The following is a 72,089-nucleotide window of genomic DNA, read 5'->3' as shown; positions in this document are numbered from 1 at the left end:
GTTTACAATAAAGATAACTGTCTGAAAGTGTTTGTGTTATGTTCTACATGCTAGGTGTAATGCTAGAGAAAACTTCCCAATTAAGTAAACTATACTTACCGTAATTTCTGGACTATAAAGCACACCCTGATATATGCCACTCTCCCTTCACCCTGACTCAACATGCTAAAACGGCTTTTATCTAAACAGTAGCCGACCAAGTAAGTCATTGTGTCTTCCTCCTTCCTTTCACAACTACAGTGGTACCTTGACCTATGAGTGCATTAATGTACGAGTTTTTCGAGGTATGAGCGGTCACTCGGTTGATTTTTTGCTTTGTTATGCGAGCAAAATATTGAGGTACGAGCTAGAGACGCCGCTGCTAGATGGCGAAGCAAAGCCAGAAAACGAAGATTGTGACGAAAATTAAGATAAGCAAAGAAGAAAAAGTAAAAATTTTAAAGATTAGGGATACGTACTGTACAGGAGTGATTGTAAAAAACGTGTTTTCCCTCCGCCTCCGCTTATCGCCTCCATCCCCCCTCCACACACACACACACACACACACACACACACACACTCAATATGGAAAACTGATTTGATGTGCGAGCAAATTGAGATACGAGCTCGTCCACGGTAGGAATTAAACTCGTAGGTCAACGTACCACTGTATTTCTCTGGGGAGTTTATCACACAGGTGAGGTGCGTTTTTTCGTTTCTGTTCGGAAATTTCATTAGTCTAATGTTATGGGGTTCAGTTTTTTGGCTTAAAGTTTGTGAAAACGGGAAAAACCCGGGGCAAAATCCATAAATTAGCCGCTTCGTTGTTTAAGCCGGGGGGTTCAAAACGTGGGAAAAAAGTAGTGGCTTATAGTCCGGTATATCATGTAGATTACAATAGGACACCATTGTCAAAGTGTTTTCTTTTATTTTAATGTACACTGACAATGCATAACATAATGACATTATAACATTATGGCAGGTGAAGTGAATAACACTGATTATCTCTTCATAATGGCACCTGTTAATGGGTGTGATACAGTAGGCAGCAAATGAGCAGGAAAATAGGAAAGCGTAAGGATTTAAGGGAATTTGACAAGGACCAAATTATGATGGCTAGATGACTAGGTCAGAGCATCTCCAAATCTACAGCTCTTTTGGAATGTTCCCAGTAAAAGGAATAGTGGTGAACTGGCAACAGGGTCATAGGCTGCCAAAGGCTCACATGGGAGTGAAGGCTGGACTGTATGGTCTGATTAAAAAAGGAAAGCTACTGTAGCCTAAATTGCTGAAGAAGTTAATGCTGTTAATGCTCAACAGGTCAGGACCGCTTTGGCAGTAAAAAGGAGACCAACACAATATTAGGCAGGTGGTCATAATGTTCTGGCTCATCAGTGCCCATAAAGTTATGCCTGGTCAGTCTATATTTTAAAAGACAGCTCCATCAGGGCAATTTTAATTAAATGACTGATCCTACCAAGAAAACTAGCTAAATAATTATTACATACTCCAAACCAAGTGCTACACCAAACCAAGTGCCTACTAGATAGCTGCTTGCTTAACAAAATTGTTTCATTGCTACTTTATAGCTTAACCTACACTTATTATATTTACCATCTATAACAGTTTTCCTTTCTCTTTTCATTTTTTGTTTTTTTTTTCTTCATTTTTAGCCTCCAGACAATTACATTTTCTTCATTTTCAATTAATAAAAAAAAAAGTTCCCAATGTCCCATCCTAGTGATATGGTGGAAGCTTTAAAAAGAAAATGTCTTTCTGGTGTAATGTTGTACATTACCCATTAGAGATTTTGCATATTAAAATGAAAATTCAGGCAAGTCCACAAGGCCCCATTTAAAACCTTGAGCCAGAGCCACTGCCTGCTTTTCCTGTTATGTCTCTGGATCTAACATGGACCATCAGGTATTGTAAAGACCATGTTACTTGCAGTGCATACTGTCATTAAATTAAAAGTGGGATGTCCCAAAAAATATATATTTCTGAAATTCATGTTATTATTTTATTGTTTTGCTAGTAATATAATTTGTATTGAATGGTTTTATTAAGTTAGAAAAAAGCTTTTCCACTAGTGGTCTGAGATTTTGGACCTCACTTTACATGTGGTTTATCACTAATCAAGAATTATCCACAGTGTGGACTGACTAAGAGTGTCACACTGTAAATGTCTCATTGTTTTGGAGATCTGTCTAAAACAGACACGGTGGTCCTACCATGCTTTTGTCATTGAGTCACTCTGAATTACAGCTTGTCATGGTGCTGCTAGTGCCACATTAACGTAATTTAAATGTGAATGAAGGTAAAAAAAAAAAGAGACTGAAATAATGGACATTAGCACACAACACAATGATGAGTCACTGGTTTGATTTGAGAAAATAGTGCAAAAGCTAATGATAAACTTGGAGAGAAGCAAATCTGTCAGGCACTGTCATTGGGAAATGTGCAGATATTCCTTCTGTCTGTCCTATAGTTCTGGCCAGCATTTAAGTAAGTATCATAACAGAATAAAAATAAATTCATGTAAATGTAGTTAAATAGGAAAAAGTATATTGAAAGAATGGCTAAAAAAAGGTAAATTTGAGACTATATTAATTTGTACCTATATAAACTACAGTGCATTCGGAAAATCTTCAGACCTCCTTCATGTTTTTCAATTATGTTATGTTGCAGCCTAAAACTACACTTTAAATAGATATATTTTCTCATTTAGTATCCCATAATGACAAAGTGAAAACAGAATTCTAGAAATGGCTGTAATTCTTTTTATATATAAAAAAAGTGAACTATCACGTGTGCACAAGTATTCAGACCATTTGAAAACAGTAGAAAATTAGCTTAGGTGCCTCCCATTTCTCTTGATTGTTGATAAGATGTTTCTGTACCTTGATTAGAATCCACTTGTGGAAAAGTTTATTGATTGGACATGATTTGGACACACCTCTCTATAGAACCCCTTACAGCTGATATTAGAGCAAGTGCCAAGACATGAGATCAAAGGAACTGCCTGCAGATCTCAGCAACAAGATTTTCTAAAGGTACCAATCTTGGTAACGGTACAAAAACATTCTGCTGCACAATTAATTCAGTAAACAAAATATGCCAGTGGCAATTTTCCCAAACTTAGTCTTCAGTTTTATTTATGCTTTATTAAGCCGAACACACGAGTACAATCAATTTGCAATCCTTTTTGTTAGGTTTACTGTATAAATCGATGATACTGGATCTTTTACTTAGAAAACAGTTCATGTAAACCCTATATCCCTTTTAAGTCCCCGATTTCCACTCTCAGATGCACCGCGCCACACGCACATGCGATGAAATCACCAAGCATCTCTTAAAAAGCCCCTGTGCTCATTCTCACTAGACAGGCATAATCTGTAGCATATAGAAATGAATGCACTTTAAACTACCACCCGGTTACTTCTACAGTTCGCAGGGCAGAAGGTTAACCTTTCATAATGACAACAACCCTAAGCCCAGACAACACAGGAATGGCTTATGGACAACTCTTGTGAATGTACTAGAGTGGCCCAGCCAGAGCCCTGAACCCTATTGAACATTTCTGGAGAGATCTGAAAGTGTCTGCCTAGCAACGATCCCCATCCAATGTGACCCATCTTGAGAAGATTTGCCACTAAGAAGAAAATCCACTAATCCAGGTGTGCAAAACTTGTTGTGTCATACCCAAAAAGACTTGAGGCTTTAATTGCTGCCAAAGATGCTTCAACTAACTACAGAGTAAAGTGTCTGAATACCAGAGGTGGGCTGTAACAAAGTGCAAATACTTCTTTACTGTACTTAAGTAGATTTTTCTGGTATCAGTACTTTACCACTGGGTATATTTTCCTGGCTATTGCACACCACAGGCGTAGACTAGTTGATGAAGTTAACAATGAACACAAATTCATTTAAACGGCATTAATTATATTAACATGCGCATTTCTATTTAACAATTTTTATGAAAAATATAAATATATATAAAAAATATATAAAACCTTCAACCTAACGTTTATTCACAACGTCCTTTCTTTACTCAGATATAAAATAAATAAATAATAAACTCCACCAAAAATACATTTTTAATCAGTAAACATTTGTTTTATTGATGTGCCAAGTCTCAAATCAGCACCAAAATCCGCCATGGTGCACACAATTAACCCCATGGGGTCAACAAATGCAACGGTGTGTTTTGTGGATATTTTCCTCATTAACACAGAAACTAACTTAATCTGTCTTTTTGGATTGTACAGATGAGAGCAATACATAATTAGAATCTGTAAAAGGTCTACTTTTTTCTGTATACACTCATAATGACAACAAAACACTGTGCTTTTGTAAAATAAAGAAAACACAGGTTGAGCTCTCTGCCGTCTCTGTCATCTCCCTTCACAGACACATAAATAAAACAACCTAAATCTCAGTGAATACTTCCCTCAATCCTCAAACCTGTGATCGATTATGTAATCCGTATGAAAGTTAGAAGAGGTACAGTTTCTCTTGATGTTTTATGTAATTTAAAACATTGTAAATACTTTAAAACATTTACAAGAATATTTTGTCTTCATGCTCTATATTAAGAATAGTTTCACTGATGATAAATATATTTGCATTTGTCAATGCTCATGTGATTAAAATAAAATATAAAAAACTTGAAAAATATTAATTTAAGGCAATATTACATTTAGAACAGATAAAAATTTACATTTCGTTTAATATTGAGTTAACAGATGACACTCATGCCATTAACCATTAATTAACCTTTAATTATTAAATACTTTAATTGACAGTCCTAATATTAATATGATCCTGTTATCAGAGTGACACTAAAACAGGTAGTAGCTCCTTTTTACTTAAGTACATGTCAGAGCCCAAACTTCTTTACTTTAACTAGTGTGAAAAGTGTAGTCAATACTTCAACTTTTACCAGAGTATTTTAAAACATTAGTACCTGTACTTGTACTTCTTCTTAAGTGAAGGATGTGTGTACTTTTGCCACCTCTGCTGAATACTTATGAATGTGTGATATTTCAGTGTTTTTATTTAAAAATCGTTTTTACAGACATTTTGTTAGAGTAGTGACCACGAGCAGGACGCGGAAGTTAATATCATCTTTAGTAACAGTTAGAACACAAACAAGACTTGAATCGAGGTATGAACCATAACGCATGTACAATCCGTATTGCGGGTAGAATCCAGAAAGCATGTATAAATCTGCACAACGAGTGCAGTCCGTAAAGCGGGTATAATCCGAGAGGCACGTATAATCCGTAACGTGAGTAATCTCCTGCAACACGGAACACAAAGCATAAAGCAGCGGGGAATGCTGCCGATCTAGAATCCGGTAGGTCACGATAACCATCTGGTAAGTCCAAACCGGAATGAGGCCTGTTTGATACATTAAACTGTAAATCTATTTGTTTATTAAAGAGACCTGTTTAAAAGATTGCTTTTTTTTTGGTCTTTTTTGAAGACATGTTTGGCCTACTTTTAATGAGTTAGTTGAAGGCTGAAAAAGAAGCCATGTTGGTTCAATAGGCTTATTGACTGCTTGTGCTAGTAGAAACGGATAGCTCAGTGGGTAAGGTTTGGTCAGAAGATCAGAAGATCCCTAGAAGGTTGGGTTCAAATGCTGGTGTTGCCAATTTGAACCTCTTATTCCGCTTTTTTTTAATCTAATAGTTTGTTTACTTTGTGACATTAAACTGTAAATCTATTTGTTAATTAAAGAGACCTGTTTAAAAGATTGCTTTTTGTCTTTTTTGAAAGACTTGTTTGGCCTACTTTTACTATAAAAGGGATAGCTCAGTGGGTAAGGTGTTGTTTTACTGTTCAGCAGCTTCCCACAAGTTTGTGGGTTCAAACCCTGGGATTGCTAAGGTAATGTTTTTATTTTGCTTTTTTTATCTAATAGTTTGTTTACTTTGTTACATAAAACTGTACATCTATTTGTTAATTAAAGAGACCTGTTTAAAAGATTGCTATGTTTCTTTGTCTTTTTTGAAAGACTTGTTTGGCCTCTTTTAATATGTTACATAGTGTTGAAGGATGGAAAAGAAGCCACGTTGGTTCATTAGGCTTATTGACTGCTTGCACTACTAGAAAGTGATAACTTAGTAGGTAAGGTGTTGGTTTACCCATCAGCAGATCCCCAGAAGGTTGTGGGTTCAAACCATGGTATTGCCAAGATGAACTATTTTTTTAGCTAGTTTGTTTACTTTGTTACATACAACTGTACATTCATTTGTTAATTAAATATTCCTGTTTAAAAGATTGCTTAATTTATTTGTCTTTTTTGAAAGCTTATGAAGGGGAACGGGAATAAGGAACAGGTGCGGGTGATTAACGCCAAGAGCGGCAGAGAGAAGCAGCGTGAGAACCTCCGAGGGGGCTTCTCCCTGCCTGCAGTCTTTTCTTTACTTCTCTTACACACTCTCCATTACTTTGCACTGTTAAACCCAGGTACCTGAACTCCTCCACCTTCTCCACCTCTGTTCCCTGTAACCGCACCACTCCACTGCCCTCCCTCTCATTTACACACATGTACTCTTACTCCTACTGACTTTCATTCCCCTTCTCTCCAGCGCATACCTCCACCTTTCCAGGCTCTTCTCAACCTGCTTACTACTCTCACCACAAATCACAATATCATCCGCAAACATCATAGTCCAGGGAGACTCCTGTCTGACCTCGTCCGTCAACCTGTCCATCACCTCTGCAAACAGGAAGAGCTCAAGGCCGATCCTTGATGCAGTCTAACCTTCACCTTGAACCAGTCTGTCTTTCCTACTGCACACTTCACTGCTGTCACACTGTCCTCATACATGTTCTGCACCACCCTCACATACTTCTCTGACACTCCTGACCTCCTCATACAATACCACAACTCCTCTCTTGGCACCCTACCGTACACTTTCTCTAAATCCACAAACACACAATGCAACTCCTTCTGACCTTCTCTACACTTCTCCATCAACATTCTTAAAGCAATCAGTATCAAAATAAGGCATCTGTGGCGCTCTTCCTTGGCATGAAACCATACTGTTGCTCACATATGGTCACCTCTTCTCTCAGCCTGGCTTCCACTTCTCTTTCCCATATCTTCATGGTGTGACTGATCCACTTAATTCCCTTGTAGTTACTCTAGGTCTGCACATCTCCCTTATGCTTAAAGATCGGTACCAGCACACTCCTTCTCCATTCCTCAGGCATCCTCTCACCTTCCAGAATCTTGTTAAACAATCTGGTTAAAAACTCCACTGCCATCTCTCCTAAACATCTCCACGCTTTTACAGGTATGTCATCTGGTCCAACCGACTTTTCACTCTTCATCCTCTTCAACACTGCTCTCACTTTCTCCTTACTAATCCTATCCACATCTTGCTTCACTAACTCCACATTATCCAACCTTCTCTCTCTCTGATTTTCCTCATTCATCAGCTGCTCCCTTAGTGTCCAACTTCTCATACAGCTCCTCATATGCCTTTTCCTTGGCTTTCACCACATCCCTCTTTACCTGCTTCCGCATCTCCTTGTACTCCTGCCTACTTTTCTCATCACTCTGTCGATCCCACTTCTGTTTTGCTAACCTTTCCTCCTTATGCTCTCCTGCACTTCCTCATTCCACCACCAAGTCTCTTTGTCTTCCTATCTATTTCCAGCTGTCACACCAAGTACTTTTCTAGCTGCAACCCTCATCACTCCTGCAGTAGTTACCCAATCATCCAGTACCTCCTCACCACCACTGAGCCCCTGTCTGACCTCTTCCCTGAACCTCACACTACACTCTTCCTCCTTCAGCTTCCACTATCTTATTCTTCTTTCAGTCCTCACTCTCCTCCTCTTCTTCTTCGCCTCCAAAATCATCCTACAGACCACCATCCGATGCTGTCTAGCTACACCGTCCCCCGCCAACACCTTACAGTCTCCAATCTCCTTCAGGTTGCATCTCCTGCATAGAACATAGTCCACCTGTGTGCACCTTCCTCCATTCTTATACGTCACCCTATGATCATCCTTTTTCTTAAAATACGTACTTACCACTGCTATTTCCATCCTTTTAGCAAAATCACCAATCGTTCTTTCCTAGGTACACCATCTACCACTTCATCTAATTCACTCCAGAATCTTTCCTTCTCCCCCATCTCACAGCCGACTTGTGGAGCATAGGAACTGATGACATTTATCATTATCCCTTCAACTTCCAGCTTCACGTTCATCACCCTATCAGAAACTCTCTTCACCTTCACTACACTTTTACTGTACTCTTCCTTCAGAATTACACCTACATAATTTCTCTTTCCATCCGCACCATGATAAAACAGTTTAAACCCAATGTTCCTGGCCTAACTCCCTTTCCACTTGGTCTCCTGAACACACAGCATATCTACCTTTCTCCTTTCCATCATATCAGCTATCTCTCTCCCTTTACCAGTCATAGTACCAACATTTAAAGTACCAACCCGAACCTCCACTCTCCTACACTTCTCCTTTTCCTGCTGTCTCTGTAGATGTCTTCCTCCTCTCCTTCTCCTCCTTCGGCCAACAGTAGCCCAATTTCCACTGGTACCCTGTCGGATAACGATACCTGTGGCGTTCGTTGTTAACCCGGGCCTCGAACGATCCAGTATGAAATTCTTCTTTGTGATCCGCATATTTGATTTGGCACATGTTTTACGATGGATGCCGTTCCTAACGCAACCCTCCCTATTTATCCGGGCTTGGGACCGGCACTAAGAGTGCACTCCCTATGTATCCTATAAAACTGATAGAAACATAATGTAAGTAAGAGAACAAAAAAAGAAATTGGATATAGAAGATGGCATCTGTCAAGATGCTAATGTGCTAATATATGCTAATAAGACGCTAATGTGTCTCGTTCCTGTCGATTTCTTCTCTACAACATCCAAAGGATTCAACCATCTCTGTCCACACAGGCTGCCCAGGTGCTTGTTCAGTTTCTTGTCATTTCAAGACTCGACTACTGCAACTCTTCGCTGGCAGGTCTTCCCCTGAACGCTATCTGTCCACTGCAAATGATCCAAAACGCAGCTGCACAACTTGTGTTCAATCTGTTCAAATTCCACCCCACTGCTGCACTCCCTTCACTGGCTTCCAGTAGCTGCATGTATCAGATTCAAAACACTGATGCTTGCCTACAAGGTCAAAAATGGACCAGCGCCATCTCACCTCAGAGACTTCATCACATCTCGCACTGCACCACGCTGTTTGAGATCCTCCAGCACTGCTTAACTGGTACCACCTTCTCTCAGAATGACAGGTAAACATACTTCAAGGCTCTTCTCTGTTTAGCACTTTCCAAGTTTGCATTGTAGAATTCAAGAGTTATAATTATATTACGTTTGTAATCGTGCGTACCAGTGTAGATTTATTCATTGCTAGATACTCAAAGCACTTTTGTACGTCGCTCTGGAAAAGGGCGTCTGCTAAATGCCGCAAATGTAAATGTAAATGTAAATGTAAGATACAAATTTAATAATAATAATAAAAAAAACAACAGTAATATTTATTTTAACCAATTACAGAATGGCTCTAGAAACCTTAGTAGATTAATGAAAAATTAACATTTTTGATCTAAATGTCTTCCAAAAATGTCCATATTAGTTTACAGTTACAAAATTTGCATATCAATTACTCTTGCTAGGCTTCTGATTTCATGCATGTTCTGTGTCTTCTTTTTAAATAAATTAAACTAGTGAACAGTTCCAAAACTTTCTGACTCTACCACTTTACCCACCTATGTTTGCTTGATCACATCTTTTGCTACCACTGTTTCCATTACACTAGACTTTTCTTCCCCAAGTTAGCTTAATTTAATGTTTCTTTAATTACTGCCTCTATACCCAGCATGCACTGGGCTTAATAACATTCATTCCTGGGCTTATTTCCTGTGATTAAGCCGTCATGGCACAGCAGTTGCTTCTGTACTCATGTACCACCGTTTATTAATTAAAGTACTTCCTCTCTCCAAGCAGCCAGCTAATTAGTGCCGTGCTTAACTAAAGAAGAAGTGAGGCCAGATTGAGCTTTGCTTTATTTGAGAAATTATGTTGGACTGGCATGTTTTGTTTTGTTCTGAATTGTGTAATTAAAAAAGGAACCCCAGCTGCTTAAAATAAAAAAAGTCGTCACATGCTACTGTATCTGGGCTAAGATGGAAAATATTCATGTCTATATACTGTATGTCTTTGTATATATTCATACTGTATTTATCTATTTTTAATACAATAATCTTAAATATCAATGTATTAGGCTATATGCACACTTTATTTGCATTTTCCTTCCAGATAGGTTTCCTCCCAGATTTACTGAGCTGCAAATTATAGATGCTGTACAGTTGTTGCCTAAGCAATCATAAGAAAGTGAAGCCATTATTTCAAACAAAGGGATTCAAAGAGTAATTTGTAGTTTCACTTATAATGTGTAATGACAGATGGTGGTGGAATTCTCTGACTGTAGAACAAAAGGTTTGGATGAACAAATGGTCATTACTGCTGCAGCTGGCAGTAATGCTGTAACAAGTGGTGTTGTTATTTTGAAATGTGGTTGTGACTGCTACTGCATTTGCTTAGCCTCAGGTTGTAGCCTTGAGAATTCTTCCCAGGATTTGTGTCAATAGGCAATGTAATTCGCTATTTTTGACAAAATCTGGAATAATATTTAATATGAGTTGTGTGCTTACTCTGAAGATGATGTGGGCCAAATGTGGCGAGGACTGTATAAAATCTCCTTTTACTAAATATAAAACCTTTGTTTTAAAATTAATCCATAATCTGAGGTTATTTACTGCAATGCCAGAGTGCTTATTCGGCCAACTAAAGCCAGTAAATCTTAATAAATGGCTTTCTTTCTTTCGCACAAATACATAAACATACATAAATAGTTTGCCAAATTCTTTTTGAGGTTTGAGGTTCAATATAAAGTTGTTTTAGACCTGTATGATATGCTAGTACTTCATGATAAGTTCACTGAATAGTAAAATAGGTTGTAATTTATAACAAAAGTGAAGAAATGACAAAGAAAGTGGTTTATTAACATTATCAACATCATCATAAGTATAATGATAATCTGTGCCAGCAGCTATGATGCCTTCTTCTCATTCTCTTTTCTTCCTCTTTCCATCTTTGAGATACATCATATGATCATATGTTAGTATGTACCAAGGACAGGAAGCAAATAAGAGAAAGATCACAATTTTTGTTTGTCTAACTCGTCCCTAGTGAATTCTATGTGAACAATGTGACTGTATTGTTTTACAAGTCAGTGACAAGCAAATGTACAATGCATTAATGTCCTCCTTCCTTTTGCCATGGTGACTGCACTCAACTGTTATTATGTGAATGAGTCACAATGCACTTAACACTCAGTAAAAGAAAAAGTAAGCAAAAGTAGACCAAGTGCATGCTCAGGTAAATAAGCAAGATTTGCTTGTAAGATTTAATTTGATGTAATGTGCTTCACCGTGTTAAACTCAATTAGGCTTGCAAGATATTCCATCTACTGATGCAAAAGTGGAACTGCACTTAGTACTGTTTGTACTAAGATGTCTGCACATTTTATTCACAGCAATTCAAACCAAAGTATAAACTAAGGATGGAGAAAAAGCTGCAGATGTGTCTATTTCTTCGATTAAGAATGACAGGGGGTGCTGTTTTGATTGCTTTATTTTAAAGGTCAAATTTCATTTTGTAAAATTTAAAAGAATGAAATAAAAATAAAAAATTAATGAAAAACCTGCTACCTATTGTATAGACATTTTAGAATTTTTTTTTCACTTGACTGTCATCTTTAAAATGTATTTCTATGAAATAGTCATTAATCATTCATAAATACAATGGCTTGTCCTTGTAATATGGTGGACACTGTAGGATAGAAGAATGTGGCACCCTAAATTTAAGTCTACCTTAACCACAACCCTAGCCAAATTTAATGCTAACGCTAACATTAACCTTAAACCTAACCCTAATCCCAACCCTAACATTAACCTAAAACTTAACCCTAATCCCAGTCCTAAACTAAAATGTACCCTCAGTGTCAACCCTGACCTAAACCTTATCCTTAATCTCAAACCTCACCCAAAATTTAACCCTAATCTCAACTGTAACCTAACCTTAATCCCAACCCTAACTGTAGGGAAGTGGTATTTCATTGGTTAAGTCTCTGGGTTACTGATCTGAAGGACTGGGTTTTAAGACCCAGTTTTGCAAAGATCTCTCTTGTGCCTCACATTTTTGTGCCCTTAACCCTTTGTGCTCCAGAGGCTCCAACTCTAATACCAACCCAAACCTAAAATTTAACCCTAATCTCAAACCTCACCTTTACCAAAACCTTAACTCTAACCTAACCTAAACCTAAACAATAACTCTAACCACAACCATAAACATTATCTAATCCTAACCCCAAGTTTAACCCAAACCTTACCCTAACACCAACCCCACCTAATCCTTACCTAACCGAAACTATAACCAAACCCTAACCCCCTAGCCCCTTGTTTTATAAATATATATATATTTTTACAGTGCCTGTAAAAAGTGTGGAAATAAACGTTTGACTATTGTCCTTTTGTAAAAAGTATATGTAACAAACAAAATAATTTAACTTTAGGACGATTTACTTTGACCAAACGAATATATAAAGGTACAGATGCTAAACTTTATTTTCACTGAAAAATCCTTTTTTTTTTCATTGATAAATGTGTTTCTGGAAAGCTTAAATTACTTGAGAAATTTAATGAAGAACAATTAACTAGAAATTGTCCATACAGTAAATCAGTGTATTTTAGCAAATGTATGTTAGGTGAAGTGGTAGATGGTGTACCTAGGAATGAATGCTTGGTGGTTGGGGCAGACTTTAATGAGCATGTAGGTGAAGGGAACAGAGGTGATAAGGAGATGATGGGTAAGTATGGGCTTAAGGAGAGGAATGTGGAAGGGCAGATGGTGAAAGATTTTGCTAAAAGAATAAAAATGGCAGTGGTAAATATTGATTTTAAGAAGAAGGAGGATCATAGGGTGATGTATAAGAGTGGAAGAAGGTGCACACAGGTGGACTATGTTCTATGTAAGAGATGCAACCTGAAAGAGATTTTGGACTGTAAGGTGTGGCAGGGGACAGTGTAGCTAGACAGCGTCGGATGGTGGTCTGTAGTCTGACTTTGGAGGTGTTGAAGAAGAGGAGGAGAGTGAGGACTGAAAGTGAGGAATCTGAAGGAGGAAGACTGTACTGTGAGATTCAAGGAAAAGTGGGGCTCAGTGGTGGTGAAGAGGTGCTGGTGGAATGAGGAAGTGAAAGAAAGCATAAGGAGAAAGAGGTTGGAAAAACAGAATTGGGATCAGCAGATAGATGAGAAAAGTAGGCAGGAGTACAAGGTGATGCGTCATATTACTCATAATCTTACATTCTGGTGCTCATGTTAGTTCTCAGACTCCAGTGTTTTGTATAATTTTAAAGATTTATAATCACACTCTTGATATCACCAAAATGTGGATGGGTTCCCTTTTGAATCTGGTTCCTCTAAAGGTTTCTTCCTCATAAAATCAAAGGGAGTTTTTCTTTGACACAGTCATCATGACTTGCTCATCAGGGATAAATACACATCGCTCACCTTAACTATAAACCTGTAGAGGGAACAAACTGGAAAGGATATGCTGCAAATTAGGGCATTAGATTAGATTAGATTAGATTAGATTCAACTTTATTGTCATCACACATGTACAAGATCAAGGCAACGAAATGCAGTTTGGGTATAACCAGAGTGCAATAACAGCAAGTGCAGGATATACAGTTTTTACATGATTTACATAGTTAAATAGAATGGTAATATAGACTATAAACAGTAATTTAAAGATGTATATGTACTATAAATGTAGTATACAGATGAATATATATGTACTAAGAACATAATATACAGATTTATATATGTACTATGAATATAATTACAGATGAGTATGAATATATATGTACTATGAACAATAATATACAGATGCCTATTACTATACACAGAGATTTACAGGAGGATGTGAACGGTGAACATAATAACTCATTATAGGGGGAGATGACAATACAATAAACAATACAATTACACAATAAAGGGGGAGATGGCTGTGTGTTGATTAGTGGAAAAAATGTGTTGTGAAGATGAAGGGAGGATTATGGACTATGATGTTTGTGTATGATATTGTGATTTATGGTGAGAGTAGTGGTCAACAGTGCAAAGTAATGAAGAGTGTGTTAGAGAAGTGAAGAAAAGAGTGCAGGCAGGGTGGAGTGGGTGGAGAAGAGTAACAGGAGTGATTTGTGATAAAAGGGTATCTGCAAGAGTGGAAGGGAAAGTATATAGCACTGTGGTGAGACCTGCTTTGTTGTATGGTTTAGAGACAGTGGCATTGACTACAAGACAGGAGGTGGAGCTGGAGGTAGCAGAGTTGAAGATGTTGAGGTTTTCGTTAGGAGTGAAGAGGATGGACAGGATTAAAAATGAGTTCATTTGAGGGAAAGCACATGTAGGATGTTTTGGGGACAAAGTGAGAGAGGCCTGATTGAGATGGTTTGCTGGAGGTAGCAGAGTTGAAGATGTTGAGGTTTTCGTTAGGAGTGAAGAGGATGGACAGGATAAAAAATTACTTAATTTGAGGGAAAGCACATGTAGGACGTTTTAGGGACAAAGAGAGAGAGGCCTGATTAAGATGGTTTGGACATGTCCAGAGAAGGGACATGGGGTATATTAGTAGGAGAATGCTGAGGATGAAGTCACAAGGAAGGAGGAAAAGAGAAAGACCAAAAAGGAGGTTCCTGGATGACATGCAGGTGGTTGGGTTGAAAGAGGCAGATGTAGAGGACAGGGGGGTATGGAGACGGATGATCTGCTGTGCCGACCACTAATGGGAACAGCCAAAAGAAGAAGAAGAAACATAGCTACTGAGTGCTGTCTGTTCTGAATGCTATTACCCTTTATAAGACGGAACCTTTCCTGTCTGACTGTTTCTAATATTTATGACATCTCTTTCTCCAGAAGCCATTGCTCCCCATAATACATATATTGTTTTACTCCTTCATGTCTATCACAAAACTGTCTCATGGATTCCCAAAATGTTGGAGGCATATAAATATAAATCACAACATTGCCATGAATTTCTGGTCTGTGACAAATCCTTTAAAACTTTCAGCCTCCCCAAACAAAGACAGGATAGCCTGAGAAAGAGAGAGAGAGAGAGAGAGAGAGAGAGAGAGAGAGAGAGAGAGAGAGAGAGAGAGATTATTTGGAAAAAGATATAGAAAAAACAACCATAGGCAAATTAAACTAGGGAAAGATTTTAAACTATATAAAATGGATTTGTAAAAAATAATATCTAAAATGCTAAAGTTTAAATTACCCGGCAAGCCAGAACAATAAACTTGGAGAGTTTTTCAGGTCCTGGGTTGTCACGTCTTGTCAGTCGTTTTGTTGTAACACTTGGGTAAACCTGTTTAATGTAGTGATCAGTCACTCTCTGGATAACCCCAGCTACACCACGTCCTCTTTCACTAGGGCACACCCTTAATCCCTCCAGCACCACTGTTTGCCCTCCATCAACCACCATTCCAGAGTCCAGTGCCACCTACAGGCAAACAGGGAATGATATGAGTACTCTGCTAGTTGTCTTAGGCATAGAGTAAAGCCTTTTTATTGTTTGGCTAAAAAAATTACCAGCTATTGTACATACACAAACTTACATGTTGAATATAATTGCAATGAATAGACAATTAATAATTGCATTATAATTACAGATTTAAAGAAAAAATTTCGGGTGGGAAATTACTTTTTAGGGATCAATGAATTTAACATTCAACTAGCATAATATAAAACTTTTCCAGACAGTCATTAATAGAAACTATTCTTACCAGCTTCTCATTTCTCCTGCCGATTATAACCACTCTATCATGTTGGGTCATCCAGTTGTGGTAATGATGTGGAAGGTAATCATTAACTTGGTAGATGTCCTGTGATATAGCCATCACCTCATCATAGTCTTGTGGTCTGGCCAGCCAGAGTTTTAGACCCTTACTTTCTTGTATAAAATGTGGGTCCATTGCTCTCCAAGGATAAACAGGAAATGGAAAACTTATTCTCATTAGTAAATATTTTCCCTGATTTATTGTAATCAATCAAGTTAACTAAAATTGCCACAACAATAACAATTGTTTGCCAACGTTGCCCGAAGATACTCTTCTTCAGAGAAATAAAACTTGGAATCCATTGATAAGAAAAAACTAAATAGAGTTTGTTGCAGTACAATCACAACCAAGTCAGAGATGGAGTGAAAATTAACAGTGAAATGATCAGTATTTATACACAATGTGCCTCCCCCTTAAGCACCCGGTTAACATTAACTTTACCTGTAAATTTTACACTTCCCAGTTACCAATATATTTAGACATTCCCTCCTCTGTGTCGGGTTGCACAATAATTCCGATTACCATTAACTTCAGCCGTCTTAGGGATGGACTACAAAAAAAAAAAAAAAACAATAGGTTTATTCCTAAGCCTTCCATACAATATGCTATTTTCAGCTTTCGCACATTGGACAATCGTATACACATCTACATATCCTAATTATACTACAACTTGTAGATTATTCCTATCATGTGGAAGTATTTTATTTTCCTCTCATTACTCTCATGAATTTATCTAGTGTTTCATAGTTTATCTGTGACTACATGTATATGAGTAACTAAGTTTGTACAGTTACAGTTGTTGAGGAAAATAAGTATTTGAACACCCTGCTATTTTGCAAGTTCTCCCACTTAGAAATCATGGAGGCGTAGGTGCATGTCCACTGTGAGAGACATAATCTAAAAAAAAAAATCCAGAAATCACAATGTATGATTTTTAAACTATTTATTTGTATGATACAGCTGCAAATAAATATTTGAACACCTGAGAAAGTCAATGTTAATATTTGGTACAGTAGCCTTTGTTTGCAATTACAGAGGTCAAACGTTTCCTGTAGTTTTTCACCAGGTTTGCACACACTGCAGGAGGGATTTTGGCCCACTCCTCCACACAGATCTTCTCTAGATCAGTCAGGTTTCTGGCCTGTCGCTGAGAAACACGGAGTTTGAGCTCCCTCTAAAGACTGTCTATTGGGTTAAGGTCTGGAGACTGGCTAGGCCACGCCAGAACCTTGATATGCTTCTTACAGATCCACTCCTTGGTTATCCTGGCTGTGTGCTTCGGGTCATTGTCATGTTGGAAGACCCAGCCTCGACCCATTTTCAATGCTCTAACTGAGGAAAGGAGGATGTTCCCCAAAATCTCACAATACATGGCCCGGTCATCCTCTCCTTAATACAGTGCAGTAGCCCTGTCCCATGTGCAGAAAAACACCCCCAAAGCATGATGCCACACCCCCATGCTTCACAGTAGGGATGGTGTTCTTGGGATGATAGTCATCATTCTTCTTTCTCCAAACATGTTTAGTGGAATTATGACCCAAAAGTTCTATTTTGGTCTCATCTGACCACATGAATTTCTCCCATGACTCCTCTGGATCATCCAAATGGTCATTGGCAAACTTAAGACGTGCCTGGACATGTGCTGGTTTAAGCAGGGGAGCCTTCCGTGCCATGCATGATTTCAAACCATGACGTCTTAGTGTATTACCAACAGTAACCTTGGAAATGGTGGTCCCAGCTCTTTTCAGGTCAATGACCAGCTCCTCCCGTGTAGTTCTGGGCTGATTTCTCATCTTTCTTAGGATCATTGTGACCCCACGAGGTGAGATCTTGCATGGAGCCCCAGTCTGAGGGAGATTGACAGTCATGTTTAGCTTCTTCCATTTTCTAATGATTGCTCCAACAGTGGACCTTTTTCACCAAGCTGCTTGGCAATTTCCCTGTAGCCTTTTCCAGCCTTGTGGAGGTGTACAATTTTGTCTCTAGTGTCTTTGGACAGCTCTTTGGTCTTGGCCATGTTAGTAGTTGGATTCGTACTGATTTTATAGGGTGGACAGGTGTCTTTATGCAGCTAACGACCTCAAACAGGTGCATCTAATTTAGGATAATAATTGTAGTGGAGGTGGACATTTTAAAGGCAGACTAACAGGTATTTGAGGGTCAGAATTCTAGCTGATAGACAGGTGTTCAAATACTTATTTGCAGCTGTATCATACAAATAAATAGTTTAAAAATCATACATTGTGATTTCTGGATTTTTTTTTTTTATTATGTCTCTCACAGTGGACATGCACCTACGATGACAATTTCAGACCCCTCCATGATTTCTAAGTGGGAGAACTTGCAAAATAGCAGGGTGTTCAAATACTTATTTTCCTCACTGTATGTGTTTTATAAATATGTGAGTGATTAAAGGTGTCATGGTGTGCCAGCCAGGAACAACTCATCCTGGCACAGCTCTTCTGTCTCTTCACAAGATTTATTGACTCATGATTGGGCAACTCATTCAAAAGACAATATAGCCAGTTACAACTAACTCATTTAGGTGCTGAATATGAACTGTAGACACCTTCCTGATCTCGACTCTCTCATCTGACCCAGGGCTCTAAAGCCTCTACACAAACAGACATATTTCTACAAACCTATTCTCAGACACTGACAATGACACCATTGTGTCAGGGGTCAGTGTTGTCAGTGCAGTGCAATCTGTTGCTGAAGTTTTGGGAGAGGATTGTTGTCCCATATGTGTCTGATATCAGATTCTAGCTGCTCAACAGTTCTGGGTGTCCTTTGTTGTCTTTTTCGTTTCATGATGTACCAAAAGTTTTCAATTGGTGAAAGGTCTAAACTGCAGGCAGACTAGTTCAGCAACGGCACTTTTCTACTACAAAGTTATGCTATTGTAATAGATGCAGTATGCAGTTAGCATTATCTTGCTGAAATATCCCTGATCCTTTGGATGCAAGCATTTGCTGCTCTAAAACCTGTATATATCATTCAGCTTTGATGGAGTCATTCCAAATGTGCAAGCCTCCCATACCACAGGCACTAATGCACTCCCATACCATCAGAGATGTGGCTTTTTGAACTGAGCACTGATAATAAGTCCCTCTCCACTTTAGGCCAGATGACATGGTGTCAATGAGTTCCAAAAAGAAATTAAAATTTCTCTTAATCTGGCCACAAAACTGTTGTCCACTATGTCTAAGTACTTTAAGTATTTTAAATGAGCTTGGGCCGAGAGAAGATGCTGGTGTTTCTGGATCATGTTCATGCATGCCTTTTTCTTTGCATTTTAGAGATTTAACCTCCATTTGTGAATGACATGGCAAACTGTGTTCACAGACAATTATTTCTAGAGGTGGTAATGTGAAATATTGATTTTTACGCTTGTCCCTTGTGCACAGAGATTTCGACAGATTCTTTAAAACTTTTGATGATATTGTGTACTGTGAATGATGAGATATTCAACTGTTTTACAATTAAATTTTGAGGAATATTATTCTGAAATTGTGCCACAATTTGTAGACACAGTCTTCACTGATTATTGATTGGTGAAACTCTGCTCAGTGCTACACATTAACAGATTAAATTAAATTTGTTACTGTACTTAAGTACTTTTCTTTTGCATATCTGTATTTTAGTGAGGTATTTCCATCTGGGGAGACTTTTACTTTAACTTCACTACATTTAAAATCAAATATCTTACTTTTTACTCAACTACATTTTGCGATATCAGTAGTTCTTTTTTTTTTTTTTTTCCTGTTAAAATCTTATTGCAGTTAAAACTGAAAAATGCCAGATAAACAAACACAACAAAGTTCTAAAGTTCGGTCTTTTAAACATTAGATCACTTGCACCCAAAGCACTGATTGTAAATGAGATGATCACAGATAATAATCTCGATGCACTCTGTCTCACTGAGATCTGGATTAAACCAGGTGATTATATGGGTCTAAACGAGTCTACACCGTCAGGATATGTTTATAAGCATGCGCCCCGTCAGACTGGTCGTGGGGGGGGGGGTGTAGGAACCATTTATAGTGCCTCTCTTAATGTTAGTCAGAGATTAGGATTCAGTTTTAAATCATTTGAAGTGCTCGTTCTTAAAATTGCACTTTCAGACATACATAGAAAACTCGCTCTGGTCACCGTGTACAGACCCCCAGGGCCCTACGCTGATTTTCTTCAAGAGTTTGCTTGTTTTCTCTCAGACCTCTTGATCAGTTTTGATAAAGTGCTGCTTGTAGGAGATTTTAATATTCATGTAGATGATGTAAACGGTGCTTTAGGATTATCATTTGTCGATTTACTAAACTCTTTTGGAGTTAAACAAAACGTCACCAGACCAACCCACCGTTTTAACCACACACTAGACTTAATAATATCCCACGGAGCAGACGTCACTGATATAGATATTTTACCCCATAGTGATGACATCACAGACCATTATCTCATACTGTACACACTACCGGTAGAGCAGATTAACCGTGTTTCACCACGGTATCGACTTGGTAGGACTATTGTTCCAACCACTAAGGACAGATTCATAAATAACCTGCCTGATTTATCTCAGTTTCACATTAAACCCATAACTGCTGATCATCTTGATGAGATGGCGAACAACATAGACCTTATCCTCACTAGCACTTTAGACACTGTTGCCCCCATCCGGTTAAAAATGGTTCGAGAACAAGCACCTGCACCTTGGTATAATAGTCATACGCATGCCCTAAAGAGAACAGCACGTAATCTGGAGAGAAAATGGAGAAAAACTAAATTGGAGGTATTTAGAATTGCGTATAAAGACAGTATGCTTAGCTACAGACAAGCGCTAAAAGCTGCTAGAGCTGAACACCTGAGCAAACTCATAGAAAATAACAAAAACAATTCCAGGTTCCTTTTCAGTACAGTCGCTAAATTAACAACAAATCAGGGATCTGAAAAATGTGTTCCATCACAGTTTAGTAGTGAAGACTTTATTAATTTCTTCACTGAAAAAATAGATAACATTAGAAAAACAATTGTGGCAGTTCAACCTCTGACAGCATCTCCCGACACAATCGTACCTACAACCCCACAACTACACTGTTTTAGATGTATAGGACAGGAAGAGCTGTATGATGCTATTATGAAAGCTAAATCAACAACATGCCAGTTAGATCCAATTCCCACTAAACTACTGAAGGAAGTGTTATATACAGCTGGTGAGCCTCTTCTTAATATTATTAACTCCTCACTATCGTACGCTATCAAATTACAGACCAATTTCAAATCTCCCATTTATGTCTAAGATTTTAGAAAAGATTGTCGCTGCCCAGTTATGTAACCACTTGCAGGAGAACAATATCTTTGAAGAGTTTCAGTCAGGTTTTAGGCCCCATCATAGCACAGAAACTGCTCTAGTTAAAATCACTAATGACCTGTTTTTAGCTTCAGACCAAGGCTACATCTCCCTATTAGTTTTACTAGATCTTAGTGCTGCGTTCGACACTATAGATCATGATCTTCTCCTCGATCGCTTACAGAATTACATCGGTATTCAGGGACAGGCATTAAGCTGGTTTTAATCCTACCTGTCCAATCGTTACCATTTCGTAGATTTAAATGGAGAGCTATCCAGGATAATGCTAGTAAATTATGGCGTGCCACAAGGGTCAGTTCTAGGACCCCTGCTTTTCACAATATACATGCTTCCGTTAGGAAATATTATTAGAAGGCATGGAATTAGCTTCCATTGTTATGCTGATGATACCCAGCTATATATTTCATCCAAACCAGGCGATACAGCTCAATTAGCTTGCATAACTGAGTGTGTTGAAGAAATAAGAGATTGGATGACCCATAACTTTCTGCTATTAAATTCTGATAAAACGGAGATTTTGCTCATCGGCCCAAAAAATAGTATACAGAAGCTCCAGCATCTCAGCCTGCATTTAGACGGTTGTTCTGTAACTACTAGTTCAACGGTAAAAGACCTGGGAGTTATTTTAGACAGCAACTTATTCTTTTAAAAATCACATCAATCAAGTTACAAAAACAGCCTTCTTTCACCTTAAAAATATTTCTAAGCTAAGAAATATGTTATCTATATCTGATGCAGAGAAGCTCGTCCATGCGTTTATTACCTCTAGAATAGACTACTGTAATGCATTACTAGGTGGATGTCCTGCATCATTAAGAAACAAGCTTCAGTTAGTTCAGAATGCGGCAGCAAGAGTTCTTACTAGGTCAAGAAAATACGATCATATAACCCAAATCTTATCGTCCCTTCATTGGCTTCCTGTTAAGTTTCGAATAGACTACAAACTACTGCTACTCACTTATAAAGCACTAAATGGTTTGGCTCCCATGTATCTCTTCAGTCTTTTAACACGCTACAATCCGTCACGCTCCCTGAGATCTCAAAACTCTGGGCTTCTAGTAGTTCCTAGAATAGCAAAGTCCACTAAAGGCGGTAGAGCATTTTCACATTCAGCTCCTAAACTCTGGAATAGTCTTCCTGACAGTGTTCGGGGTTCAGATACACTCTCCCAGTTTAAGTGTAGATTAAAAACATATCTTTTTAGCAAAGCCTACACATAACACACATCACATCACAACCTTGTGCTCCAGAATATATGATCACATGCACATTATCAACTTGTGCTGTTAATATCATGAACAGCAGCTACGCTAATTCCTCTCCACTGCTTCTCTTTCTCTCCCCATCCCGAGGCATCCTGAGGTTTGGCCAGCTCCAGTCACGTCCCACCTCGTGAAGATTATGGACCTATGGATGATCATGGAAAAGTAAATGCCGAGTGTTTAAAGGCCCTGGCATGGAGAAGCTGATGCTGGATCTATGATGATCACAAATTGTTCTGTATTGTTAAAAGATTTATGATCAAACTCTTGATGTCACCCATATGAGGAAGGTTTCTTCCTCATATCATCTAAGGGAGTTTTTCCTTGCCACTGTCGCCACAGCTTGCTCAGCAGGGACAAACGCACACCATTCACCTTCACTGTTGTTTTCTGTAAGGCTGCTTTGAGACAATGTCTGTTGTGAAAAGCGCTATACAAATAAACTTGACTTGACTTGACTTGACTTGATTCATCAGCTGAAAATACTCCCTCCATCTTATCAACACCCTGTCCTCACTAGTCAACACATTTCCATCTCCATCCATTATTGCTCTTACTTGTAGCACATCCTTCCCAGCTCGGTCCCTCTGCCTCACCAATCAGTAAAGATCCTTTTCTCCTTCCTTAGTGTCCAACTTCTCATACAGCTCCTTATATGCCTTTTCCTTCCTACATCTCTCTTCACTTGTCATCACCTTGTACTCCTGCCTACGTTTCTTATTTCTCTGTCGATCCCAATTCTGTTTTGCCAACCTCTATCTCTTTATGCTTTCCTGTACTTCCTCATTCCACCACCACATCTCTTTGTCTTCCTTTCTATTTCCAGATGTTACACCGAGTACTTTTCTAGCGGTCTCCTTTATTACCTCTGCAGTAGTTGCTAAATCATCCAGCACCTCTTCACCACTACCAAGCCCCTGTCTGCCCTCTTCCCTGAATCTCACAGTACAGTCTTTCACCTTCAGTTTCCACCATATTATTATTTTTTCAGTATTCACTCTCCCTGTCAGCCGACGGCACACGCACTTCCGGTAATCCCACGCCTCAACCCGCACCAGGCTCACTGGGGACACCTTTTTGGCAGGTTTAATTTCTCCCTTTCCTTCCTCCCATGATCTAGGACTGTTAAGCCTGATGCTCTTTCCAAGTTACACTCCCCTGTTGAGGAAGGAGACCCCACCTCCACACCTATAGTTCCTCCTTTCATTACCATGCGTGCCTGAACCTAGGCCTCGAGGCAAGGGTGAAACTTGCCACTGTGGACCAGTCGGTTCCTGAGGGTTGCCCTGCTAGGAGACTTTTTGTTCCAGAGCAGCTGTGAGTCCAAGTCTTCCAGTGGTGTCACAGCTCACCTCTGTTTTGCCATCCTGAGTAAATTTTATTCCCCTAGCCAAACTGCCTTCAGCTAAGGAAACCGCTCCACTACTTCTCCTACACATTTTCCATCTGCACAGGCTCCCCCGTAACTTCAAGTCAAGTCAAGTCAAGTTTATTTGCATAGCGCTTTTCACAACAGACATTGTCTCAAAGCAGCTTTACAGAAAACAACAGTGAAGGTGAATGGTGTGCGTTTGTCCCTGATGAGCAAGCCGTGGCGACAGTGGCAAGGAAAAACTCCCTTAGATGATATGAGGAAGAAACCTTGAGAGGAACCAGACTCAAATGGGAACCCATCCTCATATGGGTGACATCAACAGTTTGGTCATAAATCTTTCAACAATACAGAACAATTTGTGATCATCATAGATCCAGCATCAGCTTCTCCATGCCAGGGCCTTTAAACACTCGGCATCTACTTCTCCATGATCATCCATAGGTCCATAATCTTCACGAGGTGGGACGTGACTGGAGCTGGCCAAACCTCAGGATGCCTCGGGATGGGGAGAGAAAGAGAAGCAGTGGAGAGGAATTAGCGTAGCTGCTGTTCATGATATTAACAGCACAAGTTGATAATGTGCATGTGATCAGATGTTCTGGAGCACAAGGTTATGATGTGATGTGTGTGATGTGTGTTATGTGTAGGCTTTGCTAAAAAGATATGTTTTTAATCTGCACTTAAACTGGGAGAGTGTATCTGAACCCCGAACACTGTCAGGAAGACTATTCCAGAGTTTAGGAGCTAAATGTGAAAATGCTCTACCGCCTTTAGTGGACTTTGCTATTCTAGGAACTACTAGAAGCCCAGAGTTTTGGGATCTCAGGGAGCGTGGCGGATTGTAGCGTGTTAAAAGACTGGATAGATACATGGGAGCCAAACCATTTAGTGCTTTATAAGTGAGTAGCAGTAGTTTGTAGTCTATTCGAAACTTAATAGGAAGCCAATGTAGGGACGATAAGATTGGGGTTATATGATCATATTTTCTTGACCTAGTAAGAACTCTTGCTGCGGCATTCTGAACTAACTGAAGCTTGTTTATTAATGATGCAGGACATCCACCTAGTAATGCATTACAGTAGTCTATTCTAGAGGTCATAAACGCATGGACGAGCTTCTCTGCATCAGATATAGATAACATATTTCTTAGCTTAGAAATATTTCTAAGGTGAAAGAAGGCTGTTTTTGTAACTTGATTGATGTGATTTTTGAAAGATAAGTTGCTGTCTAAAATAACTCCCAGGTCTTTTACCGTTGAACTAGTAGTTACAGAACAACCGTCTAAATGCAGGCTGAGATGCCGGAGCTTCTGTGTACTATTTTTTGGGCCGATGAGCAAAATCTCCGTTTTATCAGAATTTAATAGCAGAAAGTTATGGGTCATCCAATCTCTTATTTCTTCAACACACTCAGTTATGCGAGCTAATTGAGCTGTATCGCCTGGTTTGGATGAAATATATAGCTGGGTATCATCAGCATAACAATGGAAGCTAATTCCATGCCTTCTAATAATATTTCCTAATGGAAGCATGTATATTGTAAAAAGCAGGGGTCCCAGAACTGACCCTTGTGGCACGCCATAATTTACTAGCATTATCCTGGATAGCTCTCCATTTAAATCTACGAAATGGTAACGATTGGACAGGTAGGATTTAAACCAGCTTAATGCCTGTCCCTGAATACCGATGTAATTCTGTAAGCGATCGAGGAGAAGATCATGATCTATAGTGTCGAACGCAGCACTAAGATCTAGTAAAACTAATAGGGAGATGTAGCCTTGGTCTGAAGCTAAAAACAGGTCGTTAGTGATTTTAACTAGAGCAGTTTCTGTGCTATGATGGGGCCTAAAACCTGACTGAAACTCTTCAAAAATATTGTTCTCCTGCAAGTGGTTACATAGCTGGGCAGCGACAATCTTTTCTAAAATCTTAGACATAAATGGGAGATTTGAAATTGGTCTGTAATTCGATAGCGTGCTTGGATCCAGATTAGGTTTTTTAATGAGGGGCTTAATAACTGCTAACTTGAGGGATTTAGGGACATGACCTAACGATAGTGAGGAGTTAATAATATTTAAAAGAGGCTCACCAGCTGTATATAACACTTCCTTCAGTAGTTTAGTGGGAATTGGATCTAACTGACATGTTGTTGATTTAGCTTTCATAATAGCATCATACAGCTCTTCCTGTCCTATACATGTAAAACAGTGTAGTTGTGGGGTTGTAAGTACGATTGTGTCGGGAGATGCTGTCAGAGGTTGAACTGCCACAATTGTTTTTCGAATGTTATCTATTTTTTCAGTGAAGAAATTCATAAAGTCTTCACTACTAAACTGTGATGGAACACATTTTTCAGATCCCTGATTTGTTGTTAATTTAGCGACTGTACTGAAAAGGAACCTGGGGTTGTTTTTGTTATTTTCTATGAGTTTGCTCAGGTGTTTAGCTCTAGCAGCTTTTAGCGCCTGTCTGTAGCTAAGCATACTGTCTTTATACGCAATTCTAAATACCTCCAATTTAGTTTTCCTCCATTTTCTCTCCAGATTACGTGCTGTTCTCTTTAGGGCATGCGTATGACTATTATACCAAGGTGCAGGTGCTTGTTCTCGAACCTTTTTTAACCGGATGGGGGCAACAGTGTCTGAAGTGCTAGTGAGGATAAGGTCTATGTTGTTCGCCATCTCATCAAGATGATCAGCAGTTATGGGTTTAATGTGAAACTGAGATAAATCAGGCAGGTTATTTATGAATCTGTCCTTAGTGGTTGGAATAATAGTCCTACCAAGTCGATACCGTGGTGAAACACGGTTAATCTGCTCTACCGGTAGTGTGTACAGTAGGAGATAATGGTCTGTGATGTCATCACTCTGGGGTAAAATATCTATATCAGTGACGTCTGCTCCGTGGGATATTATTAAGTCTAGTGTGTGGTTAAAACGGTGGGTTGGTCTGGTGACGTTTTGTTTAACTCCAAAAGAGTTTAGTAAATCGACAAATGATAATCCTGGGGCATCGTTTTCATCATCTACATGAATATTAAAATCTCCTACAAGCAGCACTTTATCAAAGCTGATCAAGAGGTCTGAGAGAAAACAAGCAAACTCATGAAGAAAATCAGCGTAGGGTCCTGGGGGTCTGAGTTTTCTATGCATGTCTGAAAGTGCAATTTTAAGAACGAGCACTTCAAATGATTTAAAGCTGAATCCTAATTTCTGACTAACATTAAGAGAAGCACTATAAATGGTTCCTACACCCCCCCCACGACCAGTCTGACGGGGCTCATGCTTATAAACATATCCTGACGGTGTCGACTCGTTTAGACCCATATAATCACCTGGTTTAATCCAGGTCTCAGTGAGACAGAGTGCATCCAGATTATTATCTGTGATCATCTCATTTACAATCAGTGCTTTGGGTGCAAGTGATCTAATGTTTAAAAGACCGAACTTTAGAACTTTGTTGTGTTTGTTTATCTGGCATTTTTCAGTTTTAACTGCAATAAGATTATTTCTGGATCTTGTGTATGTAATTCTTGGTTTTACTACACGAGGAATAGATACGGTTTCTATAAACTGGGCTGTGTGTGAACTTGTAACTATTTGGTCTGTAGTATGCGTGTTCTTATAGTTGAAGATTTCTTGATGTCTTACCAGTCAGATGGTGTGTAGTATCCTAGAGATGTTATCTGATAGCACTGCTGCTCCAACTCTGCTGGGGTGCAGGCCATCAGGGCAGAAGAACCTAGGACGCTCCCAGAAACAGTTCCAGTTATTAACAAAGAGAAGTTTATGTTCTCGACACCATGACTGTAACCATTCATTTAGAGCTAAAAGTCTACTAAACTTCTCAGCCCCTCGCTGGTAAGTGGGAAGAGGTCCTGACACAATGATCCTCGTTGTGGGTGATGTGCTGCGTACCGTCTCCACCAGGATCCTAAAGTCCCTCTTTAAGATCTCCGTTTGCCGCAGCCTGGTGTCGTTTGATCCGGCATGGAGAACAACCGCTCCGAAGTTCTCGTTCAGGATCGCGGGTACCTGCGCAGCGACATCCAGAACACGAGCACCAGGAAAACAGCGAGTGTGCACCTTACCTTTAGCTTGGGTAGCGCGGACATGCCGGACGATGGAATCTCCGAGAATAACAGTGTCGCGTTCCGTCTCGCGGAGGGGGACGAAGCGGTTCTCGGTCGAGATCTCGAAGGCCGGTGGTGGAGGTGGAGACGTCCTCGATCGGGGCTTGGCTTGTAACTTCTTCTCTGACCGGGGCCCCAAATCAAGGCCAACGTCTGGAAAAAGTTTTTTCGCCTTCTAGGTATCTAGATCAGCCTCTCCTCTGGGTTCCACCCCCAAACCAATGGAAAGACTGAAAGGCTTAATCAGGAGCTAGAGAACAGACTCTATATCCTTTGTGCCCAAGATACCTCCTGATGGTCCTCCAAGCTGTTGTGGGTGAAGTACGCTCATAAATTGCTGCCTATCACCCTTTCAGACAGTTTATGGTTACCCAGGAAGCTGAGGCTTCCCTTCTGCTAGGGCTCAGTTCTGACGCTGCTGACTCAGTTGTAGGAGGGCCTGCACAGCTCTTCTTAGAGCTTACCAGAGCTATGCCCATTGGGCCAACCGGAGGCGCTGTCCTGCACTCCATTACCTGATTGGTCATAAGGCATGGCTTTCCACTCAGGACCTCCCACTCAAGGCCGTGTGTCGTAAGCTCACCCCTACGATTTCTGGGAGCCTCTCCAAGGTCATTTAAACGGTTGCTGTGCGCCGCAAACTACCCAAGGCCCTTCGGATCGACCCTGCCTTCCATTTTTCTCGCCTCAGACCTGTCCAAGCCTGTTCCTTGGTGCCCTCCACCAGACATCCGACCACCCACCCAGGTCATCGGCAAAGGCCCCGCCTTTACGGTGCGTCGTTTTCCTACATACTAATGCTCCCGGGTTCCTACATGGCAGATTCTGGACCATGACCTCATCTCTCAGTTTCGTCTGGACCATCCTGAGCAACCTGGAGGGATGTCTGGAGGTGCTGTGAGAAGGGAGGTACTGTCAGCCGACGGCACGTGCACTTCCGGTAATTCCACTTCCATCTTCTTGGTGTATAAATAAACACCAGCTCCGAATATCTCTCGCCAGATTGTAATTTCGGCTTTGTGTTTGTTTTGAGACCTTCCTGCCCTTTATTCCCTGTGGAATAATTTGACTTTCGTTTTTGGATCTCTCGTTTTTTTTTTTCAGACTATCATTTCTTCCGGACTCGGAAGTCAGTCGCTTTTGTGTTTAATTTTTGCTAGTTCTCAGATGTTTGTTTTTCAGACAGCTTCCTGTCTCTTCTGCTATGGGTCTGTCAGGTTTGATGTTTTGTTTTTGATTCTATCCTGTTCTCAGTCTCTTGGTGCTCCTTTTTAAGGGGGCTCATAAGTTTTCGGGCATTTAGTCTAACTGCCTTTTGAACAGCAGCCTGCACCCTGCATTTGGGTCCTTCCACGCACGCCCACTGACACTTCTCTTCCTCTTCACCAACAAAAGCCTACAGACCACCATCCAATGCTGTCTAGCTACATTGTGCCCTGCCAACATCTTACAGTCTCCAATCTCCTTCAGGTTGCATCTCCTACATAGAACATAGACCACCTGTGTGCACCTTCCTCCAATCTTATATGTCACCCTATGCTCCTCCTTCTTCTTGAAATATTTTTTTAAATATTCCTCTTAAAGTATTTACCACTGCCATCATCTCTGTTCCCTTCACCAACATGGCCATTAAAGCCCCAATCACCAATCGTTCATTCCTGGGTACACCTTCCACCACTTCATCTAACTCACTCCAGAATTTTTCTCGCAACCCTCTTGTGGAGCATAAGCACTGATGACATTTATCATCACCCCTTCAACTTCCAGCTTCACATTCATCACTATATCAGAAAATCTCTTCACCTCCACTACACTCTTACTGTACTCTTCCTTCAGGATCACCCCTACACCATTTCTCTTTCCATCCACACCATGATAGAACATTTTAAACCCTCCCTCCAATGTTCCCGGCCTTACTCCCTTTCCACTTGGTCTCCTGAACACACAACATGTCTACCTTTCTATGCTCTATCATATCATCTACCTCTTTCTCTTTACCAGTCATAGTATTAACATTTAAAGTACCAACCCGAACCGCCACTCTCCTACACTTCTCCTTTTCCTGCTGTCTCTGTAGACGTCTTCCTCCTCTCCTTCTCCTCTTTCGGCCAACAGTAGCCCTGTTGGCTAACAATACCTGTGGTGGTCGTTGGTAACCCGGGCCTCAACCGATCCGGTATGCATTTCTGATTCTTAATCTGCATATTTGATTTGGCACATGTTTTACGGTGGATGCCCTTCCTAATGCAACCCTCCTCATTTATCTTGGGATTGCACTAAGATTGCACTGGCTAGTGCACCCCAAATGGCTGGGTAACATGATATTAGGTCTACAGCTATAATAACTTACTTTTGCCAGACTTCTGTTGCCCCTTTTGAGACATGTTGCAAATTAAATTCCAAATTACATTATCTTTTCCTTAAAGTGTATAAACATGAGGAGAATACCTTTTTTCTAAAGTAAGCTCCAAACCTCTACACTACAACCGCAACTGTGCCATCTATTTTCATTTGGTGCAGTTCAGAATCAATATTTGTCTAATAACATGACAAAAGCATTAAAAATTTTAATAAAATACAACGTACTCACCAGAGTTGCATACTCATAATTTGCACCACTCCTCAGTGGCTGTAAGCCAGTGGTACCACTCATATTCACTAGAATTCACTGGAGTCTGGTAGTACTGAACAAACCCTTTCAATTCAATTCAATTCAATTCAATTCAATTCAATTCATTTTTATTTGTATAGCGCTTTTAACAATGAACATTGTCTCAAAGCAGCTTTACACAGATAATGTGGTGATTAAACGTAAATATGTTCTTTGTAAGTATGTTTGTCCCTGATGAGCAACTGTGGCAAGGAAAAACTCCCCGAGATGGCATAAGGAAGAAACCTTGAGAGGAACCAGACTCAAGAGGGAACCCATCCTCATCTGGGTTGCACCAAATGTCCATTTGAAGCAGATATACAATGTTGCGGGGTACAGTGATGATGATCAGAAGCAAACTGTATTCCTGAGTCAGTGTAGCAGACTGTTGACATTAACTACAGTCCACTCTATATCCATGCTCCCTCCAGATCTGAGCCTTTACCTAAGAAAAATCTACTGATAAAAGGCTTGACTAAATAAATACGTTTTCAACCTCGACTTGAACACTGAGACTGTGTCTGAGTCCCGAACACTGGTTGGAAGGCTGTTCCATAACTGTGGGGCCTTTTAAGAAAAAGATCTGCCCCCTGCTGTAGTCTTCATTATTTGAGGAACCAACAGATAGCCAGCACCTTTTGATCTAAGTAGGCGTGGAGGATCATACTGGTACAGAAGTTCATTCAGATACTGCGGTGCGAGACCATTAAGTGCTTTATACGTTAGTAGTAGTATTTTATGATCAATGCGAGATTTAATTGGGAGCCAGTGTAGACTGATTAAAACAGTGGTGATGTGGTCATATTTCCTAGATCTAGTGAGGACTCTTGCTGCTGCATTCTGAACTAACTGAAGCTTATTTATGCACTTACTCGCACACCCAGACAGTAAAGCGTTACAGTAGTCTAATCTAAAAGTAACAAAAGCATGAACTAGTTTTTCTGCATCCTGTAACAACATCATATTTCAAATTTTAGCAATATTTCTAAGGTGAAAGAAGGCGATTCTGGTGATATTATTCACGTGAGACTCAAAGGAAAGACTCGGGTCAATAATCACACCAAGGTCTTTGACAACCGTACACACTGAAACAGAAACACCATCCAGAGATACTACGTAATCGGAAAGTTTACTTCTAGCTGCATGTAGTCCTAGTAAAAGTACTTCCGTCTTATCTGAGTTGAGCAGAAGAAAGTTATTAAGCATCCACTGTCTAATGTCCTTTACACACTTCTCAACATTGTTAAGCTGATCTCGCTCATCTGGCTTTGCTGAAATATACAGCTGTGTGTCATCAGCATAGCAATGGAAGCGAATCCCATGTTTATGAATGATTTCACCAAGAGGCAGCATATATAAAGAGAAAAGCAGTGGGCCTAAGACAGATCCTTGAGGAATACCAAACTTTACCTCATAGAGTGTGGAGAACTCACCATTTACATCAACAAACTGATAGTGATCAGTCAAATAAGACCTGAGCCAAGAGAGAGCTGTTCCCTTTATTCCAACAACGTTCTCAAGTCTAGCAAGTGGTATAGTGTGATCAATGGTGTCAAAAGCTGCACTAAGGTCGAGCAAAACAATTAAGGAGACAAAACCCTGATCAGAGGCCAATAACAGGTCATTTACCACCTTAACTAGCGCCGTCTCTGTGCTATGATGAGGCCGAAATCCTGACTGATACATTTTAAAAATGTTATTCATAAGTAGATGTGAGCATAACTGCTGTGCTACAACCTTTTCTAAAATTTTGGATATAAAGGGGAAATTTGATATTGGTCTGTAGTTGGACAACTGACATGTGTCAAGGTCAGGTTTCTTAATAAGGGGGTGGATAACTGCCAGTTTGAAGGATTTAGGTACATAACCAGTGCTAATGGAAGAGTTTATTATTTTTAAAACAGGTTCAATTACCTCTGGAGTTATCTGTTTAAAGAAACTTGTAGGCAAGGGATTGAGAATGCAGGTTGATGGTTTTGATGAGGAAATTAATCAAATTAAGTCATTCTCATGAATAGGAGTGATGCTTTGTAGTTGATTGTCTGCTATAATTACACTGCTGTTTACAGGGTTACTTGGAAAATAATTTGGATTTCTTGCCGGATGTTTTAAATTTGATTATTAAAAATGTTCATGAAATCATTACTACCTATTGATGGTGTGCATGTTAGTGCAGTGCTTTTATTCCCTGTTAATTTTGCTACCGTGCTGAATATAAATCTAGGATTATGCTTGTTATTTTCTATGAGGGTGGAGAAATATGCTGATCTAGCAGCACTAAGAGATTTTCTATAATTTAAGAGGCTCTCCTTCCATGCTATTTGAAATACTGTTAATTTTATTTGACGCCATTTACGTTCAAATTTTCGAGTGATCTGTTTTAAGGTGCGCGTATGATCATTATACCACTGTGCTATTTTTTTCTCCCTGATTATTTTGGTCTTAAGGGGAGCTACATCATCTAGAGTGTAACGTAACGTTGTTTCTAGATGTTCAGTGGCCCAGTCGAGCTCTGCAGGGTCTGACGGATATCTATCTAATATCGTAATTTCTGGAAGATTATTGATAAAACGCGCTGCTGTAGCTGACATGAAAGTATCCTTAACACGGTAACGTGGTGAGGTAGAAATGCAATGACTGAGGCAAATTTTAAAAGATATTAGATAATGGTCTGAAATAGCGTTTTTTTTTGTTTTTTTTATCCAAATGTTAACAACAAATCGAGAGTGTGTCCACCACTATGAGTGGGTCCTATAACATTCTGATTAATTCCAAATGACTCTAGAATGGACACAACTGCTGCTCTTAAGGAGTCTTCCTGATTATCAAAATGAATATTAAAGTCACCAAAAATTAATGCTTTGTCTAAAGAAGTAGCTAAATTTGTAATGAAATCTGCAAATTCTATCAGAAAATCAGAGTAGGGCCCTGGGGGTCTTTAAATAATAATTAGTGGAATTAACTGACTGGACCTGCTTTCGGACACTGAATATTTTATGTTGGTGTAAAGAACTTCAAATGTTTTACATTTGTGTTTAGTCTTTTGTGTGACATTTAGATTATTATTATAAATAGCTGCGACTCCGCCTCCTCTGCCATTTAGACGGGGTTGGTGTATATAACTATACCCAGGAGGACTTGCTTCATTTAATGCTACATATTAATTTGATTTAATCCACGTTTCTGTCAAACACATTATATTAAACTCAATGCAAACCATTGTCTGAATTTAGGAGATTTGGCATCCCAAATTTGGGGATTACTTCCTTACACAAAAACCTGCCTGCCACTGCATTACGATGCACTGATGCAGGGGCTATGAATAGACCGTCCACATCACCCCAAATATTAGTATCCAGTTCTTTAATAGCCCCAAACTTCTTCCATTGTGTTTGTCCATGAATATAAGCTCTGTCTTGCATTTCTGTAATGTGTGTTAAGTCTTCCTCTGGTGCTTCCTTATCTGAACCTACCATTGCTATTGTACATGTTTCTCTTCCTGCTGCCCCATTTGCAGCTGTGTTTCCCTGGGACACAAAAGTTTCAGCAGAGTTATGAGCTTGACATTTAACTATAGCTACTTTGGCTGGCTGTGTCACGGCATGTACTAACTTAGCAATATCTGGGCCATTCTTTATTGTTGGTCCATCTGCTCTTTGCAAACCCTTTTGTACCCATGTTGGACCAAACATGTGATAGATGCCATGTTCATAGGCAAGTCAATATAGATTGTATATTTTCCTTTTCCCTAGTTTACATGCTTCTGCTAATGCTCTAATCTCTGCCAACTGAGCAGAGCAGGGTTGGGGCACTGAAACTGCAGAGACTGTACTCACCATTTTCTGGAGTAACAATTGAATAGCCTGCCCTGTCCCATCCACGTCACAGAAACATGAAACATCAACAAACAGGACAGTTTCTGCATCAAGCACATTGTGAAATCTAATAGGGTCACCATTCTATCCACAGGGTTAACAGCTTTACAGCACTCAATTGACAGTTCTGGGGCTGAAAAAGTTACATTGTACCTGTACAACGTGAATTGGTGATTACAAAAGACTGACTAGTGTTAAGTGTGAGTCTGGGAGTCATGTACAACATCACAGGATGCCTCATTGTAATTACTGATGCCCTTTTATATGCATATGCGGCTTTGGCAAGTGCACGATTGAATGGCAACATGCTTTTCTCTATACTGTCTAATGCCAAACTAATGTATGTGTCAGGGATCCACCTGCCACGCCCTCTTTGGTGGCTCTCTATGCTTCCACTCTCCCTAGAGCTCCAGGCATAACCACGCACACCTGGGGCTCATCATTAATCAAGCCTCCGCTCTCTCTGGAGCTCCAGGCTTAATCATGACCACCTGGGGCTCATCATCATCACTCCACCCCGCTTCTACATAACTCCTCACTCACACTCACTCCCTTCTTCATTAATGTATGTGTACCTGGCCTCCACATGACCCGATCGGTCACAGCAAGACCCACCGGGAGAAGGGGAGGTTTTGCTCTGCCGCGATGAAGCGGCAACCGAGCACGTTTCATGTTTCGGATTGCACCCAGACGCTCGAGGCCGCCCCTCGCGATTATCTTTGCCTGCTCGGGAACATGAAAGCGCGGCTGCGCCATGCCCCCCGGAGAGTATGATGGAATACCCGGCTCACTTTTCCGGCGATATGGCAGAGTGGAGCGGATTTATATGGAGCGATGGTGAATATATGGATTTCCATCCCTCCGTTTACACCACCGAAACGGCCAAAATTGCGCTTCACATCTCTTTCTTGTCTGGTGACTCTCTCTCTCACTGGTAAGCTGTGGAGCGCATTCGGAGGCGAATTCCGCTTGTGCACCCACTTCATTGGGCTTCTCACAGGGATATTCGGGATCACTCCGGCGGATCTACCTTACAGCCCCCTCGATTCTGGGAGGGCCCCGCCCCAGTGTTCCGCTGAGAGCTCCTCTTTTTTCCAGGGTTTCCAGGAGAGCTCCTTTCCGCTCCAGGGTTTCCAGAAGCACTCCGTCCCACTCCAGGGCTTTCACGAGTGCTCCGCTCCGCCCCAGAGTTTCCATGAGCGATCCGCCCCCATGGTTTCCACGAGCACTCCGCTCCACCCCCATGGTTTCCACGAGCGCTCCGCTCCACCCCTGGGTTTTCACGAGTGCTCCGCTCCGCTCCAGAGTTACAACGAGCACGCCGCCCTGTTTCGGGGTTCCTGTGGGCATGTCGCTCTGTCTCCGAGCGTCTAGGAGCACGCCGCTCCGCTTCAGAGTTTCCACGCGCGCGCCGCCCTGTTCTGGGGTTACCGTGAACGCACCATGCTGCCCCGGAGTTTCCAGGAGCGCTCCGCTCCGCTTCAGAGTTTCCCCGAAAGCTCCGTTCTGCTCCAGGGATCCTTAGCGTGCTCCACTCAGCTCCAGTGTTCCTCCGAGGGTGCCGTTACATTGCCACTGTCGTACCGCTGCCTGGCCCCACTGAGGGTGTCACTGTGTTCCTGAACTCTGCCGTGGGCGTCGCACTCTGAACTCCACCATGGGTGTCGCACGGCCTCTGTAGTCACCCGTAGACGTCGCTCGGCCTCTGGACACCCCAAGGACGTCTTTCTGCTTCCGATCTCCAACGAAAGCATCACTAGGTTTTCGATCCCCACTGCTGATGTAGCTCCACTCCTGACCTCCGTGCTGGATATCACTCCACTCCAGACCTCTACAGTGGGCGTCACTCCGCTCCAGTCCTCCCCAGTGGGCCTTGGTCCACCCCTGATTGCTGCCGAGGGCGTCACTCGGTCTCTGGTCTCGGCCATGGAGGTCACTCAGCCTCTGGACTCCACTGAAGACACCTCTCCGTCTCCAGTATCCACTGCAGGCGTCCCTCCCTTCCCGTTCTCCACTACAGGCAGCTCTCTGTCCCCGGTCTCTCCGTCTCCAGCCTTCGCCCTGCCTCCGGTCTTAGCCCTGCCTCCGGTCTTCGCCGGTGGTTTCGCTCCGATCCTGTTGGGGGATTCACCTGCTACGCCCCCTTTGGTGGCTCTCTAAGCCTCCGCTCTCCCTAGAGCTCCAGGCATAACCACGCACACCTGGGGCTCATCATCAATCATGCCTCCACTCTCTCTGGAGCTCCAGGCTTAATCACGCACACCCGGAGCTCATCATCACTTCACCCTGCTTCTACATACCTGGCACATACATAAGCTCCTCACTCACACTCACTTACACTCACTCCCTTGGTTATTATTGTATGTGTTCATGGTTTCATGCAGGACTCTATGTGTTCCGTTAATTCCGAACTCCACTATCATGTACCGGCTGCGGGTTTCCTCCCAGTTCATCTCGGACAAGCTACGCTTCTCTCCAAGCGCACTTCGGACTCTTTCAACCTAAGGACTGCCGTGTGTGTGTGTGTGTGTGTGTGCTTGTGTGCATCTCTCCCCCTCACTCTCGTCATTAAAACCAGAGTGAGTTATACTTCGGCTTCCGTCTCCGTTTCATTTGCTCCGTGACAGTATGCAACTGACTGTTTATCCACCCCATATTGTTGTCGCGTTAACACACCACAGACAAAACCCCATTTTTGGACACGTATAAAAGAAATGGTTTCTTTTACTATGACAAGATGGCTTTAATTGATTCGAATGCAGCTAATCCTTTAGGCATCCACACAAGAGGAACATTGGGTTTAGTCTGGTAAGCTGCCTTTATCATAATTCTTAATGTTGTACCCTCAGGGCAAACATACGTATGGCCTACTAAACCCTGCCATGCCAAAAATTACATCTTTCTGCCATAATTTTATATAACTGAAGTAATTCCTGCTTACATCACTCTTTTGTCGGGCTACAAATCCAAAGGTCCTCCACATATTACAAAAGTACTTGGCATATCTAAAAAGGCTAAATTGTTTGTTAGTACTTGACTAAAGATGGACAGGCTCTAACAATACCATTTGGGGCAATCTCATATATGTATACTGCTGTCCCACATAATTGCAAACAATGGCTGTGATTCAGCATGTAATGGAACACTAAAATAAATCAATAATTGTATACCATTTTGTTCCCTTGAGTATGTTGGATAAAACATATGTGTATCTGGGGCAACCGGTATCTCTTCTACTACCACTTGATTTATTGACTTTAGGTCAGGTACTAGCCTCCACTAGCCTATTAATACTACTGCCTCACTAAACCTTCAATATTCAGTCTTATTCTGGCATTTTTCATTTACTAACCTCTGTTGCGTTCCTTGCCATTGGCCCTAAATTTTTCCATCCAAAACCTTCCAAAATCAGAAAGACATAGGGCACCATTGAAGTCTTTCTGACAGCTAAACAATGACTGCTACTCCTTGTGCAACAATTACGAGGGTTGGGTTAGGAAAGGCATTCAGTGTAAAACATGTGCCAAATCAAATATCACAAAATAGAAATTCATATCAGATCGGTCGAGGCCCGGGTTACCAATGACCGCCACAAGTATCGTTAGCCAGCAGGGTACCGGTGGAAATTGGGCTACTGTTGGCTGAAGGAGGAGAAGGAGAGGAGGAAGACGTCTACAGAGACAGCAGGGAAAGGAGAAGTGGTGGAGAGTGGAGGTTTCAGATTGGTATTTTAAATGGTTGTACTATGACTGCTAAAGGGAGAGAGGTAGCTGATATGATGGAGAAGAGAAAGGTAGATATTTTGTGTGTTCAGGAGACCAAGTGGAAAGGGAGTAAGGCCAGGAACATTAGAGGTGGGTTTAAGCTGTTCTTTCATGGTGTGGATGGAAAGAGAAATGGTGTAGCGGTGATTCTGAAGAAAAAGTACAGTAAGAGTGTAGTGGAGGTGAAGAGAGTTTCTGATAGGGTGATAAACGTGAAGCTGGAAGTTGAAGGGGTGATGATAAATGTCATCAGTGCTTATGCTCCACAAGTGGGTTGTGAGATGGAGGAGAAGGAAAATTCTGGAGTGAATTAGATGAAGTGGTTGAAGGTGTACCTAGGAATGAAAGATTGGTGATTGGGGCAGATTTAAATGGGTATGTAGATGAAGGGAACAGAGGGGATGAGGCAGTCAACATGGGGCTAAACTACATTCTGCAACACCTTGACTGCCCAGGAACATATTCCCGGATTTTGTTTGTTGACTTCAGTTCAGCTTTCAATACAATAATCCTGGGAATTCTCCATTGTCCAAACTCCTAAACCTCACTATACCCCCTGCCATTTGTCAGTGGATCACCAGCTTCCTGACAGGTAGGAAACAACAGGTGAGACTGGAAGGTGTTACCTGGTATTTGACAGTCAGCACTGGTGATCCTCAGGGATGTGTCCATTCCCCACTGCTATTTTTCCTTTATATGAACGACTGCACAGCAAGTGACCCAACTGTTAAACTCCTGAAATTTGCAGATGACACCACGCTCATCGGACTCATCCAAGATGGCGATGAGTCTGCATATAAGCAGGAGGTGAAGCAGCTGGTGCTATGGTGCAGTCAGAAAAACCTAGAGCTAAACACACTCAAAACTGTGGAGATTATAGTGGACTTTAGGAAACACCCTTCAACACTACTCCCCCTCACAATATTCAAAAGCCCTGTGTCATCTGTGGAGAACTTCAAGTTTCTGCGCACTACCATTTCCCAAGACCTGAAATGGGAATCCAACATAAACTCCATTCTGAAAAAAGCCCGGCAGAGGATGTACTTTCTACACCAATTAAGGAAGTACAGTCTGCCACAGGAGCTGTTGATACAGTTCTACACTGCAGTCATTGAATCTGTCCTGTGCTCATCAATCACCATCTGGTTTGGAGCAGCAACAAAACAGGACAGAAACAGACTGCAGAAAACAGTTAAAACAGCAGAAAAAAATAATTGGTGCTCCCCTGCCCACTCTCCAGGACTTGTACCATACAAGAACCAAAAACCGGGCAGAAAATATTACTACTGACCCTTCGCACCCTGGACACAACATCTTTCAGCTACTCCCTTCTGGCAGGCGCTACAGAACTTTTTTCACCAAAACTGCCAGACAAATGAACAGTTTCTTTCCTCAAGCAATCAGCCTCATTAACAACTGATTCTAAGTACTGCACAGAACTGTCAGTCATCACATTATCTGTATATGTTACACACACTATGGCTGCTATATATTGTACAAAGTTCTATAGTAAACTCTCTATCATACCTGACGCACAATACTGTCATTTGCACTACCATGCACTCTCACACTTTATGTACATTACTGATCTGTATCCCTATTTAATACTCACACTGCCTATACTGTCTCACATTGTCTGTCTTGTCTGTTTTGTCATGTATAGTTTTTATTTATCTTTGTACTTTGAGAGTCACTAACAGCTGGAACCTAATTCCTTGTGTGTGTGAACACATTTGGCCAATAAACCTGATTCTGATTCTAATGGGTGGGTATGACGTTAAGGAGAGGAATGTGGAAGGGCAGATGGTGGTAGATTTTGCTAAAAGGATAGAAATGGCAGTGGTGAACACTTATTTTAAGAAGAAGGAGGATCATAGGGTGACGTATAAGAGTGGGGGAAGGTGCAAATAGGTGAACTATGTTCTATGCAGGAGATGCAACCTAAAGGAGATTGGAGACTGTAAGGTGTTGGCAGAGGACAGTGTAGCTAGACAGCATCAGATGGTGGTCTGTAGGATAATTTGGGAGCTGATGAACGAGAGGAGGAGTGTGAGGACTGAAAGAAGAATAAGATGGTGGAAACTGAAGGAGGAAAACTGTAGAGTGAGATTCAGAGAAAAGGTCAGACAGGGGCTCGGCGGTGGTGAGGAGGTGCTGGATGATTGGGCAACTACTGCAGAAGTGAAAGGGAGGTAGCTAAAAAGGTACTTGGTGTGACATCTGGAAATAGAAAGGAGACAAAGAGATATGGTGGAACGAAGAAGTGCAGAAAAGCATAAGGAGAAAGTGGTTGGCAAAACAGAATTGGAATCGGCAGAGTGATGAGAAAAGTAGGCAGGAGTACAAGGAGATGCGGTAGCAGGTAAAGAACAATGTGGCGAAAGCCAAGGAAAAGGCATATGAGGAGCTGTAGGAGAAGTTGGACACTAAGGAATGAGAAAGGGATTCGTACCGATTGGCCAGGCAGAGGGACCGAGCTGGGAAGGATGTGCTGCAAGTAAGAGCAATAAAGGATGGGAATGGAAATGTGTTGACTGGTGAGGAGAGTGTGTTGAGAAGATGGAGGGAGTCTTTTGAACAGCTGATGAACGAGGAAAATGAGAGAGAGAGAGAGAGAGAGAGAGAGAGAGAGAGAGAGAGAGAGAGAGAGAGAGAGAGAGAGAGAGAGAGAGAGAGAGAGGGAGAGAGAAGGTTGGATGGTGTGGAGATGGTTGTGCAGGAAGTGGATAGGATTAGTAAGGAAGAATGGAGAGCAGCGATTAAGGGGATGAAGAGTGGGAAATCGGTTGGACCAGTTGACAGACCGGTAGAAGCATGAAGATGCTTAGGAGAGATGGCAGTGGAGTTTTTAACCAGGTTGTTCAACAAGATTTTAAAGGTGAGAGGAATGGAGAAGATCTTTAAGAATAAGGGAGATGTGCAGACCTGCAGTAACTACAGGGGAATAAAGTTGATCAGTCACACCATGAAGTTATGGGAAAGAGTAGTGGAAGCCAGGCTGAGAGATGAGGTGACCATCTGTGAGCAACAGTATGGTTTTATGCCGAGGAAGAGCACCACGGACACATTATTTGCTTTGATAATGTTGATGGAAAAGTATAGAGATGGTCAGAAGGAGTTGCATTGTGTGTTTGTGGATTTAGAGAAGGCGTACAACAGGGTGCCGAGAGAAGAATTGTGGTATTGTATGGGGAAGTCCGGTGTGTAAGAAAAGTATGTGAGGGTTGTGCAGGAGATGTATGAGGACAGTGTGACAGCAGTGAAGTGTGCAGTAGGAATGACAGACTGGTTCAAGGTGGAGGATGGACTGCATCAAGAATCGGCTCTGATCAGCAGGAGTGATTTGTGATAGAAGGGTATCTGCAGAGTGAAGGGGAAAGTTTATAGGACTGTGGTGAGACCTGCGATGTTTTATGGTGTATGTGCGACAATAGTGTATGGGTATTAGCGTATTCCAACCAATACACCTTGTCACCTATCTCTTGACATTCTGGACGCATGGTTTCCATTCAGTGTATGTGCAACATTAGTGTATGGGTATTAACGTATTCCAACCAATACACCTTGTCACCTTGTTCATGTATTTCACATCTTGTCCATGAATATATTTTGTATATATAAAATTGCCTTGTCTTGCTTCAAACAGTGGTCCTGCACACAAGTACCCCACATGTACTTTCATGTCTGACTTGTTGTTTATCTTTGTTATGCTTATGATATTTATTTAAGGTTCCATGTACCTTTATTTCTCCCATCCTCCAGAAATTACTCTTAATCTGTTATGCAGGATATATTTCCAGTGTCCTTAGGGTGCATGCTTCTTTGTAGGGTCGTGTCCAGCTGTGCCCTTCATGCAGCTCTGAATGTGCTGTCCCTTTCTCTCCTCGTCCTTTTGTGTTTGTTTCTCTTCCTTATTATTCCCTTTGTTCTTCTTTTCTTTCAATTTGTTCTCCTGTTATTCTTTTAACTCTTTTCTTATTCTCTCCTCCATCTAAATCCTAGCTTTGTCTTCTCTTTATTTTCTAGCTCTTTCCTCTCTATATCTCCTCATCAGCTACTCTGTCTCAAACTATTTCATTATTGTCTTCTTCCATTCTACATCAATCAGTCCCTTTTTACCTTTTTCTTTTTGTCCCACTCACCGGTTTTAACTATATTAACTCACAATGTGGTGTATCAAATGTTCCGTCAGTTGGCTATTACAGATCCCCATTTGTTTTACTTTAAATATTGTATATTTTTTAAGAAATATCAGTTTGTTTTATGCTTTCCATCTGAATTCATTTTCATGCATTTTCAACAAACACAGACGCAACACACTCTGGGTCCAACCCTGTACTAAGTATCTCTAGTTATGTAACATAACTCACCAGCCTGAGCTTGGGATTTACCTCCCTACCATAACAGACCTATCTTCGCCTATAGTGGTATCTAGGACTGGCCTCTACACACCTGTTTCTATGCAGTCCTGCTCACCCATGAAGTTCCAGTTCATGTAAGTAGCAGCATCACAGGATTTTTTCTCAACTCACTCGCCCAAGCAGAACTATTTTACATGTACCACATGATTCACATCTGGACATGCTCCATTACATGTACAATAGCGGTATTCCTTTCACACAAATCCACACTCACGAACAGGAGCATTTACCACCTGGGGTGCCTTTTTCTAGGACCAGATTCTCTTCTCCCAGGCAGCAGATATCTAACAAATACAAAACAGCAGTATATTGACAAAACAGGTTTCTGCTCACCTTAATCTGATAATGCTGGTTCTCTGCCACCTGTGAGATGCAGCAGTTCACAGCAGAGGATCAGTTCTGTCTGGCCTCGTCAGGTCCCATCTGGAGTGCCATTATGCCATAGCTAAAATTGCCACATCAATAAAGTGGGTCTTCTAAAACTAGTTTTCCAAAGCAATACTTTTCTCTCTTTGCTTATATTAATTTATCTAGTGTTATCATAGGTTATCTGTGACTACATGCATATTAGTAACTATGTATGTGTGTTATGAATCATTTTGAAAATTACATGCACAAGTGAATGTCATGGTGGTCCAGCGTGTTTCAGCGTGGTGTTCAAACAGCCCAGAGACTCAGTTTGCCAACTGCTCATGCACATTCCTCTCATTCTTTCAAGTATTCGGTTATTTGCAAGCTGACTTCTAATAAAGCTGAATACATTTTACTACTGGCCAGACAAATTTGATTTTCTGGAGTCTTTGACTATTTTGAATAGTTTAAAACTATTTTACTGCTGTGGTTACAATAATGTGACCCTCAAAAAATTCATATTTATATTACTGCATTTACGGAATGTCAACTTGCAGGAATAATGATATGGTAGATGAAGGTTCGTCCTGCTTGCTGATATCAGACTACACTTATGTATTACACCATAATTACAAGAATACAACTCTATTTGTACCAAAATGTTGTTACTTAATGCTCAGTTTAGCAATGAAATGTGCAAAATAAAATACCATAGTAAATGTAACTAGCTTGAACAATGTAAAAATGATAATCAGCAATTGTCAGGACAAATACTGCATCACAGTGGTCAAAGAGAACAGTAAAACATAAAAAATACACCAAAACTTTGGCATGCACTAAGACTTAGTAATAGCAATCCTGAGTTGCTGATGTCAAGAGAAAACACAATAAAGCATCCCACATTAACTGTTCACAATTTACAATTTTTGGTAATTGTTGTCTTTTTTCCAAAAAATATTTATTCATTTTTTAGTTTTCTCCTTCACAAAAATAAATCCGGAAGTGTACACATTCATAAATTGAACAATTCCTGAATCACATGATATTAAACTACCAAAAGATGCTTATGACAGATTGTAATCCACTTGTGTTATTATTATTTTTATTATTATTATTACTCGTTTTGAGTTTAATAATAATGATTGTTGTTGTTGGAAGTAAAATGTAAATTCACCTTGTATAATGAGTTAAATAAATTAAACTAAACTAAAGTGAAAAACCAAGATTTTTTCAAATTCAAATAAACGTGATCGTCACCGATTATTTTAAATTAGTTGTTCTATACTACCACCAGGTGGGAGAAAATGCAAACTACAACAAACCATTACCTTTGTTTTTAGGACCCAAGAATACGCAGTACAACGCATCCATACAAACATTCACAGAACCAATTTGTGAATATCTAAGGAGAGATTATATTGATGGAATGAAATAAAATAGGCAATATGAAAAAGAACAATGATAGCCTAAATTGTTATGTAAATGTAACGTAATTGACATACTGAAATTGTTGATACCTTTTCCTATGACCAAAAGGACCTTTTGTACCCCTAATAGAGCTCCTTATCTCAACATCATTACTACTTATGTCATTTCTTTCTCCAAAAATAGTTGCTCAACGTAATACAAAAATTGTTTTACTCCATCAACTCCCTCACAAAACTGTCTCATGGTTTCACGAAAGTTTTGTGGCATGTAAACATGAACCACAACCGTGCCATGAATCTCCTCCAATACCTACTCTAAATGTGCTATTAGTGCCTTCCTTGCTATAGACACATCAGTCCCAAACATGTCTATTTTCAGTATCAAGGAACCTCCTTTAAATGAAATAGGATAGAGTGGTGTGTAAAAGCTCATAAACATTGGTTTATCTTCACAACAATAAAAAATCCAAGTTAGGTTTTGCTTTTTCAAAATTTCCAGGTTGCTTTCCATCGGTTTCAGAGGCTGCCAGTTTTGGATGATGGCACCTCCTGGAAGCTGAAGTCTCAAAGAAAGTTCAGGGTCCAGAAGTATTGCATTAAGATGATGGCTGTCCTTAGGAACAAATAGTCTTTCTTTTTTGTTAGACCCAGCTGACTTCTCTGTGCTTTCCAGTTTTGCTTTCAGGCCTGAGATAAATCCTGTAAAATTCTCTGTCTCACCATACAAAGACAGGATAGCCTGAGAGAGAGAGAGAATACAGCATGTTGCAAAAAACAAAACAAAAAACAAATAAAACATATACTTATTACTTATAAAGGAATGATATCTAAAATGCTATAATTTACCCGGCAAGCCAGAACAATACACTTGGAGAGTTTTTCAGGTCCTGGGTTATCAGCTCTTGTCAGTCGTTTAGTTGTAACACTTGGGTAAACCTGTTTAATGTAGTGATCAGTCACTCTCTGGATAACCCCAGCCACACCACGTCCTCTTTCACTATGGCACACCCTTAATCCCTCCAGCACCAATGTTTGCCCTCCATCAACCACCAGTCCAGATTCCAGTGCCACCTACAGGCAAACAGGAACTGGCATGAGAATTCTAGCATGTAAAATAAAATTGGTTTGAAGATTTTATTGCCACTTTGGTTGAGGGTAGGAACTTTCAACATATGACTGTACGTAGTTAGACATTTCTGGGAAAACTGGAATAGCTACTCTTTAGGGGTCAATACATTTTACAATCAACTAGGATAATGTTAAATTTCAAACAGTTATATACATCTTACCAGCTTTTCATTCCTCCTGCCAATTATGACCACTGTCACGCTCAGACATCCAGTTGTGGTAACGATGTGGAAGGTAGTCATTGCCATGGTAGATGTTCTGTGATATCGCCATCACCTCATCATAGTCTTGGGGTCTGGCCAGCCAGAATGTTAGACCATCACGTTCTCCTACAAACTGTGGCTTCATTGCTTCTCTGAGGATAAACAGAATTTTTTTAGTTATAGACATCCAAGTGTGACAAATCTAAAAGCAAAACAATATAACCAGTTAGACTATTTCTTGGCATGGTTCGACTGTACTTCAGTGTTATTGATGGTCGTGTTTTTTTTTTTTTTTTGTATTCACTGGGTAACAACATTTTTAATTTGTGTTGTATTATATATATATATATAAATAAATAACCTTTGGTTAAAGGTATTAGAAATAAAAAGGAACCGACTACGCCACCTGGGTTATTTATTCACCCAGGAATATAAATTGAACGCAAAGGAAAAATTAAACCAAAAAGTAAAAAAAATATGAAGGACCCTGCTGGTTCGGATGGGGTTAAAGACAGATGTGACTTTCCAAAAATAGTACAAGACTTGCCTGTACCTCAACCCGTTCGTAACGTAGGCATTCATTATCAGCCTTAAGCTGGGCCACCAAGTCTCGCAATTGCTGCATCTCCTCCTCCATAGTGACAGCCTAATTAGAAAGAAAGGAGAGAAAAATTCACAAAACAAAACAAAAAAACCCTAATGCGCTAGCTGCTGTTTAAAGAGCAAAACATTAATATCAGACATCAAAATTAATATCACACACAAAAATAGAGTCATGTCTTTGCTTTACACACCCGATGTATCCTGCCGACTACGACAAATTGTAACCTTTGGTTAAAAGGTATTAGAAATAAAAAGGAACCGACTACGCCACCTGGGTTATTTATTCACCCAGGAATATAAATTGAACGCAAAAGTTACAAAAATATGAAGGACCCTGCTGGTTCGGATGGGGTTAAAGACAGAGACGTGACTTTCCAAAAATAGTACAAGTTTATTTCACAGAAAATGCTTACAAATATTTTAAAATACCATTTACAGCTTACCAGTTATTTACCCACAATTGGAGAGACTAGATTAATTCCACTTTTTAAACCGAAGGGACAAAACACCCAGCAAATCGGTGCATAATTCTTAAACAATGAAACCAAAAAATAAACCAAAAACAAAGCCAACACACTCTCCCCTTCTGTTTAAGTCTCAAATCACGGCTCATCAGATAATTACATGTGGAAATAATTACATAAATGGCAATCTATAAAACAGCTTGTAGAAATATCTATAAAACAGCATGTAGAAACACCTATAAAACAGCATGTAGAAACATCTATAAAACAGCATGTAGAAAACAGCAGCTAGCACTCTTTGGCCGCACTGGAAACAAACAAAACGCTTTAAAAAGGTTTCCCGCTCCCATAAATAACCCACAATAAAGTTGCTTACCTCATAAACGGGGTTAAACTATTGTCACTATATGCTACCTGTGTTCATGCGCACATCCCTACAAACACACATTCAGACCATGATCAGCAACTAATAAAGTCAAATAAAACAACCATCTCACCAGGGGAAAGCAACAGGAAAGTATACACAAAAATACCTTTTCTAGCCACACAGCCTACAGATAGGAAAGGTATCAAAGAGCCAAACTCAGTGCTTTTTATAAAGCCAAGAACACGCTGAACTAATTATGTGGCACAGGTGTGCTCAATGTCAAAGCGCAACTCTGCAGCAGTGGGCATGTCTTCGGATTTGAAATTTACCCATTATGTATGCCTGTCTATTTGTCTTTATTTTAAAAGCCATTCAACCGGTCACGTTCTACCCCCTAGTTTTAAATTCGTCGACCCGACGACCCTAAAAAGGGTGGAAGCACTGTTAGTTACAGTCATCTGAGAGCTCACAATACCCACCTATGCCCCATTGTCTCTGGCAAATGATGGACATTAGGATGGTAGCCTGCAGTTGTTTAGGTAGTCCGACGTAATGGTGCTCTTACAGTAGGCACCATGTCCTCTGATGCCACTGCAGGATCACTAGGCGAGGGATCCTGGATTAGAGGAGGCTCCAGATCAGGGAGACTATTAGGTGAAATGGAAATACCCTCAGGGGCTCGAGGCCGGGACGAAGTACAAATAGGAGGTGGCGGTGAATGAACAATTGGTACTATAGCCAGAGGGGAATCTGCTTGCCTTGACACAACTAAAGACATATCATCCGATAGATCTTTACTGGATTCCATAGAGGCTTGATCAGATTCGGAAAGGGGGTCGTAAGGCCCTGCCAAATTCTGCCCAGCTGGTTGAGCTCTTAACAGAGTACGATGCACATGTCTCACTTTTTCCAAATCATCAACAGGGGCAATGGTGTACACAGACCCACCAGATGTAGGGGCTCGCAGCACTTTGTAAACCACAGAACTCCAGTAGTCTTGAATCAAAGATCTCGCAGATACACCAATTGGCCTTGACTTAAAGGATCATCTTGAACTCTCCGATCATGCCTCTCTTTTCTACGGTCCGCTGCAGCCTTCATATGACTTCTAGCCCCATCAAAGGCCACTTGAAGTCTAGCCTGATGGTCATAAATCCAGTCATGAACACTACCTTGAGTGGGAGCCTCAATTCGACCCAAAAAAAAGTCGACAGGCAATTGTGGATCTTGCCCAAACATTAAGAAATAGGGAGATTGATTTGTAGACTGATGTGGGGTAGTATTATAGGAGAAGACCACTTGAGGGAGATATACAGCCCAGTTTTTCTTCTTACAAGAGGGTAAAGTGCGCAGCAAGTTGTGCAGTGTGCGATTAAATCGCTCGCATTGACCATTTCCAGTTGGATGAGCTGGAGTGGTTCGACTCCGGGCAATGCCATACAACTCACACAATTGATGAATAAGGATACTCTCAAAGTTCCTTCCTTGGTCTGAGTGGATGCGACTAGGAACGGCAAACTTGTAGAACCACTCATTAACCAACACCTTTGCCACCGTAGATGCTCTCTGATCACGAGTCGGCACCGCCTGGGTGTTTTTGGAAAACACATCAGTCAAGACCAGGACAGTCTCCATTCCATTCTGTGAGGGCTCAATTAATGTAAAATCAATAGCCAGAATTTGGTTAGGCCTTGAAGCTAACAAATGGCCCATATAGGTCTGGACACGGGGAAAGACATCCTTAGCAACAACACAGCGTTCACATTGTTGGCACCATCGCTTAATATCAGAAGACATACCTGGCCAAAAACATCTTTGTCAGACCAGCTCTACTGTACGCTCCACTCCCTGAAGGCCATGTTCATCATGAAGCTGCTGCATCACTACAGTCTTTAAAGATGCTGGAAGCAAAAGCTGAAGAAAGGCCTGACCACCCTGGGAATGGTGGCACTGGCAAAACAATACACCATCCTTCATCCTTAGCTGTTTCCACTGTTTCAGTAGTCTACCTGTATCCATGCACAACCCCTGCCGCTCTTCACTTGAATGATATTTCCCCCAGGAAAAGCTGTAATAGATGCTTGTACACATTCATTCTGTAGTCTGATAGAAGCAACCTGTTGAAGAGGCTCGGGGAGAGAACTCCCTGGAATCATACCTTCCAGTACAGGCCCAGCAGGGTGCTGTCGTGATAGTGCATCAGCATTGCAATTGCTGCGTCCAGAACGATACTTGATGCTGAAATCAAAAGCGGCAAGTTGAGCAGCCCACCTCTGCTCTAAAGCACCCAATTTTGCAGTATTAAGGTAACTCAGAGGGTTATTGTCGGTGTATACCACACACTTATGTCCAAGTAAATACTCACGGAATTTCTCACTCATTGCCCATTTAAGGGCCAAGAATTCCAGCTTCATGGAACTATAATTGGACATATTCCTCTCTGATGGCCTTAATCCTCGACTCGCATATGCAACTGGTCGAACTCTGCCTCCCTGTTCCTGAGACAGGACTGCTCCCACTCCGCTGTAACTTGCATCCACTTCCAATATAAATAGCAATGAGAAGTCTGCATAGGCCAAAAGAAGGGCGCTCACCAACCGCTGCTTCAAAGTATCAAAACTTTGTTGACACTCCTCTGTCCAAGCCTCCTTGCAAGACCGGGCTGTATTCTTTCTCTTGGACCCGGTCAGGTCAGCTACTAGACGATGAAGTGGGGCAGCCAGCTTAGCAAAACCCTCCACAAACCTTCTGTAATAACTGGCAAAACCCAAAAAGGACCAAAGTTCTGAGACATGCTGAGGAGGCTGACAATTAGCAACTGCCTCGATTTTCTTAGGGTCAGTCGCCACCCCCTGGTCAGAAATCAAGTGCCCCAAGTAGCCCACCTCGGGCCGGAAAAACCAACACTTCTCCAGTTTGGCCTTTAAGCCTTCTTGTCCTGGGACCTGATTGTAGCCGCTTGCGAGGTCCATTGTAGTGAACCACCTGGCACCGAAAAGAGCATCCAAAGATTCCTCAATTCTTGGTAATGGAAATGAATCTTTTCTTGTCTTACTGTTCAATTGACGATAATCAACACACATTCGCAGGCTACCATCCTTTTTCTTTACCAGGACAATAGGAGAAGCATAGGGGCTACTACTTTCCCTTATAATTTGGGTTTCCAGTAACTGATTAATATGAGCTTTTACTGCCTCATATTCTGAGGGAGGAATGCATCTATAACGCTGCCTAACGGGAACCTCATCAGTCAAAGGAATATCATGTGTGATCAAAGTCGTACAACCCAAATCACCATCGTGTTCTGAAAACACAGAAGAATATTTAAACAGCAGCACCCTAACTTGACACTGTACTTCAGCAGTTAACGGGGACAGATCAACATCGTTTATCTTGTCCTGTAGGGAACCAGTAGTTACCTGGGAAGAGACAGTAGCCTGCACACTCATGGGAACATCTTCAACCCCTGGAGGTAAACTCACTACAGTTACTGGACTAATAGTACCCAGGACAGTTTGTGCATAAAGATTAACATCAACTAGCCCTACATTAATAACAGGAACATAAACTTGTCCGCAAGCTACCTTAACAATGGCAGGAAAAGGCAAAAGGCCCGCTGCTAACCCGCCACTAGAGGGCTCAAACACAACCGTCAATCCAGCATGTTGCTGAGAACAAGTAGCGGGAATAAACTTCATGGTGCCACCTGGTACATGAATACACTTACGTCCTCGAAACCGAACCCGGGCTGAAGAGTCTGAAGGGGCCTTCGCCTGAACTTGATGACATTTCTGTAAGGCTTGTTGCCACAAACTAGGGGCATGCTGTACTAAAGCTGCTTCAAAAAGGGCGGACCCATATTGTCCAAACAATTCGTTATAACATTCCCGAATGATATTCATGCCCAGAACACCGGAGATCTGAGTAGCACTTGGAGGGTCTTTATTATGAGCACGCCACGTTTAGGAATCACTTTGCCCAAGACTTCAACATCCAGCTCTAAATAGCCTATGTATGGGATATCTAAGCCATTGGCAGCCTTAAGCTGTAACCAATGACAAGAGTGAAGTTTTTCCCTACCCCAATGCTCAGAGTTCTTCAAAAAAAAGCTTTCAGTCACAGTTGACACCATTGAACCTGTGTCTAACAAACAGGGAACTAACACTCCACCCAAACTAACAGTCACATGGGGGCATGGAGATAATAAAGGAGCCATATTTTGTATATCGGGGAAAACAACATCTGAGCCAAACACATAGCCTTCTAAACTGTGGCTCCATAGCACAGAAGGTTCTAGTTTTCCTGAAAAGAAACAGAGGTTTGGGACCTTTGCACCACTGACTGAAGAGGACGCGAGGGGGATCGATCAACCCTTGACCAAGAACTACACTCACGGGCAAAATGGCCAGGCTGTTGGCACCTCCTACAGATAGCTGCACCCCGATTAGTGGCATTTGTAACAGGGGGAAAACGTCTTGGGGCATTTTGAAGTGAAGACACATTACGTGTTAACTGATCAAGCTGTTCTTGCTGCTTTTTAAGCATCTCTTTAAGCTCAGCTAGGTCACATTCATATATATATATATATATATATATATATATATATATATATATATATATATATATATATATATATACAGTGAGGAAAATAAGTATTTGAACACTCCACTATTTTGCAAGTTCTCCCACTTAGAAATCATGGAGGGGTCTGAAATTGTCATCGTAGGTGCATGTCCACTGTGAGAGACATAATCTAAAACAAATATCAAGAAATCACAATATATGATTTTTTAACTATTTATTTGTATGATGCACCTGTCTATCAGCTAGAATTCTGACCCCCAAAGACCTGTTAGTTTGCCTTTAAAATGTCCACCTCCACTACATTTATTATCCTAAATTAGATGCACCTGTTTGGGGTCATTAGCTGCATAAAGACACCTGTCCACCCCATACAATCAGTAAGACTCCAACTACTAACATGGCCAAGACCAAAGAGCTGTCCAAAGACACTAGAGACAAAATTGTACACATCCACAAGGCTGGAAAGGGCTACAGGGAACTTGCCAAGCAGCTTGGTGAAAAAAGGTCCATTGTTGGAGCAATAATTAGAAAATGGAAGAAGCTAAACATGACTGTCAATCTCCCTCGGACTGGGGCTCCATGCAAGATCTTACCTCGTGGGGTCTTAGTAATCCCAAGGAAGGTGAGAATTCAGCCTAGAACTACACGGGAGGAGCTGGTCAATGACCTGAAAAGAGCTGGGACCACCGTTTCCAAGGTTACTGTTGGTAATACACTAAGACGTCATGGTTTGAAATCATGCATGGCACGGAAGGTTCCCCTGCTTAAACCAGCACATGTCCAGGCAAGTCTTAAGTTTGCCATTGACCATTTGGATGATCCAGAGGAGTCATGGGAAAAAGTCATGTGGTCAGATGAGACCAAAATAGAACTTTTGGGTCATAATTCCACTAAACGTGTTTGGAGGAAGAAGATTGATGAGTACCATCCCAAGAACACCATCCCTACTGTGAAGCATGGGGGTGGTAGCATCATGCTTTAGGGGTGTTTTTTTGCACATGGGACAGGGCGACTGCACTGTATTAAGGAGAGGATGACCGGGGCCATGTATTGCGAGATTTTGGGGAACAACCTCCTTCCCTCAGTTAGAGCATTTAAGATGGGTCGAGGCTGGGTCTACCAACATGACAATGACCCAAAGCACACAGCCAGGATAACCAAGGAGTGGCTCTGTAAGAAGCATATCAAGGTTCTGGCATGGCCTAGCCAGTCTCCAGACCTAAACCCAATAGAGAATCCTTGGAGGGAGCTTAAACTCCATATTTCTCAGTGACAGGCCAGAAACCTGACTGATCTAGAGAAGATCTGTGTGGAGGAGTGGGCCAAAATCCCTCCTGCAGTGTGTGCAAACCTGGTGAAAAACTACAGGAAACGTTTGACCTCTGTAATTGCAATCAAAGGCTACTGTACCAAATATTAACATTGACTTTCTCAGGTGTTCAAATACTTATTTGCAGCTGTATCATACAAATAAATAGTTAAAAAATCATACATTGTGATTTCTGGATTTTTTTTTAGATTATGTCTCTCACAGTGGACATGCACCTACGATGACAATTTCAGACCCCTCCATGATTTCTAAGTGGGAGAACTTGCAAAATAGCAGGGTGTTCAAATACTTATTTTCCTCACTGTGTATATGTATATATATATATATATATATATATATATATATATATATATATATATATATATATATATTAGGCTGTTCAAATGCAAATTATTTTAAAACAGCACAAAAATGTTTTAACACGCTATCAATTCAGCGCACATTTCTGTTTTTACCATTTTTATAAAAAAATATAAATACATAAATAAAAGAGGCGAAATTAAAACCTTCAACACAACATACATTTATTCACGACGTCCTTTCTTTACTTAGATATAAAATCAATAAATAAACTCCACCGAAAAATATTTTTAATCAGTAAACTTTTGTTTTATTTCTGCGCCAAGTTTCAAATCAAACACCAAATCCGCCATGTTTTACACAATCAACCCTCTGGGTGGCGTTTTGTGGGTTTTTCCCTCATAATGGCGAAACGAACTTAAATTACTGTCTTTTTTGATCGTACAGATAAGAACAATACATCATTCGAATATGTAAAATGTATAATTTTATTTGTATACACTTATAATAACAACAAAACGATGTGTGTGTTTCTCCGGAATCACCTCATTAACTGTCGGTGTGGAAACACAGCAAAGGTTTCATTAGGCGTCCTGATGATTTACGTAATTTAAAACAACATTATTACTTTCAAACATTTACAAGATATTTTTTTGTCTTCATGCTCTATGTTGCATCCATATTTCTCAATGTACTTTAATGTTGCTTAAAGTATTAAAAACAGGAATTATTAATTCATGGTACATTTAGAACAGATAGAAATGTGCTATTAAGTTGTGATTAAATATTTAATTTGATTGAAAACTCTAATATAAATATGATGTGAGCTCCAGTTACCAGTGTGACACTAAAACAGGTAGAAGTAATAACTATTTTTTCCTTAAGTATAAGTCAGAGCCAAAACTCCTTTACTTTCACTTAAATAAAAAAAATCAGTAGTTCAACTTTTTACCCGAAGTATTTTAAAACATCAGTATCTGTACTTCTACTTAAGTAAAGGATGGTTGTACTTTTGCCACCTCTGGTGCTATTGGCTTTTTTGAAGAAAGTCAATATGTTTACTTTAAATTATGTTCCCTTACCTTGACATGAACATTTTCCTTTAGATTACAGGCAGAAAAAAAAGTTCAAGTAGATAAAACTCACAACTGTTGCTACTAGAGGGACTTCACCCTCTGTAATGATATGGGCAGTACTTATGCAAGTCATAACCTACTTATTATATTATTTTTATTTACTATGTAACCCAAGAAGCTGCATTGCAACGCTTTGGGAACGCTTCCACGTGTGTAATCCGGCCAACGCAGAGACGTAGACTGGTCATAGAAGGACAGTAAAACATAAAAAATAAACCAAAACTTTAGCATGCACTAAGACTTAGTAATAGCAATCCTGAGTTGCTGATGTCAAGAGAAAACACAATAAAGCATCCCACATTAACTGTTCACAATTTACAATTTTTGGTAATTGTTGTCTTTTTTCCAAAAAATATTTATTCATTTTTTAGTTTTCTCCTTCACAAAAATAAATCCGGAAGTGTACACATTCATAAATTGAACAATTCCTGAATCACATGATATTAAACTACCAAAAGATGCTTATGACAGATTGTAATCCACTTGTGTTATTATTATTTTTATTATTATTATTATTATTATTACTCGTTTTGAGTTTAATAATAATGATTGTTGTTGTTGGAAGTAAAATGTAAATTCACCTTGTATAATGAGTTAAATAAATTAAACTAAACTAAAGTGAAAAACCAAGATTTTTTTAAATTCAAATAAACGTGATCGTCACCGATTATTTTTAATTAGTTGTTCTATACTACCACCAGGTGGGAGAAAATGCAAACTACAACAAACCATTACCTTTGTTTTTAGGACCCAAGAATACGCAGTACAACGCATCCATACAAACATTCACAGAACCAATTTGTGAATATCTAAGGAGAGATTATATTGATGGAATGAAATAAAATAGGCAATATGAAAAAGAACAATGATAGCCTAAATTGTTATGTAAATGTAACGTAATTGACATACTAAAATGTTGATACCTTTTCCTATGACCAAAAGGACCTTTTGTACCCCTAATAGAGCTCCTTATCTCAACATCATTACTACTTGTCATTTCTTTCTCCAAAAATAGTTGCTCAACGTAATACAAAAATTGTTTTACTCCATCAACTCCCTCACAAAACTGTCTCATGGTTTCACGAAAGTTTTGTGGCATGTAAACATGAACCACAACCGTGCCATGAATCTCCTCCAATACCTGCTCTAAATGTGCTATTAGTGCCTTCCTTGCTATGGACACATCAGTCCCAAACATGTCTATGTTCAGTATCAAGGAACCTCCTTTAAATGAAATAGGATAGAGTGGTGTGTAAAAGCTCATAAACATTGGTTTATCTTCACAACAATAAAAAATCCAAGTTAGGTTTTGCTTTTTCAAAATTTCCAGGTTGCTTTCCATCGGTTTCAGAGGCTGCCAGTTTTGGATGATGGCACCTCCTGGAAGCTGAAGTCTCAAAGAAAGTTCAGGGTCCAGAAGTATTGCATTAAGCTGATGGCTGTCCTTAAGAACAAATAGTCTTTCTTTTTTGTTAGACCCAGCTGACTTCTCTGTGCTTTCCAGTTTTGCTTTCAGGCCTGAGATAAATCCTGTAAAATTCTCTGTCTCACCATACAAAGACAGGATAGCCTGAGAGAGAGAGAGAGAATACAGCATGTTGCAAAAAACAAAACAAAAAACAAATAAAACATATACTTATTACTTATAAAGGAATGATATCTAAAATGCTATAATTTACCCGGCAAGCCAGAACAATACACTTGGAGAGTTTTTCAGGTCCTGGGTTATCAGCTCTTGTCAGTCGTTTAGTTGTAACACTTGGGTAAACCTGTTTAATGTAGTGATCAGTCACTCTCTGGATAACCCCAGCCACACCACGTCCTCTTTCACTATGGCACACACTTAATCCCTCCAGCACCACTGTTTGCTCTCCATCAACCACCAGTCCAGATTCCAGTGCCACCTACAGGCAAACAGGAACTGGCATGAGAATTCTAGCATGTAAAATAAAATTGGTTTGAAGATTTTATTGCCACTTTGGTTGAGGGTAGGAACTTTCAACATATGACTGTACGTAGTTAGACATTTCTGGGAAAACTGGAATAGCTACTCTTTAGGGGTCAATACATTTTACAATCAACTAGGATAATGTTAAATTTCAAACAGTTATATACATCTTACCAGCTTTTCATTCCTCCTGCCAATTATGACCACTCTGTCACGCTCAGACATCCAGTTGTGGTAACGATGTGGAAGGTAGTCATTGCCATGGTAGATGTTCTGTGATATCGCCATCACCTCATCATAGTCTTGGGGTCTGGCCAGCCAGAATGTTAGACCATCACGTTCTCCTACAAACTGTGGCTTCATTGCTTCTCTGAGGATAAACAGAATTTTTTTAGTTATAGACATCCAAGTGTGACAAATCTAAAAGCAAAACAATATAACCAGTTAGACTATTTCTTGGCATGGTTCGACTGTACTTCAGTGTTATTGATGGTAGTGTTTTTTTTTTTTTTTGTATTCACTGGGTAACAACATTTTTAATTCGTGTTGTATTTTATATATATATATATATATATATATATATATATATATATATATATATATATATATATATATATATATATATATATATATATATATATATATATATATATATATATATATATATATATATATAACCTTTGGTTAAAGGTATTAGAAATAAAAAGGAACCGACTACGCCACCTGGGTTATTTATTCACCCAGGAATATAAATTGAACGCAAAAGAAAAATTAAACCAAAAAGTTACAAAAATATGAAGGACCCTGCTGGTTCGGATGGGGTTAAAGACAGAGACGTGACTTTCCAAAAATAGTACAAGACTTGCCTGTACCTCAACCCGTTCGTAACGTAGGCATTCGTTATCAGCCTTAAGCTGGGCCACCAAGTCTCGCAATTGCTGCATCTCCTCCTCCATAGTGACAGCCTAATTAGAAAGAAAGGAGAGTAAATTGCACAAAACAAAAAAAAAAAAACCTAATGCGCTAGCTGCTGTTTAAAGAGCAAAACATTAATATCAAACATCAAAATTAATATCACACACAAAAATAGAGTCATGTCTCTGCTTTATACACCCGATGTATCCTGCCGACTACGACAAATTGTAACCTTTGGTTAAAGGTATTAGAAATAAAAAGGAACCGACTACGCCACCTGGGTTATTTATTCACCCAGGAATATAAATTGAACGCAAAAGTTACAAAAATATGAAGGACCCTGCTGGTTCGGATGGGGTTAAAGACAGAGACGTGACTTTCCAAAAATAGTACAAGTTTATTTCACAGAAAATGCTTACAAATATTTTAAAATACCATTTACAGCTTACCAGTTATTTACCCACAATTGGAGAGACTAGATTAATTCCAGGGGGAATTAATCTAGAAGGGACAAAACACCCAGCAAATCGGTGCATAATTCTTAAACAATGAAACCAAAAAATAAACCAAAAACAAAGCCAACACACTCTCCCCTTCTGTTTAAGTCTCAAATCACGGCTCATCAGATAATTACATGTGGAAATAATTACATAAATGGCAATCTATAAAACAGCTTGTAGAAATATCTATAAAACAGCTTGTAGAAATTTCTATAAAACAGCATGTAGAAACATCTATAAAACAGCATGTAGAAACATCTATAAAACAGCATGTAGAAAACAGCAGCTAGCACTCTTTGGCCGCACTGGAAACAAACAAATAAAACGCTTCAAAAAGGTTTCCCGCTCCCATAAATAACCCACAATAAAGTTGCTTACCTCATAAACGGGGTTAAACTATTGTCACTATATGCTACCTGCGTTCATGCGCACATCCCTACAAACACACATTCAGACCATGATCAGCAACTAATAAACTCAAATAAAACAACCATCTCACCAGGGGAAAGCAACAGGAAAGTATACGCAAAAATACCTTTTCTAGCCACACAGCCTACAGATAGGAAAAGTATCAAAGGGCCAAACTCAGTGCGTTTTATAAAGCCAAGAACACGCTGAACTAATTATGTGGCACAGGTGTGCTCAATGTCAAAGCGCAACTCTGCAGCAGTGGGCGTGTCTTCGGATTTAAAATTTACCCATTATCTCTGCCTGTCTATTTGTCTTTATTTTAAAAGCCATTCAACCGGTCACGTTTTACCCCCTAGTTTTAAATTCGTCGACCCGATGACATTAACTCCAAGGCCTAAAAAGGGTGGAAGCACTGTTAGTTACAGTCATCTGAGAGCTCACAATACCCCCACTATGCCCCATTGTCTCTGGCAAATGATGGACATTAGGATGGTAGCCTGCAGTTGCTCGGGTAGTCCGACGTAATGGTGCTCTTACAGTAGGCACTATGTCCTCTGATGCCACTGCAGGATCACTAGGCGAGGGATCCGGGATTAGAGGAGGCTCCAGATCAGGGAGACTATTAGGTGAAATGGAAATACCCTCAGGGGCTCGAGGCCGGGACGAAGTACAAATAGGAGGTGGCGGTGAATGAACAATTGGTACTATAGCCAGAGGGGAATCTGCTTGCCTTGACACAACTAAACACATATCATCCGATAGATCCTCACTGGATTCCATAGAGGCTTGATCAGATTCGGAAAGGGGGTTGGAAGGCCCTGCCAAATTCTGCCCAGCTGGTTGAGCTCTTAACAGAGTACGATGCACATGTCTCACTTTTTCAAAATCATCAACAGGGGCAATGGTGTACACAGACCCACCAGATGTAGGGGCTCGCAGCACTTTGTAAACCACAGAACTCCAGTAGTCTTGAATCAAAGATCTCGCAGATACACTAATTGGCCTTGACTTAAAGGATCATCTTGAACTCTCCGATCATGCCTCTCTTTTCTACGGTCCGCTGCAGCCTTTATATGACTTTCAGCCCCATCAAAGGCCACTTGAAGTCTAGCCTGATGGTCATAAATCCAGTCATGAACACTAGCTTGAGTGGGAGCCTCAATTCAACCCAAAAAAAAGTCGACAGACAATTGTGGATCTTGCCCAAACATTAAGAAATAGGGAGATTGATTTGTAGACTGATGTGGGGTAGTATTATAGGAGAAGACCACTTGAGGGAGATATACAGCCCAGTTTTTCTTCTTACAAGAGGGTAAAGTGCGCAGCAAGTTGTGCAGTGTGCGATTAAATCGCTCGCATTGACCATTTCCAGTTGGATGAGCTGGAGAGGTTCGACTCCGGGCAATGCCATACAACTCACAATTGATGAATAAGGATACTCTCGAAGTTCCTTCCTTGGTCTGAGTGGATGCGACTAGGAATGGCAAACTTGTAGAACCACTCATTAACCAACACCTTTGCCACCGTAGATGCTCTCTGATCACGAGTCGGCACCGCCTGGGTGTATTTGGAAAACACATCAGTCAAGACCAGGACAGTCTCCATTCCATTCTGTGAGGGCTCAATTAATGTAAAATCAATAGCCAGAATTTGGTTAGGCCTTGAAGCTAACAAATGGCCCATATAGGTCTGGACACGGGGAAAGACATCCTTAGCAACAACACAGCGTTCACATTGTTGGCACCATCGCTTAATATCAGAAGACATACCTGGCCAAAAACATCTTTTTCAGACCAGCTCTACTGTACGCTCCACTCCCTGATGGCCATGTTCATCATGAAGCTGCTGCATCACTACAGTCTTTAAAGATGCTGGAAGCAAAAGCTGAAGAAAGGCCTCACCACCCTGGGAATGGTGGCACTGGCGATACAATACGCCATCCTTCATCCTTAGCTGTTTCCACTGTTTCAGTAGTCTACCTGTATCCATGCACAACCCCTGCCGCTCTTCACTTGAAGGATATTTCCCCCTTCTCCACAACTGTAGCAACACTCCCAACGCTGCATCTGCTTCCTGCAGCCCACGCAAATCTGCAGAAGTATGACCAGGAAAAGCTGTAATAGATGCTTGTACACATTCATTCTGCAGTCTAAAAGAAGCAACCTGTTGAAGAGGCTCGGGGAGAGAACTCCCTGGAATCATACCTTCCAGTACAGGCCCAGCAGGCTGCTGTCGGGTAGTGCATCAGCATTGCGATTGCTGCGTCCAGAACGATACTTGATGCTGAAATCAAAAGTGGCAAGTTGAGCAGCCCACCTCTGCTTTAAAGCACCCAATTTTGCAGTATTAAGGTAACTCAGAGGGTTATTGTCGGTGTATACCACACACTTATGTCCAAGTAAATACTCACAGAATTTCTCACTCATTGCCCATTTAAGGGCCAAGAATTCCAGCTTCATGGAACAATAATTGGACATATTCCTCTCTGATGGCCTTAATCCTCGACTCGCATACGCAACTGGTCGAACTCTGCCTCCCTGTTCCTGAGACAGGACTGCTCCCACTCCGCTGTAACTTGCATCCACTTCCAATATAAATGGCAATGAGAAGTCTGCATAGGCCAAAAGAGGGGCGCTCACCAACCGCTGCTTCAAAGTATCAAAACTTTGTTGACACTCCTCTGTCCAAGCCTCCTTGCAAGACCGGGCTGTATTCTTTCTCTTGGACCCGGTCAGGTCAGCTACTAGCAAAACCCTCCACAAACCTTCTGTAATAAAAACCCAAAAAGGACCGAAGTTCTGAGACATGCTGAGGAGGCTGACAATTAGCAACTGCCTCGATTTTCTTAGGGTCAGTCGCCACCCCCTGGTCAGAAAATCAAGTGCCCCAAGTAGCCCACCTCGGGCCGGAAGAACGAACACTTCTCCAGTTTGGCCTTTAAGCCTTCTTGTCCTGGGACCTGATTGTAGCCGCTTGCGAGGTCCATTGTAGTGAACCACCTGGCACCGAAAAGAGCATCCAAAGATTCCTCAATTCTTGGTAATGGAAATAAATCTTTTCTTGTCTTACTGTTCAATTGACGATAATCAACACACAGTCGCAGGCTACCATGCTTTTTCTTTACCAGGACAATAGGAGAAGCATAGGGGCTACTACTTTCCCTTATAATTTGGGTTTCAAGTAACTGATTAATATGAGCTTTTACTGCCTCATATTCTGAGGGAGGAATGCATCTATAACGCTGCCTAACTGGAACCTCATCAGTCAAAGGAATATCATGTGTGATCAAAGTCGTACAACCCAAATCACCATCGTGTTCTGAAAACACAGAAGAATATTTAAACAGCAGCACCCTAACTTGACACTGTACTTCAGCAGTTAACGGGGACAGATCAACAGCGTTTATCTTGTCCTGTAGGGAACCAGTAGTTACCTGGGAAGAGACAGTAGCCTGCACACTCATGGGAACATCTTCAACCCCTGGAGGTAAACTCACTACAGTTACTGGACTAATAGTACCCAGGACAGTTCGTGCATAAAGATTAATATCAACTATCCCTACATTGATAGCGGGAACATAAACTTGTCCGCAAGCTACCTTAACAATGGCAGGAAAAGCCAAAAGGCCCGCTGCTAACCCGCCACTAGAGGGCTCAAACACAACCGTCAATCCAGCATGTTGCTGAGAACAAGTAGCAGGAATAAACTTCATGGTGCCACCTGGTACATGAATACACTTACGTCCTCGAACCCGAACCCAGGCTGAAAAGTCTAAAGGGGCCTTCGCCTGAACTTGATGACATTTCTGTAAGGCTTGTTGCCACAAACTAGGGGCATGCTGCACTAAAGCTGCTTCAAAAAGGGCGGACCCATATTGTCCAAACAATTCGTTATAACATTCCCGAATGATATTCATGCCCAGAACACCGGAGATCTGAGTAGCACTTGAAGGGTCTTTATTATGAGCACGCCGCGTTTAGGAATCACTTTGCCCAAGACTTCAACATCCGGCTCTAAATAGCCTATGTATGGGATATCTAAGCCATTGGCAGCCTTAAGCTGTAACCAATGACAAGAGTGAAGTTTTTCCCTACCCCAATGCTCAGAGTTCTTAAAAAAAAAAAGCTTTCAGTCACAGTTGACACCATTGAACCTGTGTCTAACAAACAGGGAACTAACACTCCACCCAAACTAACAGTCACATGGGGGCATGGAGATAATAAAGGAGCCATATTTTGTATATCGGGGAAAACAACATCTGAGCCAAACACATAGCCTTCTGAACTGTGGCTCCATAGCACAGAAGGTTCTAGTTTTCCTGAAAAGAAACAGAGGTTTGGGACCTTTGCACCACTGACTGAAGAGGACGCGAGGGGGATCAATCAACCCTTGACCAAGAACTACACTCACGGGCAAAATGGCCAGGCTGTTGGCACCTCCTACAGATAACTGCACCCCGATTAGTGGCATTTGTAACAGGGGGAAAATGTCTTGGGGCATTTTGAAGTGAAGACACATTACGTGTTAACTGATCAAGCTGTTCTTGCTGCTTTTTAAGCATCTCTTTAAGCTCAGCTAGGTCACATTCATATATATATATATATATATATATATATATATATATATATATATATATATATATATATATATATATATATATATTTACAGTGAGGAAAATAAGTATTTGAACACTACTATTTTGCAAGTTCTCCCACTTAGAAATCATGGAGGGGTCTGAAATTGTCATTGTAGGTGCATGTCCACTGTGAGAGACATAATCTAAAAAATATATCAAGAAATCACAATTTATGATTTTTAAACTATTTATTTGTATGATACACCTGTCTATCAGCTAGAATTCTGACCCTCAAAGACCTGTTAGTCTGCCTTTAAAATGTCCACCTCCACTACATTTATTATCCTAAATTAGATGCACCTGTTTGAGGTCATTAGCTGCATAAAGACACCTGTCCACCCCATACAATCAGTAAGACTCCAACTACTAACATGGCCAAGACCAAAGAGCTGTCCAAAGACACTAGAGACAAAATTGTACACCTCCACAATAAGGGAGCTGGAAAGGGCTACAGGGAACTTGCCAAGCATCTTGGTGAAAAAAGGTCCATTGTTGGAGCAATCATTAGAAAATGGAAGAAGCTAAACATGACTGTCAATTTTCCTCGGACTGGGGCTCCATGCAAGATCTCACCTCGTGGGGTCTCAGTAATCCCAAGGAAGGTGAGAATTCAGCCTAGAACTACATGGGAGGAGCTGGTCAATGACCTGAAAAGAGCTGGGACCACCGTTTCCAAGATGTTGGTAATACACTAAGAAGTCATGGTTTGAAATCATGCATGGCACGAAAGGTTCCCCTGCTTAAACCAGCACATGTCCAGGCACGTCTTAAGTTTGTCAATGACTATTTGGATGATCCAGAGGAGTCATGGGAGAAAGTCATGTGGTCAGATGAGACCAAAATAGAACTTTTGGGTCATAATTCCACTAAACGTGTTTGGAGGAAGAAGATTGATGAGTACCATCCCAAGAACACCATCCCTACTGTGAAGCATGGGGGTGGTAGCATCATGCTTTAGGGGTGTTTTTTTGCACATGGGACAGGGCGACTGCACTGTATTAAGGAGAGGATGACCGGGGCCATGTATTGCGAGATTTTGGGGAACAACCTCCTTCCCTCAGTTAGAGCATTGAAGATGGGTCGAGGCTGGGTCTTCCAACCTGACAATGACCCGAAGCACACAGCCAGGATAACCAAGGAGTGGCTCTGTAAGAAGCATATCAAGGTTCTGGCCTAGCCAGTCTCCAGACCTAAACCCAATAGAGAATCCTTGGAGAGAGCTTAAACTCCGTGTTTCTCAGTGACAGGCCAGAAACCTGACTGATCTAGAGAAGATCTGTGTGGAGGAGTGGGCCAAAATCCCTCCTGCAGTGTGTGCAAACCTGGTGAAAAACTACAGGAAACGTTTGACCTCTGTAATTGCAAACAAAGGCTACTGTACCAAATATTAACATTGACTTTCTCAGATGTTCAAATACTTATTTGCAGCTGTATCATACAAATAAATAGTTTAAAAAATCATACATTGTGATTTCTGGATATTTTTTTTTAGATTATGTCTCTCACAGTGGACATGCACCTACGATGACAATTTCAGACCCCTCCATGATTTCTAAGTGGGAGAACTTGCAAAATAGCAGGGTGTTCAAATACTTATTTTCCTCACTGTGTGTATATATATATATATATATATATATATATATATATATATATATATATATATATATATATTAGGCTGTTCAAATGCAAATTATTTTAAAACAGCACAAAAATGTTTTAACACGCTATCAATTCAGCGCACAATTCTGTTTTTACCATTTTTATAAAAAATATAAATACATAAATAAAAGAGGCGAAATTAAAACCTTCAACACAACATACATTTATTCACGACGTCCTTTCTTTACTTAGATATAAAATCAATAAATAAACTCCACCGAAAAATATTTTTAATCAGTAAACTTTTGTTTTATTTCTGCACCAAGTTTCAAATCAAACACCAAATCCGCCATGTTTTACACAATCAACCCTCTGGGTGGCGTTTTGTGGGTTTTTCCCTCATAATGGCGAAACGAACTTAAATTACTGTCTTTTTTGATCGTACAGATAAGAACAATACATCATTCGAATATGTAAAATGTATAATTTTATTTGTATACACTTATAATAACAACAAAACGATGTGTGTGTTTCTCCGGAATCACCTCATTAACTGTCCGTGTGGAAACACAGCAAAGGTTTCGTTAGGCGTCCTGATGATTTACGTAATTTAAAACAACATTATTACTTTCAAACATTTACAAGATATTTTCTGTCTTCATGCTCTATGTTGCATCCATATTTCTCAATGTACTTTAATGTTGCTTAAAGTATTGAAAACAGGAATAATTAATTCATGGTACATTTAGAACAGATAGAAATGTGCTATTAAGTTGTGATTAAATATTTAATTTAATTGACAACCCTAATATAAATATGATGTGAGCTCCAGTTACCAGTGTGACACTAAAACAGGTAGAAGTAATAACTATTTTTTTCCTGAAGTATAAGTCAGAGCCAAAACTCCTTTACTTTCACTTAAATAAAAAAATATAATCAGTAGTTCAATTTTTTTAGACACTTTAGCCTGCTTCTCAACCAACGGCAGAGTCATTTCCCAGGAGCAATCTTCACAGTCAAACAAAATATGATCCTTCAACTCACACACAGTAGTAGAAAACACCACGTAACATGGAGTGATAAAGAAACAAACTAGCAGGTAACATCACCGCTACATGTGCGTTTTGGTCACCGTGAGTGGCTTACGGCGCTTACAGGCGCTACTTCCGGTTTTTAACCATGTCAAAATAAAAGTACGTATTTTCAAAATAAATTCAAAAACCGGCTGCATTTACACTCCCACTATCACACAATGTGTGATTCAAAATAAATAAATTGCATTGTTAACAGAACCTTATAAACCATTGATGTAAATACACAAATATACCTTCAAATATAAACAAAACAATGGCATTGAAGAGCTAACCTACTTATTCAGCCTCAAGCAAAAGTACTGTTTTGTGTATTGACCTTTCTAAGTAAACTGGCTTATTTGAGCGTGTGCCTTTACGGTCTAGTGTTGTGTCACTAAGTAACAGTTTGAGTTTTCTAACTCTTCCGTCAGCTTCTTGGAAGACTTTAACTACCTTCGCCAGCTTCCATTGATTTCTTGGTGTGCCATCATCTTGCAACAGGACAATGTCATTCACTTTAGCATTTCTCCTGTCCTTGTTCCATTTGCTCCTCTGCTGTAGATTCAGCAAATACTCCTTTCTCCACCTGGTCCAGAATTCATTGGATAAGAACTGTACTCTCTTCCATCTCTTCTGAAGGTAGAGATCTTCCCTTACAAACTCACCAGGTGGTGGTGCGATTATGGACACTGCGGCTGACCACCGCGAGAGGCGTGGTCAGCCGGGTTATTTTCTGAGGCAACATATTGCCACTGACTTGGTTCTGTGCTCGATTTGATCTGCTGGATCCGATTGGCTACGAATACATGAAATCACTTTTCATCATTGTTAATGTAACCAAGGACGACCTTGGAATCGGTCCAAAAGTATTCCTGCAGATTTTCGATCTCCATTTCTCTCTTTAGCAGAGCACCTGTCCTTGTGGCTTTATTGATTATCTTTCTTAAGACGTTTTCCAGACATCTGAGTCTATGTTCTGCACACACTTTGTTGTTTGGCAGACTTGGCCTCTCTTCCTTGAAAGGCAATGGCATTTCGTAATGCCCATTTGGCTTTTGCTTGATTCCTTCTTTCAGTTTCACCACAAACCTAATATCTTCTTGTGACATTAGAACTTCTTCACTAAACTTCTCAGTAAAATCTGACTCAAAGACCTTGAGTATATCTGACGGAGTGATCATTTCCTTAACTTGAGTTCTATAAATAAAATGGACCTCAGACTTGAGCTCTGTAGAGGGCTTGGTAGCTGGCTGAACTTTCTTTATGATGATACGGTGGCTCACACTGATTTCATCCTCATGACTATAATCAACTTCAGTGCTGCTGTAGCCGATAATGCTCCAACCCAACACAGACCTTTGTGCATATGGCTAGTTTTCATTGCCCTTGATGACATCACTGGGAAGTAAAGCTTGTGGACAGTTATACCCGATCAACAATCCTACTTCACAGTCGAGCTCTGGAGACATTTCCTCTGCCAAATGTTCCAAGTGAGGCCATGACTTTGCGGTTATGCTTGTGGGTATATGGGATCTGTTTGCTGGTATGTAATCTCTGGTATAGGTTGTTGGGAGTTTGATTTTTGTGTCAGAGCTGATGCCTCTTACCTGTAGTCCTTGCACCTTTTGGCTATTCACCACTTTTGTTTTTGATGTTATCGTGGACACTTTAAGTTTTACTGACTCTTTCTTGGCACCCAATGTTACAGCTGCATCCTTCAGGATGAAGGTTGTGTCGCTCTGACTATCAAGTAAAGCATACACTAAAACTTCCTTGTCTGGTTCCGTTGCCGTGGAGACATAGACTGGAACAATAGATGAAGTATGCGTACTGCTCTTCTCTTGAACAACTCTGTTAGAGGTAGCTTGCTGTATTTCAACTGATTCAGACTGTTGGTTCTTGTCTCCTTTGTTTTCTCTCTCTCTCACACACACACACACACACACACACACACACACACACACACACACACACACACACACACACACACACATCCCGTTAGGACTGCTGGAAGCTTGCGTGGTTGTCGGAGTGTCCAGTGAGCGACTGAAGGAGTTATGCACGCAGCAGGATGCGAAATCAAAAGAGCCTGTTCTGTTGGATGCCGAGGTGTTGCAGGTCCATTCTCCACCTTTTATATTCAAGGAGAACTCAAGCGATGTCACACCTTCAGCCGGGGCCAGAGACGCCGCTCGTTTTTGAAAAAGAAAAAAGAACGCATGTCTGTGCCTTCCAGCAATGACAAGGCCACGGAGGATGACTAGAGCATACCTAAAGACATTGACCTCATAGCCCTGCCCCAGCTTTGTTTCCCAGGTGGGCTGCGAGTCACTAGTGAATGTCAAGAGGACTCTTATCACTTCCTGGTTTTCACAGACGTCTTTGGGAACCAGACACATGGAGTGGTGGTTCAGTATTATAAACCCATACAGGTATCTGTAGACAAAATCTTACACAAAAACGGACACTATTTATACAAACCTCCAAATCTGTTCACAGCCTATGGCATCTGCCTCATTTCCAAATACCCTTACTACAACGCTCTGAGAGACTGCCTGTCCTCGTTCCTGGTCCAGCTGAAGAATTCCCGGATGGCTGAGTTCGAGGAGCAGGTGAAGGAATTTGCAGCCAAATTGGCACTGGTGCCCAACCCACCACCTGGACAGCTGCAAGTGGCGTTTAACCTGAAACCACTGCAGATCATTCTCCCAAATAGAGAGGACATGGACCATCCTGCCGTAGACCTTGACCTCCATCTGCCCTTTCTGTGCTTTCAACCTGAGCAGATCTTACAGGTCATCTGCAGTATCTTGACCGAGCAGCGTGTTGTGTTCTTCTCTTCGGACTGGGCCAGGCTTACGCTGGTAGCTGAGTGCTTTATGCTGTTCATCCACCCTTTGCGCTGGCAGCACCCATTCGTTCCTGTTCTTTCCCAACAGATGCTGGACTTCCTCATGGCTCCCACTGCCTACATCATGGGCTGCCACGTCCAGCACCTTGAAGATGTGGCAGGGGAAGCCGATGACCTGATCCTGATCGATATTGATGATGGCACAGTGACCTCATCATGTTCTGCAGACTTGCCAGATGTACCAGTGACTGTCACAGAGTGTTTTAAGAGGCGTGTAGAGGGGCTGCAGAATTACAATGACCTGGAGATGTGCGCTCAGGGCAGCAGCTTGGATATAGCTGACGTGCGGAATCGCAGGCGCCAGTGGCAGCAGAAGCTCAACTCTGAAATCCGAAATATCAGTCTTGAGCTTATTGTCAACATCTTCAGAGAGGTTCATGACCACCTAAACTTTGAACATCGAGTATTCAACAGCGAGCAGTTTTTCAGAGACCAGGAAGCAGCAGACCAGCCATTTTACAAACAGGTCTTAGAAACACACATATTCCATTCCTTCCTCAAAGATTGTTTAAATAAGAAGATGGATGCATTCATACAGATGAAGATGAACACTCGGTCAGAAGCTGCCTGGCTGAAGGCCATGCCAGAGTTTTCACGGAGCGCAATATGAAGGAGCTGCCACACAAACAGACGGATTACCAGTTGCGTAAGAGGCTGGGTATGAGTCTGCCCAACCTGGTAGAGGACATCCAGATGACGGTTCCGATGCGCCAGCTGTCTTTACAGAAACCTGACAAGGGACCCACATTCAAGCCAGCTTTCAAGATTCCCCCAAAGCCACTCAAAACATTCAAGCTTTCAGAATTCCCTCCTCCTCTGGCCTATCACTATGTTCAAAATTACTACTCAGATCTCATCATTCAACTCAGCAAGGTCATTAACTCCGCCACCCCCGAGGACTCGTCCCTGCTGGCGCGCTACTGCTACCTCCACGGCCTGGTCAATTCTGTGGCAGGAAAACGTTTGGACGCTCTGATAGACTTCCAGAGTCTCCACAAGACCGACATGGATATCTTCCCTCTGGAATTGGTGACCATCCTGGCAGACTCATTAAGGACAGAAGAGCAGCGTGTGGCCGAGGGGCGGCCAGAACTTAAGCGCCTCATCAGCCGAGTGAAGAAAAGCTCCAGCCAGGACGACTTCTCTGATGGAGGCTCGGTGAAGTTCGAGCTCCCGCGCACGCATATGTTTTTGGACGACTTTGTGCGGCGTGTACAGGAGTCGGGAATCGTCAAAGACCTGAGCACCATCCAGCATCTGTTTAATGCTCTCACAGTGGGTCAACAGAAGCAGGTGGACCCGGAGGTTTTCCGCTTCTTCTACACCATCTGGAAGGAGACTGAGGCTGAAGCACAGGATGTGGATCTGCCTCTGGATGTGCTGAGCCACTTGGAGGCCAACGAGCAGGTGTACAAGCTCTCATCATCGGTGAAGACCAGTTATGGGGTGGGCAAGATCGCCATGACCCAGCGGCGGCTCTTTCTGCTCACCGAGGGACGCCCAGGTTATGTAGAGATCACCAAGTTTAAAGACATAGAGGAAGTGAAGATCTCCTCAGCTCCTTTACTTCTCCTAAGGATCCCCTCCTTGAAGATCAAGACCAACCTGAGAAGGGAGACTTTCGAAGCTAATCTGAAATCCGAGTGCGATCTGTGGCATTTGATGATCAAGGAGTTGTGGGCTGGAAGGAAAATGGCAGACGAGCATAAGAACCCTCAGTACATACAGCAGGCTCTGACGAACGCCCTGCTGATGGACGCCGTGGTCAGATGCCTCCAATCTCAGATGCCTCCAATTCCGATGATGGTGCCCAAAACAACGTCGGAGACGGTGAAGCATCAGGGTCGTGGAATGACCATCAATGAACTACGTTCCAGTGGGATTTGGATCCTAGGGTGTAGTAGTGAAGGGTCAAACCGGCTGCATTTACATTTTCCTTTAGATTACAGGCAGAAAAAAAAAGTTCAAGTAGATAAAACTCACAACTGTTGCTACTAGAGGGACTTAACCCTCTGTAATGATATGGGCAGTACTTATGCAAGTCATAACCTACTTATTATATTATTTTTATTTACTATGTAACCCAAGAAGCTGCATTGCAACGCTTTGGGAACGCTTCCACGCTCTGAATCACGTGTGTTATCCGGCCAACGCAGAGACGTAGACTGGTCATAGAAGGACAGTAAAACATAAAAAATAAACCAAAACTTAGTAATAGCAATCCTGAGTTGCTGTTGTCAAGAGAAAACACAATAAAACATCCCACATTAACTGTTCACAATTTACAATTTTTGGTTATTGTTGTCTTTTTTTCCAAAGAATATTTATTCATTTTTTCAGTTTACTCCTTCAGAAAAATAAATCTGAAAGTGTACACTTTTATAAATTGAACAATTCCTGAATCACATGATATTAAACCACCAAAAGTTGCTTATGACAGATTGTAATCCACTTGGATTATTTTTAGTAGTAGTAGTAGTAGTAGTAGTAGTAGTAGTAGTAGTAGTAGTATCCCTGGTGGTCTAGTGGTTAGGATGCGGCGCTCTCACGGTGCGGCCCAGGTTCGCTCCCTGGTCAGGGAACCAACCTCAGCCACTCTTAGTGCCGGTCCCAAGCCCGGATAAATGGGGAGGGTGGCGTTAGGAAGGGCATCCAGTGTAAAAACATGTGCCAAATCAAACGTGCAGAGGATCCGCTGTGGCGACCCCTAACGGGAGAGGCCGAAAGAAAGTTTAGTAGTCGTAGTATTACCAGGGGCGTAGCCATCATTTCAAAAGTGGGTGGGATGGAATGTCTAGTGTTACCTGTTTTTTTTCCTTATGTAATTGACAGGTTTTATTTTTAATCATATTTTTTTTTGCTATATATGCTCTATGATTATATATGATTAGAAAACAGAAAGAAAGAAATACAACAGCTTGCCACCTTAAAAGGACCCTTTTAGTACCCTTAAAAGGACATCTTTGTACCTTATTTACCACAAAAATGTATAGTTGTACATTAAGGTACACATTGGTACTCTCAGGTAGTAATGTGTACCTTTTTGAGTATAAAGTACAAAGATGTCCTTATAATGGTACTAAGAGTATATTGTTGACATATTTCAAATTGTATTTTGTGTATGCACAGTACATGGCACACAGAAATGGATACGTGTACCTCGTCTCTCCGTGTACATACCGTGACACATACTTGATATTATGTAGAATTGGCAGAGTTAAACATGCTGTAAAATCTCAGTTCAACATTATCTTTATTCTTATTTGAAGGGTTTTGATAACACACTTGTTAAAACAAAAGACGTTATAAAAGAGTTTATGGAAAATGAACAGAAAAAAAGTGAACGTTTGTCCAAGCAGCTATTTTCCCTTATAATCCTTTAAATCCTTTAAAATTTGCTAATTATTCAACA

General features: G+C 40.9%; 1 protein-coding gene and 3 pseudogenes across 4 annotated transcripts; 1 reads left to right on the top strand and 3 right to left on the bottom strand.

The window, feature by feature from the left end:
- Positions 1–15,126: 15,126 nt before the first annotated feature.
- LOC310726602 (histidine N-acetyltransferase pseudogene) lies at positions 15,127–16,709 on the bottom strand (annotated as a pseudogene). The gene is made up of 3 exons (XR_014538355.1): positions 15,895–16,709; positions 15,387–15,611; positions 15,127–15,204 (listed from the first exon to the last, which is right to left on the bottom strand). The product of XR_014538355.1 is annotated as a histidine N-acetyltransferase pseudogene (transcript).
- A 26,943-nt stretch (positions 16,710–43,652) lies between these two features.
- On the bottom strand, positions 43,653–46,166 carry LOC310725784 (putative N-acetyltransferase 16; annotated as a pseudogene). Its single transcript, XR_014538354.1, has 3 exons — positions 45,859–46,166; positions 45,416–45,640; positions 43,653–45,308 (listed from the first exon to the last, which is right to left on the bottom strand). The product of XR_014538354.1 is annotated as a putative N-acetyltransferase 16 (transcript).
- Positions 46,167–55,332: 9,166 nt separating this feature from the next.
- Positions 55,333–70,744, bottom strand: LOC310725774 (histidine N-acetyltransferase-like). The gene is made up of 4 exons (XM_083540812.1): positions 70,595–70,744; positions 56,807–57,002; positions 56,364–56,588; positions 55,333–56,254 (listed from the first exon to the last, which is right to left on the bottom strand). Exons 2-4 carry the CDS (start codon positions 56,993–56,995, stop codon positions 55,505–55,507), a joined length of 1,164 nt encoding a protein of 387 aa, XP_083396938.1. The 5' UTR covers positions 56,996–57,002; positions 70,595–70,744; the 3' UTR covers positions 55,333–55,504.
- On the top strand, positions 67,756–70,841 carry LOC310726601 (DENN domain-containing protein 3 pseudogene; annotated as a pseudogene). The gene is made up of 2 exons: positions 67,756–70,553; positions 70,834–70,841. The product of its transcript is annotated as a DENN domain-containing protein 3 pseudogene (transcript).
- Positions 70,842–72,089: the final 1,248 nt, after the last annotated feature.

This window comes from Silurus aristotelis, assembly GCF_946808225.1.
Source record: "Silurus aristotelis genome assembly, chromosome: 5".
In the NCBI taxonomy this organism is placed as follows: Eukaryota; Metazoa; Chordata; class Actinopteri; order Siluriformes; family Siluridae; genus Silurus; species Silurus aristotelis.
Note: the sequence above shows the minus strand (reverse complement) of the source record. Positions and strands in the feature narration are given on the sequence as shown.

Excerpts from the sequence above, each read along its gene's own strand:
- LOC310725774 (XM_083540812.1), bottom strand. The coding sequence starts at position 56,995 with ATGAAGCCACAGTTTGTAGGAGAACGTGATGGTCTAACATTCTGGCTG. Across the intron at positions 56,589-56,806 it reads GCAGGAGGAATGAAAAGCTG|GTGGCACTGGAATCTGGACT; the intron begins GTAAGATGTATA and ends GTTTGCCTGTAG. Across the intron at positions 56,255-56,363 it reads GTATTGTTCTGGCTTGCCGG|GCTATCCTGTCTTTGTATGG; the intron begins GTAAATTATAGC and ends TCTCTCTCTCAG.